This window comes from Salminus brasiliensis, chromosome 12, assembly GCF_030463535.1.
Source record: "Salminus brasiliensis chromosome 12, fSalBra1.hap2, whole genome shotgun sequence".
NCBI classification, from domain to species: Eukaryota; Metazoa; Chordata; class Actinopteri; order Characiformes; family Bryconidae; genus Salminus; species Salminus brasiliensis.
This window is the reverse complement of record NC_132889.1, coordinates 32,331,568-32,403,656: the sequence shown is the minus strand read 5'-3', so window position 1 is coordinate 32,403,656 and position 72,089 is coordinate 32,331,568. Positions and strand designations below refer to the sequence as shown.

At 40.3% G+C, this 72,089-nt stretch overlaps 2 protein-coding genes across 2 annotated transcripts; both read left to right on the top strand.

The window, feature by feature from the left end:
• Positions 1-3,742: 3,742 nt before the first annotated feature.
• On the top strand, positions 3,743-22,967 carry LOC140573594 (polyserase-2-like). The gene is made up of 12 exons (XM_072693032.1): positions 3,743-4,031; positions 4,166-4,266; positions 4,446-4,671; positions 15,769-15,934; positions 16,027-16,301; positions 17,227-17,360; positions 17,450-17,738; positions 20,497-20,668; positions 20,776-21,035; positions 21,169-21,269; positions 21,464-21,712; positions 22,881-22,967. The coding sequence occupies exons 1-12, from the start codon at positions 3,743-3,745 to the stop codon at positions 22,965-22,967; spliced, it is 2,349 nt and encodes a 782-aa protein (XP_072549133.1).
• A 10,375-nt stretch (positions 22,968-33,342) lies between these two features.
• On the top strand, positions 33,343-69,533 carry LOC140573593 (serine protease 33-like). Its single transcript, XM_072693031.1, has 8 exons — positions 33,343-33,459; positions 62,484-62,689; positions 62,782-63,056; positions 64,300-64,436; positions 64,526-64,802; positions 66,749-66,894; positions 68,068-68,140; positions 69,388-69,533. Exons 1-8 carry the CDS (start codon positions 33,343-33,345, stop codon positions 69,531-69,533), a joined length of 1,377 nt encoding a protein of 458 aa, XP_072549132.1.
• Positions 69,534-72,089: the final 2,556 nt, after the last annotated feature.

The window sequence follows — 72,089 nt, the reverse complement described above, 5'->3', positions numbered from 1 at the left end:
TATTTTTAAGTGTTTTTCAGCAATAACGTCAAATTATGGCTTATGATTTTTTTTTTTTTTTTTACATCAAAGGGATCATTAATATTATTCCACAATTACATAAAAATAAGCTTCTAAGGAAGTTTCTGAGGAATTCAAGTCTGGACCGGGAATCAATTTTAGGTTTAGGTGTTGGGTTGAAGAACCCAAGGTATTCTAATAATAACACTGTAAAAATATACAATCAGGCCAACTTAATAATCAAATGATAAAAAAAAAAATTTAAAAGTTAACTTAGTTTAAGCAAATCAGAAAGCATTAGTAAATTAAAACTGTGTAAGATGTTCTGTCTGTGACTCTGCCCCCTCAATCTGTTTACTGTTTACTCCCATGCACTACATAAAAACAGATCTGAGTAAATTTACATTTCTGTCCTTTTTTGGACACAGAAATGTAGACGTTTCACAGCTCTAGAGGAGGTCAGCATTTTAAGTTTGCCTAATAACCCTTAAATATATTTTTTCACAGTGCACACAAGTACTGCCATCGCATATTCTAAGACTGCTACCTAAAATCCTGGGCTATATGCATTTTTAGAAATTTTAGAAACTACATGGTACATTATTTTAGAAACTACATGGTACATTAAACAGTGTATCCTTTTGGTGACTAAGTACACTGGACTTCCCCTATTATCTGAGGCCATCAGTAGACGGAGTCAGAAAGAGAGTACAATTGTCCTTTGCTTTCTGAAAGGTGTGTTGATGGCACTTCCTCCTCCTGTTTGTCAGCAGGTGTCTATTAGCTGTTGTATCAGACATATGGTATCAGAAGTATGCTCACAGAAAACCACAAACGTGTCTTTTGAAAGAATCATTAATACTTTTTCTTAGTTTCATGATTAAAAATATTTACGATTAATTCTTCAGAAATCAAATTATTTATTTTCTTATTACTTTTTCACTTGTTCAACTGTCGACATTCTCAGACATACATGTTCTTAAATATTTTCTTTACTTTTTTACAATAGCCCCACACTTCTCTTAGACAGTAAGAGTTTAGGGGCCGGATTCACAAAAGCTTTCCTATGTATTCCTTGTATCCTATTCCTTCATTATTGTACCTTGATATTCATCTACATATCCAACCTCTTCATCAACAGCAGATACGTCTTCCAATGGCACTACCACTAACATTGGAACTTCAACTGTTGCTGCAACCACAACTGTTACTCCTACACCCACTACAACCCCTACAACCAGCATTGTTCTAACTACTCCACGTAAGATTATCCAAATTCTTATGTACTGTACGAGAGGCCTTCTGTAACCAGAACTTCATTAACAGCTAAAAATGGTAGAGTTTTAAAGTCACAAAGCAAAAGAATACTAATAAGATCCAATGGCACTGATGGAGACCTAAGTGTGTCCTGTAATGGCCTGCCTGCTGGGACCACTCCTGCTCCAGTTACCTCTACAAATGCTGCTTCATGAAACATTTTTCTGCATTTATGAAACATAATCATGCAAATAGTGCATGATATGCAGAATTCACTTTTCAGCATGCAGGCTTTTTGGAGAGCAAATCTATATTTGCTCTCCATTATCCAAAGATTATCCAAATTCTTATGTACTATACTCGGAGAGGCCTTCTGTAACCAGAACTTCATTAACAGCTAAAAATGGTAGAGTTTTAAAGTCACAAAGCAAAATAATACTGATAATATTTATCTTCCTCTCTTCCTCTCTTACCACCCAAAGTCAACCTCACAGCATTTTAAGTTTGCCTAATAACCCTTAAATATATTTTTTCACAGTGCACACAAGTACTGCCATCGCATATTCTAAGACTGCTACCTAAAATCCTGGGCTATATGCATTTTTGGAAATTTTAGAAACTACATGGTACATTATTTTAGAAACTACATGGTACATTAAACAGTGTATCCTTTTGGTGACTAAGTACACTGGACTTCCCCTATTATCTGAGGCCATCAGTAGACGGAGTCAGAAAGAGAGTACAATTGTCCTTTGCTTTCTGAAAGGTGTGTTGATGGCACTTCCTCCTCCTGTTTGTCAGCAGGTGTCTATTAGCTGTTGTATCAGACATATGGTATCAGAAGTATGCTCACAGAAAACCACAAACGTGTCTTTTGAAAGAATCATTAATACTTTTTCTTAGTTTCATGATTAAAAATATTTACGATTAATTCTTCAGAAATCGAATTATTTATTTTCTTATTACTTTTTCACTTGTTCAACTGTCGACATTCTCAGACATACATGTTCTTAAATATTTTCTTTACTTTTTTACAATAGCCCCACACTTCTCTTAGACAGTAAGAGTTTAGGGGCCGGATTCACAAAAGCTTTCCTATGTATTCCTTGTATCCTATTCCTTCATTATTGTACCTTGATATTCATCTACATATCCAACCTCTTCATCAACAGCAGTCATGTCTTCCAATAGCACTACCACTAACATTGGAACTTCAACTGTTGCTGCAACCACAACTGTTACTCCTACACCCACTACAACCCCTACAACCAGCATTGTTCTAACTACTCCACGTAAGATTATCCAAATTCTTATGTACTGTACGAGAGGCCTTCTGTAACCAGAACTTCATCAATAGCTAAAATGGTAGAGTTTTAAAGACACAAAGCAAAAGAATACTAATAAGATCCAATGGCACTGATGGAGACCTAAGTGTGTCCTGTAATGGCCTGTCTGCTGGGACCACTCCTGCTCCAGTTACCTCTACAAATGCTGCTTCATGAAACATTTTTCTGCATTTATGAAACATAATCATGCAAATAGTGCATGATATGCAGAATTCACTTTTCAGCATGCAGGCTTTTTGGAGAGCAAATCTATATTTGCTCTCCATTATCCAAAGATTATCCAAATTCTTATGTACTATACTCGGAGAGGCCTTCTGTAACCAGAACTTCATTAACAGCTAAAAATGGTAGAGTTTTAAAGTCACAAAGCAAAATAATACTGATAATATTTCTCTTCCTCTCTTCCTCTCTTACCACCCAAAGTCAACCTCACATCTGCTACTGTCACTCCAGTTGCTTCAACTGGCCCCACAGCCACAACTGGCCCCACAGCCACAACTGGTTCCACAGTCACAACTGGTTCCACAGTCACAACTGTCCCAGCAGCCATAGATGGCACCACAGCCACAACTGTCCCAGCAGCCACAACGTCTCCTGCAGCCACAGCTGGTCCCACAGTCACATCTGGCCCCTCAACCACAACTGTCCCAGCAGCCACAACTTCTCCTGCAGCCACAACTGGCCCCACAACCACAACTGCTCCTGCAGGCACTTCAACAGCAACTGTTTACATAACCACTACTGTATCTACAACCACTACAACCACCACTGCCTCCACTGCCTCAGGTTAGACTATCTACATTTTTGTGTGCTGTAACTGGAGAGGACTCCTAGAGTTTTAAAGTCACAAAGCAAAAGAATACTAATAAGATTCCTCTTCCTCTCTCCCTCCAGCTGTGGTGTGTGGCAATGCCAAACTCAATACTGTTACAGGAGGGGGGAACTCTTTGGCATCTGCTGGTGCGTGGCCTTGGATGGCCAGCCTGCAACGTAATGGTACTCATGTCTGTGGAGGAACGCTGGTGGCTGAGCAGTTTGTCCTGAGCTCTGCTGACTGCTTCTCTAGGTAAACACTACAGCTTCTCTAGACACAGTCTACAGAGTTAGCAAAACCAGTTAGAGTCAGAGATCAGAACCACATGAACACACTGATGATCTCTACTGTATCCCCCAGCTCCTCCAATGCTTCTGACTGGACTGTAATCCTGGGTCGCCTCAAACAGAGTGGATCCAACCCCAACGAGGTCTCAGTCAGTGTGAAGAACATCTCACTGAGCAGTGGATCAGAGAACAATGTAGCAGTGCTGCAGTTGTCTCGTAAGCCAACACTTTCAGACTACATTCAGCCCATATGTGTGGACCGGGGGGACAACAGCTTCACCGTCAACACTCAAAGCTGGGCATCTGGCTGGGGATCAGGAGGAGGAGGTATACCTTTATTTAAGTGTGTGTGAGTGAGAGAGAGAGAGAGAGAGAGAAAGAGAAGTCTCTTTCTCTTTCCCACACCATCAGTAATGTTGTATTCCCTTTTCTTTCTCCTCTTTGTTGTCTTTCTCCTGTAGCTGAGCAAACTCTTCAGCAGTTCAACACCACTATACAGGACTGTGGGAACAAATCCTCATCTACCAGCAGCATCTGTACAGAAGTCATGCCCTTAGAACAGGTGTCTAGTAATACATTTTCATCTATAATCCATTTCATTTTAATCAATAAGAATCTTTAAACATTATTTGAGTTCTCACATTTAGTAGATGTTTATTAGATAAATGTTTCTCAGTGAAAAATTGTGGGTAAAATCTTTGTCTGAACTACTGACTTATAACCTTTCTCTCCCACTCTCAGACTCATAAAGGAGGTCCTCTGATGTGTAAGTTTGGACAGTCTTGGGTCCAGGCTGCAGTTTTGTCTCTGGGTAGTAATCTCACTAAGGTGACTCGTGCCTCAACAGCTGTCCAGGCCTTCACTAAGACCTCAAACTTCTCACAGTTCCTGCAGTCAGTAGTGGGTTCCTTCCCTCCCAAGGCCAACACCACATCTCCTGCAGCCACTACTGCCAGCTCCAGCGCATGCGAGTCATCTTCTTTCCTCTCGGTCACCTCTCTTCTTCTGCTCTCACTTCCTGCTTTCATTCAAATGTTCAGCTAAGAATGAGTCTGTAAGCTCACTTAAGTAAATCAAGAATCAAGCCAAACTCAACAATTTATGCTGTTGTCAGTTCATACGTATTGTCAATTATATAGTTCAGTATGTTATAGTACTATAGCAGGATCAATATCACTACTCGCTTCTGTTTAATCATCCTGTTCTTTCATGTCTTCTTGTATTATAGAGTAAATCATTCTTTTGTTTAGCAAAACCAATTTCAACCATATGGCATAGTTATCAAAATATATACAATGATTATGAGTTTTAAATCAAATAAATGTAATTTCACATATTAATTATGGATACTGCTTCACAGTGGCATCTACAGGCAATCTGTTCTCTCTGGAGAGGTGTTTAAGATGGGTCAGAAACATGACATATATTAATAGACTTTGGGGGAGATCATTGACTATGAGTTTGTTTTTGTAACTCTGAAATCTCCCTGTTTATATTATTGTTAATATTGTGCAGATGTTCATGTCAGTTCTTTATGCTGTTATAGTTGTTAAAAATGAAATTTCTTCATCCACTACACTACCTTCACCACTACTGCCACTTTTCATTAAACAGAGCTAAGTCTTGTCTGCTTCACTCAAAACCAATGAAAAACTTAACTTAATGGAAGATTTTATTTCAAGTCGTTTTGGAGCGTTTCTATTAGTCCATTCTCCCAGATTTTTAGAAAGTGTACAGAGCAGCTACTGGGTTCAAACTAGGCAGAAAACTAAAAATGGACAAACATGGAGATACAAGTTTATCGTTGTACAGCAGTGATATAAACAAACTCCAAAGCAAATTATTGTGGCGAACAGATGAACAGAACTTGCCAACATGAGAACAGCTTTAACACAGTGCATAGAAAGCAGCATGGGTACAGATGAGACTGTCCTTGCACCGACGTGGTGGAACGAACTTCCGTACAGCAGAGACGCTTGCTGTCTTCAAACAAAGACTGACGACTCGTCTCTTCCAAGAGTACAGAGTGTAGTGCATGCTGAGTATTGTGGTCTCTATACTGACTTTTGTAGTATCTAAGCTTAGAGGTATCTTTTGGATCCTAGACAATACAAAGTAGCTAAGGGGATTATCCAAGTAAACAGATCTGAGTTTTGTAAGTCGCTCTGGATAAGGGCGTCTGCTAAATGCCTTAAATGTAAATGACTGTGCTGACATCTCAAAGCAGTGCCGCCAACAAAAGCTGCTCAGCTTCCTTCAAAGATCTTTCATCACCACTTGCCTCAATTAACATAACTAGTACCCACAGCTCATACAAAGATAACAGAAGCAATAATAGGCCAGATATGCAATCCTCAAGACACTGTCTGTCACTGTCTAGGTTGTCTCTGCCTTGTCTGCAGTAAACCATCAAATCAGCTCACCTATGTTAAATAGGATGCTATGCTATCACAAGTTACGCTAAGCAATGAGGATGGCTACTAACTATATCCAACCATTTTGCAAATCAATGTATGACTTTATTTTTTTTATGAAATTAACTGTGTATAACTAACTGCATTTCACTGTCACATTAAAAAAAAAGGAATGACGCTCCATTATCTACTTCAACAACCCCCGGCCATCAATCTTTCAGCACTGATACACAGCAGAGCACTGTGTGTACCGAACAGTTGGTATTTCCATTATGGGACGATCACAGATTTTATAGGACGGTTGGCAACTATAATAATAAGGGGTGTCATAGGGTTTATATGAAGCCAGGGCTCTGAGTGGTCCAATGGACTAAGGCCCTACAAATATAATCGCTGGTTCAAACCCTGGGTAAGGCCGCCTGCCATCAGCATTGGCTATTTAAAATTGGGGAGGACAATTGGGTACTACTGAAATTGTAGCATTGAAATAGTCAGGGCGATGACAACACTGTTTCAAATAATATTGGCTAAAAAAATCTGTCAGTAGAGTAAGACACATTTAGAATAAGAGATGATCATCCATTCACTCATTTAACTCAAAGGTAAAGTAAAGGTGCACGTATTTGTCACTGTACAGTGTGCACTGCACAGCGAAGTGTGTCCTCTGCATTTAACCCATCTGTGGTAGTGATCACACACACACACACACACACACACACACACACACACTAGGGGCAGCCAACTCCAGCACCCAGGGAAGCAGAGAGGGTAAAGGGCCTTGCTCAAGGGTATCAAACCCACAACGCTGTTATTGATAGCCCGGAGCTCTAACCGCTGAGCCACCACTGCCCCTTCAACCAGTTCAGTGAACACAAGCACAGTTCCTAGTGTATCTAATCAGTTCTTAATTAAAGTAAATGTGCTGAGCTGCTGTTTATTGGAGGGCCTGTGTTCTTCTAACTGGATTTATTTTGCATGTATTGTAATATTATATCTATGAAAAGGTAATTTTACCCCAATGTCCAACACACCTGTTTTAACTGTTCTTTGCAAGTGCATAGAAGAGGACAGTAGAGTAACTCTGCCTAACACTGTAAAGGTTCAGCAGAGGTACAAAAAGTACTGGAAAATTTTAATTAAGTGAAGGTACATTTACTTTGCTTCAATTCTACTCAGTACCCAAGTTACCCAAAGTAAAAAATTACTTAATTTAAAATTTACTTTGAGTAAAGTTTACATAATTTTGTGATTAAAAAAAGTACAGTCATGATTTTTTGAAAATGAACTACTAGTCCACTTAATAATTAGGACCTTTCAGGTGGTATAATGTGCAAACTTTGTTGAGAACACCCCATAAAACATTTAAGTACAACTATTTCTATGTTCCATTTTTTCTTTACTGACAACTGATAGCTGTACTGTGAATTAAAGCCACTAAAGCAAACTTACTAAATGACACGTATGAAACTTGAACCAACCAAACTCTGTCCGAGACATTCACATTTAAAAGACAACTAAGTGATTCCTTCATAACACTGTGCTTTGCCTTCCTTTTATAAAAAAATATCATTCACAAATTAACTGCATAATGTTTACAACCTTTCGAGAGGTGAAATGTGCCACCCCATTAAACATTTTAAGCACAACTGGAAAAGTGTAAAATTCTGGACTGGATGATCCAATTTAAAAACCATAACAATAAATAATAATAAATAACAAACAATAAAAAATAAATCAATTAATTAAACCAAAATCAAAAAGTATCCAAGACAGTGAAAATGTTGAGCATTTCCTTATTAATAAACGGCCAAGACAGTTGAGGCCGAAAGGCCTGTGTTTTTGTTTATAGTCAGAAGATCCATACCTTCTAACTCCCCTGTACCCTCTGACCTTCTGGACTTCATAAAGGAGAAGAAATCCTACTCCTAATTGATTGTCTGTATTGTGTTGGAATGTCTGTCTGCACTTGTACTATGTTGCACTTGTGTTTGTATGCACTGTGTCTATGGTGCACCATGGTCCTGGAGGAATGTTGTTTCATACTCTGTATGTAGTTGAAATGACAATAAAAACCCACTTAATTGGACTTGACCTGACTAAAGTTAGCTGAGAATGTTGCATGCTGTTTAGCCACTAGGCTACAATATGAAGTGAAGTGCCTCCCTCTGCATATTGAAAACTATCACAGCATCCTTCTATAATTTTAACACCATATTTAATGAACATTCTCAAATAGCTGTTATACTGAAGGGCTATCACTGTCCAGCCAAAGCTATAGTCTATGCTACAGCTAACAATCCAGGAGCTTGTCTATTATACATTTCTTTAGATAAATTGCATCTAAAATCATACACCCATATTATTTCTGACTGTAGTTCTGACAAAAAAAAAAAAAAAAACAATTTATAAACGAGAGGTGATTCATTCATTTGGGCGTCTTCACTTAAAACGTTATCAGCAGCCAGTGACTGCCAGGTGCCCAGGTGCTGGACATTTGCTATGAGGTGATGGTGATGATATGCTGTGTTTCATTTTCTTTGATCTTGTCTGTCCAAAGGACATTGTTCCAGACGTTTTGTGGTTTATTCATTTGCAACTTTGCAAACTACTTACCCTCTTTATTCCTTTAGAGGCAGTAAAGGTGTTCCAGCTTCATTTCTGTTAAATGAATAATGGCATTGTGCTATTGCTCTTCTGAGGTTGTATTTATCTAATTTTAAAGACCAGATTTTTTTTTTATTATGTCATGATATGCAAAACCATAAAATGAATGTTTTTACTTTCTCTTCATGACTGTGTGTACTTTTATGTGATTATAAATGAGGTATAAAGGTCATGTAAAAATGTAGGAGGTGAGGAGACATATACTTCTATTTCTACTTCTGACACCAACAATGTTGAACAGAGGAGTCAGAGGAGAGTCTTTGTGTTCATATATTCTTAAATAATATTCTAAGCAAACAAGTCAGAAATGCAAGAACACCAGTGCTTTAATGGAAGAAAGAATGGATTGCATGACAATGACAATTTATGAATAATGTATTTATAAATAAAATAAATAAGATTGTATTGTAACTTCATATATATGGTGAATAAAAGGACAAACAATGTAAGACATGAAACAGCATTACTAATAATTCTTTATAAAGGATTTTATTAATGGAAAACATGCTTCCACTTTAGTTTTTGAGGGCTTCTAAATCTTTCAGAGAACTGATATGTATCATTTGTTAAATAAATAGGCTAGAGATGGGCAGATCAGTTTTTGGGGCTGATGGTGATCACTGATCCTCATTTTGTATGATTGGTTGATTGCCTATACTGATCTACATTAACATTTCTAGGCAAGCTTGCTAATGCATCATTCTGTAATGTTCTGTAATGTTCATTCTATTAAGAAGAAATGTACTTTACTTTTTGTACTCAACCACCTTTAATTGTATTGACTACAGGGGCCTCAGCAAGAACTATCTCAATGGCCATTACCAATTGTCCCTTAATGACCTTAACCTTTGAGGTACTGTAGCAGTCCTCCATCTTCATGGAGGCCATTCAGAATGATGAATGTTTTCCACTGTTTTCCAGCGCTACACCAACATACCACATTTGGCAGGTTCTCCAGCTGGTCCTCTTTATTAAATTAAAGAAATCTCAGTTCCATGTGCAGACAATCTCCTTTTGGGGCTTTGTCATCTCCCACAACACCCTGAGCATGGATCTCGCCAAAATGAAGGCAATGGAGGACTGGCCCCACCTTTGGGTGCTTCTTGGACTTTGGCAACTTATTCTGATGGTTCATGAAGAACTTTGGCTCTGTGGCTGCCCTTTTGACATTCAACACACATAGGCACTTATTGACCACAGCCCCAATTCTCCAGTTGCCCAACCTGAAGCTTCCATTTCTTCATTGAGATATATATAAATGAAGTACTCGATTCCCAATGCCTTTTTTTTCTTTCTATCCCTTCTCGTAACCTGTTACACAAGTTCTGTAATCAAAAGGTTTCTGTAATTGTTGCATAACAGCACCATAATGGAATCAGGCCCACACCAACTTGCCAAACAGCTTCAACCATGAGTATGCCTTTAGGCACGAACTGCATTCATTTCAGGTCCTGCCACAACATTGCCAGTAGTTAACATTTCAGTTTTTTTTAAATAATTTGATCCTTGTCCCATGCACCTCGCCTTCGGCTTCTGGATATACTGACCTGATATTCATTTGAAGAATTTTATGATACAGGGCAGAATTCATAGTTCCTCAATGTAAGGAAGGGGATAATTGTGGAATACTGGATCCTGAGTTGCACTTCTATCATATGTGTTTTGGTAACTTTGAGGGTATTACTATTCAGCATATTACTTTAAGACAACAGCCAAATACAGCTTTATCATACTAAGTCTGTGGCCTGAGTGACTATAAGGTCACAGCATATGTTGTCATTTGATAGTACTTAGATCTTTCCTTTTGACCATTTTTGAGCAAAGTACTTTGCAAGATACACTTCAAACCAAGCTTTGTTTTACATTTTGAAATAATGTACCATCTGATCTTTCCTGAAGCTCTAAACCTGTCTCCTTCACAGTCTCAAGTGTCTTACTCCCTGTTGCACAAGGGCAATCATGTGCTTCACGTAATCAGCCTTTATTTCCTCATATCGGAGATGTTTTAGGAAAGTGCTGCCTTGTGTTTCTGTAAACACAAAGTGTTCAATTCATGTTATTATTTTTTCAGCTTTGATTTATTTTATTCTACTTTAATATGCCTGTAATTCAAGATGCATTCGATGTAGTTAAAATACAATTTAAATAAAGGTGGTAATTGAACTGCAGACACTTGTACTTTTATAATATTATCATTTATAACAATTGCTGAGAATTACCTTCCTTATGTCATCCAGTGCAATGTCAATTACTGCCCTACTGTAAGTGTTTAAAATATATAGACAAAAGTATTGGGACACCTACATATTACACATACAGAAGCTTTGATGAAATCCCATTCTAAATCCATAGACATTAATATGGGGTTGGTTTGAAGCTCTGTAGTTCTTGAGTCAGCAGAGTGTTGGACTCAGAGCACTCAGAGACCCCGCTCTGTAACTTGGTGAACGTGGTCTAATACTACTCACAGTTGATGGGAAAAAAATTCACCAACTGACATGTTGCAACGACGGCAGGTGGTAAGGATGGACAGCACCATGTCCTCCTCAATGACCCTCAACACTGGAACCCCCATATATGTGTATGCAGTTATTAATAGAATATAGTATGCTCAAGGCCACACTGCTTGGTTTCTTTCTTATGAGTATGTGAGGCATTAGTGTACAGGTTGATAAAACAGGTTGTTCAATAGACATTTTAAAATAAGTGATCAGGATGTTCTGTTTTACGACATAATACACAAATAAAAAAATTGAAAAGGTTAAAAGACACAAGTGGGATTAGTGCTGAAGGATATTTAGTTACATAAGCTTCAGATACAAAAGGTGCACATGACACAGACAGATAGACAGATAGATAGATAGATAGATAGAGATAGATAGATAGATAGACAGACAGACAGATAGACGGATAGATAGACAGACAGACAGACATAGATAGATAGATAGATAGATAGATAGATAGATAGACAGACAGACAGATAGACGGATAGATAGACAGACAGACAGATAGACAGACAGACAGACAGACAGACATAGATAGATAGATAGATAGATAGATAGATAGATAGATAGATAGATAGAGAGAGAGAGAGAGAGCTAGATAGATAGATAGACAGATAGACAGATAGATAGACAGATAGATAGATAGACAGATAGATAGATAGATAGATAGATAGATAGATAGATAGATAGATAAACAGATAGATAGCAAGCGTGACAGGTGTGGGTGTGCCGTGGGTGAGGCTGAAAGCTAGAAGGTTTTATATTGGTTGAAATATTGTAAGATACTTTCATTCTGCGTAATGATGGAGCTGTGGAAGATTTTGAGTGTACTGATCTTTATCAGCTTTCAAGCCAAAGGTAAGATTTTTTTTTATGGGTTTCATATCAACTGAAAACAGAGCTCATTCAGCAAGTACAGAAGATCAGAAAATAAATGTAATCTTATGAAAAATTTAAATGGAATCTTTTTTCCCCAGTCATTATTTTCATCACGTTTTCAATAAGGTGTATGTTGTGACCTTCTTCAGTCCATAGCAGGTTTCAGTTACTGCTTTGTAGTGACTAAGATATGGTGTAGTTTTGCAGTTCTCTCTAAAAACCATTACAGAATGCTTGTTGTGTTACAAATGTTATGTTATATGCAGTTGGTTTCAAACTATTTCCTTATAGCCTAGAAACATCATATTCTGTTCATTGTATATCTACCAGCTGCCTTCGGCAGAGTGGGATGTATGAAAGATGTCCAGTTTTTTGGTCCAATATAAAGCCATTTTTAAAAGCTGCTTTGAAGAACCATCTACACAAGGTTTCATGAATCTACCTGAACTGTCCCAATAAATGTCATTACCTGAGTGAGCACTAATGTTTTCTCCATTTCTTTCAGGGGGGCACTCACAGCCAGGTAAGATATTTCTCATTTGCATTAAATACAGAGGAAACATGGACGACTAATGTAGTAAACAGACGTATCATCACCGCCACACAAAAGAACTGTCTAGCTCCATTTCTGCCCCAGGCTTATAGGAGTGGTTTTTGTGTTACAAAAGAATAAGTGATTAGAGGCATTTTGTTGGTGTCCTGGATTTTCTTTTTTCTTTTCAATTTGACATAATCTGAATCTGACAGTTGTCCTTTACACTGATTTACACTATAATGGACCAAAGAAATGATTCAAATTGACTTGAAATATATTTTCTTACATTGATTCCATTCTCCTGTAAAGTTGCCCTTTTGATATGAGGTTTTTGTGTGACGTGACTATCATGCTCAGTTCTGCCATCATTAAAATAAGAATTGTAAAAAAACAGAGTTTCCCTCCCTCCGTTTTTTTTAAATATCCGTCCACACAGACACAAAAACTTTTTCATGAGCATTAGGGGTGAGCAATATGGCCCTAAAATAATATCACAATCAGGGTATTTCTGTACTAACAATATTTTTGCCAATATAACAAAACACTGAATAAGATTTTATTAATTTCAAAAACATACTACTGCAAAAAAGGCCAGTTTTATTTAGTATAACTGTGTTTCAAATTCAGTAGAACCAAAAACTGTAAACTGTCATGACTGGCTAGGTCTGACAAGGAGGGATGAACACTCGCATGGATAGTACGATGCTAGAGTAAATAATTAACAAAAAACAGGGAGTAAACGTAAATGAAAAAGGCAAAAAAGTACAGGGCTAAACGAATAACCAAAACACGAACATGACAAAGGAATGTGGACAATATAATAAACACACCTGAGGCTGGTGGGACTTCAGGAGCTAGGCGCGGCATGTTTATGTCAGTGCGGACCTGACATGAACATGTCCCTATTTTATAATTTACCAACTACAATACAAAATTACAAATAAAATATAAAAAATTAACAAAGGTAATGTATTGTAACAAATGCATATAAATAAATAAAAATCTACCAGCTTGGCATATAATCTCCTCAAGGTACAAACAAAACAAAGTTTATATCTATAGCACGATTTTATAGGTAAACAGAAACGAACCAGTCAGTAGACCCAGATCAAATATATGCTACAGTTCCATCATTCCACATTGACTTTGATTCACCTAAAAGCAGTGATAAAGTTTGACACTGATTTATTACACATTTATTACATTTATGACTCTATTTATTACACATTGCACAATTTGCACACTACACCCAATTATTTATTATTCTCTGGTCTGTACTGTGTTGTGTTGTCTGTCCGCACTTGTTTGTTTGTGTTGCACTTGTGTCTTGTATGCACTGTTGCACCAGGGTCCTGGAGGAACATTGTTTCGTTTCACTGTGTACTCTGTATGTAGTTGAAATGACAATAAAACCCACTTGACTTGACTTGACTTGACAATGACTCTATAGCTAAACGAATCAGTTGAATCACAGGAATGTAGATCGTCACAAGACACAAGCTGCACAGCTTCCATCAGCTGCTAATGTTGTGCACTGTTTGGCTAAGACGGAGCTCTGTAGTTCTGCTTCACCATACATATGTCCGTGGTCGAGATCTAGAACTCAGACAGTGAAGCTGCTAGCTACCTTATCACAGCATTGCTCATACATGTCCAGGAGTGCGGCCTTTCAAAAATACTGCCTATATCTGCGGTCTAGCTTCTTAATGAGCTGTGCGAAGCCTTCCTCCTCAACTGCTTGAATTGGCATCATATCTTTAGCCAAACAAAAGGCGTTGACGTTTGCTCTACCTGTGATACGGAGTTCAGCTTTCCAGAGATACACTGATGCTATGCTGAGTGCTTCTGCTCGAGGTGGTAAAACAGACTAGTTGTGTTTCCCCCTTTTGTTTTATACAGGCTTCTTGTATATTTTGCACATTACTGTGGTCTGTTGAACATCTGAGATTTTATAACCAAACCATCTGCACACTACTGAAGTCACTCCTGTTTTTAGAAACCACTATAGAGCTATAGAGCTGCTTTCCACCATACTCCTTTCTGTTCAAAATGACTCATGTAAATGCACATGGCGTCATACCATCAACAAGTCAGAATATCGCTATTATCACCATATGAATTATTTTTATTGATTAGAAAATTATATCAGTATTATCATGAACAATATGATATGGTACACCCCTAATGAGCATGCCAGCCCTACTGAGGCGACAGTACCTCATAAAGATATCTAAAGAAGGAAGAGAACACCCAATCCCAATTTACACACTACTCCCTATGTAGTGTACTATACAAGTCACAAATTTAGGAATTCTAAAAAGGGTGTTCTATATATTTCTAATAGAACAGAATTAACATTTATTGATATGGTGAAATCTGAAATCTAGATCTAGACACTGCTTTATGGCTTATGTTGTTCACTCTAAAGGGAGTAAGCATGTATTTGAGATTCAGATCTTATAAACTAACAAATCTTCACTGTACAATGCACAAATTTCTCTTTTTTGACTAAATCTGAAATCTGCCAGTTGTCCTTTGTGAGGAATGGATGAATAGAAATGTTCCCAGATGAATTTATATTTTTACACTGAGCTCTACTGCATGTTAAGAAAGTTGTGAAAGTTGTGAGTTGTGAAGTTTTTGTGTGACAGTGATGACATGTAACACAGATACCGCACATGTTTGGATATAAACTCAGAGATTTAATGAATAAAACCAACATTCCTAAAAACAAAACATGTAATTAGGGTGTAATTAGGCCGAGTTTCTTTCATGAACACTTTACTAAAGAGCTGAGTTCATTAGACTACATCACAAATGCACACGCTTTTCACTACAACTGACTTCAACTTGCACAAATATTAATAAAGGTTTCTTCCAACACGGGTCAGTGGTCAGAACACTTTCTGGGAAGAAATGATGACCAATGAAGTGCTACTTTTCTTTCTTGTTAATAAAAACAACAAGTCAAATCTGCAACAAAGACAGACTGTATAAGGAATGTAACAAGACAGGACCAAAAACACAGAGTCAGCCATCTAACCTAAACGTTGCTCTTCTCTCTTTAGTACAGTGTGGTGTGGCTACTCTAAACACCAGGATATTGGGAGGACAGGGTGCCACTCCTGGTTTTTGGCCTTGGCAAGTTAGCATACATCGAAATGGTAGCCATTTCTGCGGTGGATCCCTCATCAACTCTGACTGGGTTCTAACATCAGGCACCTGCGTTAATTCGTGAATATCATTCTGGAAAGCTCTTAATGTTATTATGACATGTCATATAATGTTTAGGAGATGCTGATGAGAGTGATTCTCCTTTTTTTCAGTTTCTCTCCAACGTCCTCAAGATGGACTGTGTTACTGGGCAGGCAGACGCAGGACTCTAATAACCCAAATGAAGTCTCTAGATCTGTCCTAAAAGTCTTTAAGCATTCCAGCTTCAATTCAAGCACTTTTGACAACGACATCGGCCTGCTGCAGTTGAACTCTAGCGTGACCTTCACTCAGTACATTAGTCCAGTGTGTCTTGCTGCAGGTGGAAGCACTGTCTTCAACAGCACTTCAGCCTGGCTCACGGGCTGGGGTATAAATTCCACTAAAGGTGAGAAATGAGGAAGGATTTGTGAGGTAGATGAGGCACCAAATCAAACTGGGTCTGTCAATATGTGCTCAGTATATTAGTAATGTCATGCAAAAACCTTGTATCTCCAAAATGGAGACTTTATAGGACAAGGTATGAAGCTTTTTATCTTTCAAGGGACGTCAGTGTGAAAATGTGTTTTTCTAACTGATTTTGGAGCATTTCTATTGCTCCATTTATCATGAAATGGTAATTCACAATGTTCAGATTAATTTTTTACTCCAAAAAGTAAAAACTAGCAGACAGAAGGTTTCTACGTGACAGCAACAATATACATGTTGTTTGTTATCTGGAGCAAAAATGTGGATTCAAAATGAATGTTCTTACTATGATACATCTGATACACAATCTGAAGAGAAACGAGCATTAAGGCAGCATTAGTCAGGATTCCAGAGAGATGTTAAACACAACACTGAAACATGTTTTTACCTTCAGGTCCTTCTTCCCTTCTGAGACATGATCACAAAGCTCGCCTCCACAATCTCTTTTTCAGAGAGAAATCATTGTATCATGTTACACACTACTGAAATACACCCTTCTTGGTAGAGCAATGCGTAGGGAAAGTATTCAACGGTCTTTGGGTTCTGATTACAATTCAGTTCCGCCATTTCACACAATTTAATTACAATAAAATGCAGTTTCCTTTTTTCTTCTTTTTTCTCCATTTAAAAAAGAGCAGAAATTTTACACAGTTTCAGTTTATCTATTAGTCTGCAGAAGATGCTGGAGATATCATTTTAAATAAGAGATTTACAATCCTAGTAAGTATAAACTTAGAGTGCGAGAGAAGCTGCACATCAGCATAGACAACTATTTATGTAGGAGAATATCTTGCTTTTATTATTGATATTAATAATACATCATATTAACACCTTTTCTTTGACAGCACCTCCTAACACTCTACAGGAAGTAGAAGTTCCAGTGATTGGAAACAGGAAATGTAACTGCTTATATGGAGTTGGAATGATCAGAGACAACATGATGTGTGCTGGAGGAATAGGGGGGAAAGGCTTGTGTGATGTAAGTTTCTCCCAATCACTTCACTGCGCATTGTTTTTACATTTATTTAAGAGACTTCATTTTAAACACATCCATCTGGCCTCGAACAGGGCGACTTTGGAAGTCCACTGGTCATCAAACAGAATGGCCGTTGGATCCAGGCCGGCATTGGGAGCTTTAACAAAGGATGTGGCCTGGAAAATTACCCTGATGTATATACCAGAGTGTCTCAGTACCAGACCTGGATCACAGAGACAATCTTCACCAACATGCCAGGCCTTCTCTTGTTCAAATCCAATGGCACTGATGGAGACCTAAGTGAGTCCTGTGATGGCCTGCCTGCTGTGACCACTCCTGCTCCTACCACCACCACAACTTCTGCTCCATGTAAGATTGTCTGTATTTGTGATATGTAATCAGGTACAGAGAGAGACGTGTATGAGAGTCTTTCTCTCCATATTCATCAACAGTCGCTACATCCACCAGAGACTCTACAACCACTACCGTTACCACAACCACTGCACCCACTACCACCACCACTGCTCCCTCTGCATCACCTAAGATTACCTAAATATTTCTGAATGGGAGAAGCCATCTGTAACCTCAACTTTATAAGTGGGTAGAGGGTAGAGACTGAGGTATAACACAGAGGATAATTCATTATATTTACGTCCTCTGGCTGCCTGCTGTGACCACTCCTTTTTGGTCACCTCTGAAATTGATATGTAATCATGTACAGAGCTGTGTTAAAGATTTCTAATGTCCAGAATTCAGTTTTCAGCATTCAGGCTAATGCAGAGACTGCTTTAGAGAATTTGAAGAAAATCCCACATTAATTGTCTGTCTTGATTTCTCCATATTCTTTTAATGCTGCACACCCCCTTCATCATTGTACTTTGTTCTTTAGCCACATATCCAGCCTCTTCATCAACTGCAGTCACGTCTTCCAGCACTGGCCCTAGCAATAACAGTGGAACCTCAACAGTCACTACAACCACCAAAGGCTCCACAACCACTACTGTTCCTACAACTACTACACCCGCTACAACCACCACTGCTCCCATTGCTTCATGTAAGATTATCTACTTTTTATGTACAGTTCCTGGAGGAGTCTTCTGTAACCTGAGTGTCTAAACAATAGAGGTTTATGTGAGACTGTCTGTTTGTGCTGTCGACCTCAAGGCCTGGGGGGAACCTGGGTCATGCAAAAGATGGCATCATCACCATGGTTATCTGTATGATGTCTCTCTCTCTCTCTCTCTCGGAAGAAACCTACACACAGGTTAAAGAGTCGTCAGCCTGTGGAAAAAGCTTTATTCTGAACCCACTAACCTAGCATGTAGGTCCCTTGCCACTGATGCCTAAGAGTGCCCTCTACTGGGGGAAATGAAAATAACCTTAGTTAGTCCAAACAATTAATAGTATAATGATAATTATACTAAGATTTAAAACAGCCTAAATGTAATAAAAAAATCTTATTAGTCCCCATTTCTTTTTACTAATAAAAATAATTGAACCCTTTTTATTTCCCGGTCCCCTACATAGTCCTTAATCACTTACAGAGCTGTGCACAAGAGGCAGAAATGTATTATGAGCATGCAGGCTAATGCAAAGACTGTTTTAGAGAGTGCAAAACGCCTCTCTATATTTCTGTTGCGCCCCCACCAGGTATGTAACTGAACAACAGGTGCTTAGATGTGTTTATCACTAACCCCTGAGACTAGTGGCATGGGAAGTGCCGGGTGGGTCGTACAAAACTAACACAATTGGCTCATTTGCTGAGGTGATATCTTCTCTGAAGTTCTGAAGTCGCTAGGCTCTCACAGTTGCTGAAATCTCCCTATCCCCGGTACTTTAATTATTCCACTCCTAATCACAGTACCCAGGTAGACTCACGGCTCCTAAAATGAGATAGGAAAACAAATGCAGTAAACACAGGCATAACTGCATCTAACACTGTAGCCTTGAGTCACACTAAACCCCTTTAGTCAAGACTTTTCCCAACATCTTCCTCTTCAGCTCCAACTTAGCTCTCCCTCTCGACATGTCCTAGGTCCTCCCCCTTTTTCACAGGAGGCCCCAAGCTGCACTTGGATCCATAGAAAATATATTTATATTATATATACTTATATCATGTGCAACATACCACAAAATAAATGCTCACGTGTATTTTAACATAACTTAAAAAAACATTTTACCAGCTTTTTAATTTCACTCCTAGTAACACATAACATGAACTTAATACTGCTTCTTTTTTCCTCTTAAATTATTATTTCTATTTCTATAACAGGAACAAACTTTTACATGAAGCTTTATTTTTGTAAAACTCTTTCCCCAACCTTTGATAAAAAAAAAGAACGTTAGCAGGGTTATAATCCTTTTTATGATACAGACTTCCTCCACTCAGTTGTTCTGCATGTCTTTCTCATCTCCTTCCATTCATCCATCATTGCACTTTGATCTTCACCTACATATCCAGCTTCTTCATCTACTGCAATCATGTCTTCTATCAACGGCGTTACCAATGCCAGTGGAATTTCAACAGCTTCTACAACCTCAACAGACTACATAACCACTACTGTTTCTACAACCACTACACAGTCTACAACCTCTACAACCACTACTGCACCCACTGCTTCACGTAAGACTGTCTATATATTTGTGTACAGTACCTGGAGAAGCCTTCTGTAAGCAGCTCCTTCGTGTAGGACTGCCTGGCTTTATGAGTCGTGTATGACTGGCTTTCCTTTTTAGCATTCAGGCTAATGCAGAGACTGTATTAGAGAGTGCAGAAAGTTTCAGCAAATCCTACATTATTTTTTTGTAATTTTCTCTACTATTTTTTCTGCATGTCTATCCATCCAGCATCTTCGTCAACTGCAGCTGTCTCTTTTAACAACAGCACTCTCAGTGGCAGCGGAAACTCAAGAGTCACTACAAGCACATCAAACTCCATGACCACCACTGTAGCAACAACCACTACACCCACTACAACCAGCATTGTTCTCACTGCTTCATGTAAGATTATCCACCATATTTTATGTACTGTACCTGGAGAGGCCTCCTGTAATCAGAACTTCATTAACAGCTTAATGGTAGAGGCTGAGGGACAAAGCAAAAGAATACTAATAAAATTCCTCTTCCTCTCTCCCTCCAGCTGTGGTGTGTGGCAATGCCAAGCTCAATACTATTACAGGAGGGGGAAACTCTTTGGCATCTGCTGGTGTGTGGCCTTGGATGGCCAGCCTGCAACGTAATGGTACTCATGTCTGTGGAGGAACGCTGGTGGCTGAGCAGTTCGTCCTGAGCTCTGCTGACTGCTTCTCTAGGTAAACACTACAGCTTCTCTAGACACAGTCTACAGAGTTAGCAAAACCAGTTGAGTCAGAGATCAGAACCACATGAACACACTGATGATCTGTACTGTATCCCCCAGCTCCTCCAATGCTTCTGACTGGACTGTAATCCTGGGTCGCCTCAAACAGGGTGGATCCAACGCCAACGAGGTCTCAGTCAGTGTGAAGAACATCTCACTGAGCAGTGGATCAGAGAACAATGTAGCAGTGCTGCAGTTGTCTCGCAAGCCAACACTTTCAGACTACATTCAGCCCATATGTGTGGACCAGGGGAACCACAGCTTCACCATCAACTCTCAATGCTGGGCATCTGGTTGGGGATCAGGAGGAGGAGGTATATGTTCATAAGTGTGTGTGTGAGAGAGAAAGTAGAGCATCTGTCTCTTTTTAAATTACACTAATGGATGTGAACAGTTTACATTAGTACTGTTTGTCTTCATTATTGTCTCTTCTTTGTTGTCTTTCTCCTGTAGCTGAGCAAACTCTTCAGCAGTTCAACACCACTATACTGGACTGTGGGAGCGCATCGTCATCTACCAGCAGCATCTGTACAGGAGTCATGCCCTTAGAACAGGTGTCTAGTAACACATTTTTAAAACCTTCTAAAACCCATTTCATTTTAAGCAATAAAATCTTCAAATATTATTTGAGTTCTCTCACATTTAGTAGATGTTTAATAGATAAATGTTTCTCAGTGAAAATCTGCTTTTATTGTGGGTAAAATCTTTGTCTGAACTACTGACTCATAACCTTTCTCTCCCACTTCAGACTCATAAAGGAGGTCCTCTGATGTGTAAGTTTGGACAGAATTGGGTCCAGGCTGCAGTTTTGTCTCTGGTTAGTAATCTCACTAAGGGGACTCGTGCCTCAACAGCTGTCCAGGTCTTCACTAAGACCTCAATCTTCTCACAGTTCCTGCAGTCAGTAGTGATGTACTTTCCTCCTGAAATCTACACCCCATCTCCTGCAGCCACTACTGCCAGCTCCAGCGCATCCGAGTCATCTTCTTTCCTCTCAGTCACCTCTCTTCTTCTGCTCTCACTTACTGCTTTTATTGTAATGTTCAGCTAACTTAAGCTGACTTAAGTAAATCAAGTATTAAGTCAAAAAACCAAAGACGAAGACAAAAAATGTTAAAACATCTCTATCTGTATTTCTGTCTCATTTAATGAGAAACATCTAAGTAGAAGGAATGAAAACTGTAAAAAAGATACATTATCAACACGCTTCAGCAACCTACAGTTTCTGCTCTCTAATGCACCTCAGTAATACACGTTGTAAGTTTTCAAGCCTTTCATGGGCAGATGTAAAGGTGAAGGTCACTCTGGGGCAGTCTGAAATCAAGTTTTCGGAACATCTATTCTCTCATGTTAATCTGACCTTTCAGTAACTTTACACTTTATGCTCTAAATATTCATACATGCAATATATTATATTACTTTAAGGATGAAGATCTCTCTGGGCCTCTGTTCAAGTTACATCATTTTAGGTGATAGTGGTATTTCATGTTTGCTTTTCTTAGATTAACTCATCAAATCATCCTTCGATTTGTGTCGATTTGACTTTACATTGTTACAATATATGTAAGGATTATGACCTTTAAATCAAATAAATAATCATAAATATTTGTGTGTGCAACTTCACATATTAATTTCATTTATTAATAATAAAAAATGTCTCATCAGAGATGTCTACAGGTGAACTATTGTCTCTTCAGTGACTTTTAAGTTGGATCAGAAAACTCTATGCACCTCATATAAATCCTCCAACTTCAGCCTCCAGCCAAAATGTATGGTTAATCAAACATGGATCCTGAGTAGCCTGTACTGCTTTAATGGAGCACCTGCCAAGCAAAACAAATGAAAGTCAGTCAAATCAATAATTATTCATAATAGACATAATTCACAGTTTCCCTCAATACACTTTCACAAGTGTAAATGAACTGCATAGTGGAGAGACTGTTTTCATCAACAAGCCACAAAACCAAGCACTCGTTATATAGGCCGCCAGTTAGCATCACCTTCACACTTCAATTCATCAGAGGAAAGACTACAATGTCTACAAGCATGCCCACCATGACAGTATGCTCTACCTTAGGATGCTTGACACTTTTATGCTAGTGTTGTCCTCCTTGACTTTATTAGGAACATTGCTGTAATGTGCCATAACCCTCTCAGTCCACTAGATACTGGAGCCCGCCCCGGACCCGGCGGACATCCAGAAGGTGCCTGACAGTGTAGGCCGGCACCCCGCCAACTGTACGTGGGCCTAGCGGATCAGCGGGCACCACGGAACACAAGACGGGCTTGAAGTGGGACACGTGGAAGGTGGGGTTAACGCGCATTGAAAGGGGGAAGGACAAGGCGGTAGGCAATGGGATTGACCCGGCGAAGGATCTTGAATATTCCGATGTAACGAGGTGCCAACTTGCGGGGAGCACCACGCAAGGGCAGATCCTTAGCTGAAAGCCAAACCCGTTGCCCAGGACGATAGTTCAGAGCTGGCCTTCGTCTCCTGTCTGCATAGCGCTTCTGAGCAGCTACTGCAGACAGGAGGGACCTGCAGGCTTTCTGCCAGGTTCCCTGACAGCGCCTGACCATCTATTCAGCCGACCGGACCCCAGTTCCTGTCTCCTATCCTGGGAGCATGGGCGGAGCGTACCTGTACTGGCACTCAAAGGGTGACATTTCCAGGAATGAGTGCCAGAGGGTGTTATGTGCATACTTTGCCGAAATCAGTTGGTCAGACCAGGTAGAAGGTGAGGAGGAGGCAAGACAGCAGGGGGTATGCTACAGGTTTCGATTGACCCTCTCTGTCTGGCCATTAGACTGGGGGTGGAAGCCATATGTGAGGTGGGACCAAGGACGCGTGGGAACAGTCAGAGGGAGCAGCAGACCAGTGGGCCTGGTTCTGGGATCTTTACATTGAGAGCGCACCGAACAGGAAGCTACATGAGCACACACGTCTCCTTCCACGCCGGGCCACCAGAATCGGCGTCGCAGAAGCTCGAGCGTGCGTGTAGTCCCTGGGTGTGCTGCCTGGGAGGACGCATGACCCCACTGAAGCACCCGTTCCCTTACAGGCCTGGGTACGTAAAGTCGACCTGGGGGGCCACCACCCGGATCAGGTTCAGTGAGGTGAGCCCGTTTGATTGCATCCTCTAGTCCCCATCGGATGGGCGCCACAATCCGGGTTTTGGGGACTATAGTTGTGGGTGTGTTTGATAGAGGAGGGGGCTCCCACTGGCGAGAGAGAGCATTGGTGTTCTTCGAGCCCGGTCGGAACGATAATATAAACCGAGTGAAGAACAATCCCCACCTAGCCTGGCGCGGATTAAGATGTTTGGCTTGCTGGATGAAGGCCAGATTCTTGTGGACCGTCCAGACCAGAAAGGGATGTTTAGCTCCCTCAAGCCAGTGTCTCCACTCCTCTTGCGCAAGCTTGACCGCCAATAATTTGCAGCCACCCACATCATAATTCTGCACAGAGGTTCAGCTTTTGGCCAGGGCGCCGCTGGGAGAGGACTGCACACACGCCTACCTTTAGAGGCATCCACCTCTACGATAAACGGAAGTTCCGGGTCAGGCAACTGGAGAACCGGGTGTCGTACGCTTCCTGGGCCTTCTGGTGGCAGGGGGAGGCCTTGCCCTAGAGCTACCCCTTACAGTTGCAGCTATCTGGTCTTTAATTTGTGCCTACACTGAATACACACATGCTGATATTTTACTGCATAGCAGGGCTAATACTGTATATTAGTGTAAATATCTGTATATATCTACGTTACCTTATATAACACATTACATCTGCACACACTGGTATCACTACAGACACACACCAACACACATTGATATTATTACAGACATACCATTACACACACTGATATAAATAGACAACAGGCATTGACACAGGGAGTCATGTAGTGCTCACATCTCCCGGAAAGCACCCACTGCCCCACTCCAACCCATGCAACTGGCTCACACACTCCTCTCGGGCAGGAATATGAAGGTCCGCACACTGCAGATCGGCCAGCATATCGAGCAGAGCACCTTGTATTTGATCAAAGCTCCTGATCTGCAGTTAATATTGGGATTCCTCTTGATCAAGCATCATAGCCCATGCCATCAAGCTTCTCCCCAGCATTTGTGGAGGACTACACCAGAGAGGATTTGCCACTTCAGTTTATCTGGCCCTCCTCATCCCCAGAGGGGCTGGCTTCTTCTTTGTCCGGAGGAAGGAGGGAAGACTATGCCCATGCATCGACTACAGTGTGTTTAAAAGTCTGACTGCCGGTGGGGCAAAGCTATTGCAATACCATGCAGTGACAGCATGGATGTTCCTGTACCTTCTGCCAGACTGCAGCAGTGCAGTGAAAAAAATGTAAGGGAAGAGTGATGGCCTCACAGGTGCAGTGTGTGGTGTAAATGTCTGTGTCAACTGTCCTCACTATACGCTGTAGGGTCTTGTGGTCTGAGGCATTGCAATTCCCAAACCAGGCGATGATGCAGCTGCTCAGGATCCTCTCCACAGTCCCCCTGTAGAACATAGTGAGGATTGGAGGAAGAAGATGAGCTTTCCTCAGTCTCTGCAGGAAGTAGAGGCGCTGCTGGGCTTTCTTGGCTGTGGAGCTGGTGTTGAAGGACCTGGTGAGGTTCTCTGTGATGTGGACGCGCAGGATCTTGGTGCTCTGGACGATTTGACTTGATGAATGCTCAATCCATCTACTGGGGCTGTCACACATCCACCTACTGCCTGTGATTGTATTAGTCTAGTATTTAAGGCAGGGTTTTAGACTAAGCACCTCGCAAGGTATTGTATCCCATTCTGGTGATCTACTGAGCATTTACTGATCTTCATGTATATTCCTGTATTGACCTCTTTTCATATTTTTTGACGTTGCCTGTTGTCTTTGGATCTTTGCCTGTGTTTTGGTTTCCTGTTTACGACCCTTGACCAGTATTGTGAATTACGTGTTTGCCCTGACCCTTTTTGGATTTATTGTCCCATGCCCAATCCATGTTCTTTCTGGACTTTCTGGACTCCCACAGTCAATTGAGCATGGACTTGGGTACGATTCAGACTGTGGCAGAGTGGCCTCATCCCATGTTCCTGCGCTTGGTCCAGCGCTTCCTGGGCTTTGCCAAATCTTTCCAGACTGGAAAACACCAGGCCATTTTCAGTTTATTGATCACTATTAATTGGGTAATAAACACTTTGAGAAACAATTATGGGCAGCAATGACATATACACAAAAAGACAAGTGACCAGGTGCTTTCCTAATAGTAACCCCTTATTCTTCTAGACTAGGGGTGTCCAATTCTGTCCACAAAGTTTCAGAGTTGCTGCAGGTATTTATTGTAGCCAAGCAGAAGCACATGTGATCAGCTGTTTGAAGACTCACCAATTGATTAAGCAGGTAGGATCCGATGTGCTGATTGTTGTTTAGAATAAAAAACGGTAGCCACACTGGCCCTTTGCAGAGAAGATTGGACACCTCTGATCTATAGGGTCAAATGTTCCTGGTTACAGATCTTACTTCAGTCTTGTCCATCAGTGAGCATTATAACTGACAGTTTTATCAGATATTTGTAATAAGTTATAACAATCCTTGCCACCCCTGCTGCCAGCCCAGTCGGCAGCAACAAATTACAGTTTTTCTCGATTGTTTACACACAAATACTGGTACTTGAAACACAATGACCACAACATGTAACTCATGCACCAACCCCCTGAACCAATTCTGCTAAACTACAAGCACAATTCCTCCACTCAAATTGCAGTTCTAAAACACACTTTTTTCAAAACACATTTTTGTCAAATTGTCATGAAGAAAATCTCGTTTTCACAAGGAACACACTGTTATTCAAAACTCTAAACTTAATTGCCCTGCTATGCACACTGACTCCTCACATGTGCAAACACTTAACACACATGTTTAAATAGAAATCAGAGCTTTAGCATAAAAGGGCAACAGGTGAGCTCTTCTGTTTTGGAGCAATGGATGCCAACGTTGGAAATAGAGGCAGAGTCAGAGCCAGAGGAGTGAGAGTAAGAGGAGGACGATGGGGAGGACGAGGAAGGCCAAGGACCATAATTTCTGATGAGATCCGAGTCACTTTGGTTGACCATGTGGTCAACCATGGTCTAACAATGAGGAAGGCTGTGCAAAGAGTACAGACAAATTTGAGCAGGTACACTGCTCACCCGGACTTTCTGCAATGAGAATAGGTAAGAAATCTACTCTCACTAGAAAACTGCAGTACTGCATATCAATACAGTACTCAATGAGTACAGTAGTACAGTATTGCCTGTGGACTTTTCTGTAGGACATTTTGTTTCAAGTATTTGGGAAATGTATTCCTACTTTGTATTCCTACACAGTATTTATAGTACTCTTTGTATTGCAGAACTGAAATATTACCAACACAAGGTGGATGGGGACGTCTTCTGTCTCCTGAACAGGAAACAGAGATAATGAACATGATTCTAGAAAATAATGCCATTACCTTACAGCAAATACAAAGAAAAATAATAGAAAACAATGAGATATTTCAAAATATTGATAGGGTAAGCTTATCAATGCTGGACCGTGTCTTGCACAGAAATAATTTGAGGGTGAAGCAGGTCTACAGGGTGCCATTTGATTGCAATTCTGAAAGAGTCAAAGAATTGCGATATAACTGTGTGCAAGTACGTCCTATACATTTCCATGATTGATGCATACTGTCAACATTGTATAAATTATACATATTTCTTTCTATTATATTGTAATCATAATGATTGTGCTTCACAATAGTGACCGCTCCATGTCTACTTCTGATATTGTCATGTGTGTTTCAGAGAGTCCTTGAGCTGGAGGTGGCTGCAGTGGAGCACCACTTCATCTTCATTGATGCTGTGGCCAGACCGAAACAGTAGAGAGGATGCAGCATAGTTATTTATTTATTTATTTTTTTACTGTAACTGTGTACAGTAAATTCTTCTGTTGTTTTGTATGTAGACTGTATGTGCACTGTATGTGCAACTTTGTGTTGGTTGGGATGTACACTGTGTACATTGTTTTTGTGGGAAAAATAAAATATATTTGTTACCGTGTATTTGTGTGTTCTGAGTATAAAAACAATATTCTAAAATATTTTACAACACACACATGTTTTTCAGTGTAACACTGAACAAAAAAGGCCTAAGTCATTATGATGAATGGAGATGAAGTGTTTTCCATTCATCATAGTGTTTTACATTGAGCACAACTGTGTTCAACTGGTTCTTATAAATGTCTATTCATATAATGGTTTGTGTGTGTCATCTGAAAACAAAATACCATTTTGAGAAGAGATAACATTGTTTTGAATGTAAAGTTTCATTTTGCGGGAGAATTGATTGTGTGTGTGTTTTTCGATTTGTGTGTAGAGTTCTGAGAGTATGAGGCATGCTTTCAGAAAATGTGTGTAAACAATCAAGAAAAACTGTAATATGTAATCGAGGTAAACATATAAGAAGCGGTCCAAGGCCTCCCGTAACATGTCGTTGATAAGACGCTGGAAAACCGCTGGGGCATTCATAAGGCCGAAAGGCATGACACAATACTCATAATGCCCTGTAGGGGTGATGAAAGCGGTTTTCCACTCATCCCCCTGTCGTATGCGGACCAGGTTGTAGGCACTGCGTAGGTCCAGTTTGGTAAAGACTGATGCCTGCTGCAGTGCCCCAAAAGCAGTCGACAGGAGAGGGAGGGGATAGCGGTCTTTCACAGTGATCGCATTTAGGCCACGATAATCTATGCATGGGCGGAGTCCGCCATCTTTCTTCCCCACAAAGAAGAAACCAGCCCCAACTGGGGATGGGGATGGACGTATGAAACCGGACTCCAATGCCTCCTTAATGTAGGAGTCCATGGCACCACGTTCTGGAGGAGAAATTGCAAACAGGCACCCCCTTGGGGGAGTAGTCCCCGGTAGGAGATCTATGGCACAGTTGTAAGGCCTGTGAGAGGGCAGGATTTGCGATTCCTCCTGAAGGAACACAGCACAGAGATCCCAGTACACCTCAGGAACCCTGTACAGATGAAGAATGACTGACTCTGGCTTAGGGTCTCTCTGAGGGGGTTCTTCCTTGTGACCCAGACAGGCCTCCTGACAATGTGGCCCCCAAGCATAGACTGAGCGGGTTGTCCAATCTATTCATGGGTTGTAGAGTTCCAACCAGGGGTAGCCCAGCACCAACTGCAGATGAGGTGCCTGAGTCAGGTACAATTCCACCTGCTCAGTGTGCGCCCCAATCCGCAATCTAGCAGCCAGTTAACTGTCCACAAAATTGCCCGCAGCCCCAGAATCCACAAAGGCTGTCAGCAATTTATGTTGGGAGGTCCAGGTTAGAGTAACCGGGAAGTGTAGTCCCGAGATGTGGGATACCCCATGGTCTAAGGTTGAGTCCCCCATTCGGGTTAGACCCTCTCGTTTCCTGACTTACGAAGGACTGTCTTAGACCTGTCCCCCGGGACAGGTCGGGGTGGTAGATGGTCAGGTAACCGGGCACCTCCCAGTTGCATGGGCTCAGGAGCCTCCCGTGGTGGGGGTTCCCAAGTGGGATTGACTGTCTGCTGGTGCCCAAAACCTGTAGCATGAGGGATTCCCCCCTGTAACGCTCAGGTGTAACCAAGTGGGCCTCATGTCAAACCGTGGCTACCTCAGGAGGAGGGAGTGGGACCGGCTGTGCGGCAGTCTCAGGGCGGGCCTGTGTGGCCTCAGCTTGAACTGTAACCAGCTGGTTTTATTCTGCTAGTTCTTTGCTCCAACCCCACCAGCTTTCATACTTTGCTGGCCGGGCCCCCTGCTGGTGGCTGATGGTACATGCAGCCTGCTCACACACCCAATCCCAATTTACACACTACTCCTTATGTAGTGTACTATACAAGTCACAAATTTAGGAATTCTAAAAAGGGTGTTCAATATATTTCTAATAGAACAGAATTAACATTTATTGATATGGTGAAATCTGAAATCTAGATATAGACACTGCTTTATGGCTTATGTTGTTCACTCTAAATGGAGTAAGCATGTATTTGAGATTTATATCTTATAAACTAACAAATCTTCACTGTACAATGCACAAATTTTTCTTTTTTGATCAAATCTGAAATCTGCCATAAAAGTAACATTCCTAAAAAAACAAAACATGTAATAAGGGTGTAATTAGGCAGAGTTTCTTTCATGAACACTTTAACAAAGAGCTGAGTTCATTAGACTACATCACAAATGCACACGCTTTTCACTACTGACTTCAACTTGCACAAATATTAATAAAGGTTTCTTCCAACACGGGTCAGTGGTCAGAACACTTTCTGGGGTGAAATGATGACCAATGAAGTGCTACTTTTCTTTCTTGTTATTAAAAACAACAAGTCAAATCTGCAACAAAGACTGTATAAGGAATGTAACAAGACAGGACCAAAAACACAGAGTCAGCCATCTAACCTAAACGTTGCTCTTCTCTCTTGCCTAGAGTGTGGTGTGGCTACTCTAAACACCAGGATATTGGGAGGACAGGATGCCACTCCTGGTTTTTGGCCTTGGCCAATTAGCATACATGGTGGTGGTAGCCATTTCTGCGGTGGATCCCTCATCAACTCTGGGTTCTAACATCAGGCGACTGCGTTTATTCGTGAATATCATTCTGGAAAGCTCATAATGTTATTATGACATGTAATATAATGTTCAGGAGATGCTGTTGAGAGTGATTCTCCTTTTTTTATTTCAGTTTTTCTCTAAAGTCTTTAAGTTGGGCCGTGTTTCTGGGCAGGCAGACGCAGGACTCTAATAACCCACATGAAGTCTCTAGATCTGTCTTAAAAGTCATTATACATCCCAACTTCAATTTATTCACTCAGGACAATGACATCGGCCTGCTGCAGTTGAACTCTAGCGTGACCTTTACTCAGTACATTAGTCCAGTGTGTCTTGCTCTTTCTTCAACAGCACTTCAGCCTGGCTCACGAGCTGGGGTGTAGTTTCCACTGGAGGTTCCCCTGGGTGTCCGAACAGCAGTCACTTACTGTCTTCAAACGCAGACTAAAGACCCACCTCTTCCGAGAATACTTGGACGAATAGCGAATAGAGTACGGTGGTCACCTTATTGTTTTGTGTTTAGTAATGTCTAAGCTTAAAGGGTATCTTTGAACTATTAGTATATTCTAACTAGCTGAGGTTTTCTTGGGTAAATAGCAAAGCACTTTTGTAAGTCGCTCTGGATAAGAGCATCTGCTAAATGCTGTAAATGTAAATGTAAATGATTCTGGAGCATTTCTATTGCTCCATTTATCACGAAAATGTGATTCACAATGTAAAAACGGTCAGATTCATTTTTTTTCTCCAAAAAGTAAAATCTAGCAGACAGAAGGTTTCTATGTGACAGCAACAATATACATGTTGTTTGTTATCTGGAGCAAAAATGTGGATTCAAAATAAATGTTCTTACTATGATACATCTGATACACAATCTGAAGAGAAACAAGAAAGGTCCTCCTTACCTTCCCAGACATGATCACAAAGCTCGCCTCCACAATCTCTTTTTCAGAGAGACATCATTGTATCATGTTACACACTACTGAAATACACCCTTCTTGGTAGAGCAATGCTTAGGGAAAGGACTCAACGGTCTTTGGGCTCTGATTACAATTCAGTTCTGCCATTTCCAACAATTCAATTACAATAAAATTCAGTTTCCTTTTTTCTTTTATTTTCTCCATTTAAAAAAAAAAAAGAAATGTGAAATTCAAGTGATTTCCAGTGAAAGAACACATTGATTTTACACAGTTTCAGGATCATATACACAGCCAATGGCCCTCACCTCCATCACAGTAGCCCTCTCTCTCTAGTTTATCTATTAGTCTGCAGAAGATGCTGGAGAGATCATTTTAAATAAGAGATTTACAATCCTAGTAAGTATAAACTTAGAGAGCGAGAGTAGCTGCACATCAGCATAGACAACTATTTATGTAGGAGAATATGTTGCTTTTATTATTGATATTAATAATACATCATATTAACACATTTTCTTTAACATAATTTCCCAACACTCTACAGGAAATAGAAGTTCCAGTGATTGGAAACAGGAAATGTAACTGTTTATATGGAGTTGGAATGATCAGAGACAACATGATGTGTGCTGGATTCCTAACAGGGGGGAAATGTTACAGTGTGGGGTTTGGACTCAAGTGCAGTTAGAATTCATTTTATTATGACGAAATGATAATCTTATGGTGTGTGCTTAGTGACTGTTGGGCTTGAACATTCAACGCTGGTAATGGGAGCCCAGTGTATTTTCACTGTGCCACCACAGCTGGCAGTATAAACACTGATCATAAGCAACACAAAAAGGCGGGAAAACAAACAAAGGAAAACCAGGAGTGATGTTAACTCAAACTAAAGACAACTCAAATGCTTTTCTCTTCTCGCTGTTAACAACAAACTTTTCTTTTCTTTTCTGTTCACAACTTGAACTTCTCTTTTCACTTTTCTCTTTTCTGTTCACAGCTTAAACTTCTCTTTTCACTTTTCTCTTTTCACTTTTCTGCTGCCTGCTCACAGAAAAGGCTTGTGTGATGTAAGTTTCTCCCAATCACTTCACTGCGTATTGTTTTACATTTATTTAAGAGACTTTATTTTAAACTCATCCATCTGGCCTCACACAGGGCGACTTTGGAAGTCCACTGGTCATCAAACAGAATGGCCGTTGGATCCAGGCCGGCATTGGGAGCTTTAATGAAGAATGTGGCCTGGAAAATTATCCTGAATTATCCAGAGTGTCTCACTACCAGACCTGGATCACAGAGACAATCTCCAACAACACGCCAGGTGTCGGCACTTTTCTCTCTAATTCTCTCAATTAGCTAATAAGCATTTAGAATTGTGCATAAAAGAATCCAGCTCCGTAGTCAATAGAAAGGCAAAGTACAACCTTTATTTCTGCATAAAGTGTACAAAATAAGGTGAAGACTAAGGCACTACATGTAATGCGTTAGCCTGAGACAGCCAGCACTTCCAAAAAGCAGTCTAAAAAGCATAGCTTTGTTTGGGCCTTATATACCGTCCTTATCATGCTGTGGTCACCCCTACGCATATTTTTTTATCATAAAGTATTGCATTTGGGACCACTTATGTCCCAGTAAAAAGCCCCTTACCTGTTAACCTAGGTACTTTTGCAACCGCTTATGTCCAGCGTTTTTGCAATTGTATTTTTTAAAAGAGTGCTGACACCTGCAAGGCCAATTGTGCTGACCATCGCAATACTGCGGAGTGTGGACTTTTTCCAAACAGTTTACCTCTGATTCACCCCTATTAGGCCCCGCCTAGTCTCCCAAGGGTATTACACTAGTTTTGAGTGTGCAGCAATGCTGACTGTCTCATGCCAAGGTCATTGTGGCAAAATACACACATAGAACATGTTTAGGGGTGCATAATGTATTCTTACATACAAATAATCCATCACAGGCTTTATCATGTTCAACTCCAATGGCACTGATGGGGACCTAAGTGTGTCCTGTGATGGCCTGCCTGCTGTGACCACTCCTGCTCCTGCCACCACCACAACTTTTGCTCCATGTAAGATTGTCTGTATTTATGATATGTAATCAGGTACAGAGAGAGACGTGTATGAGAGTCTTTCTCTCCATATTCATCAACAGTCGCTACATCCTCAAGAGACTCTACAACCACTACCGTTACCACAACCACTGCACCCACTACCACCACCACTGTAACCTCAACTCTGTAAGTGGGTAGAGGGTAGAGATGGAGGTAAACTACAGAGGACAATTCATTATATTTACAACCTCTGGCTGCCTGCTGTGACCACTCCTTTTCGGTCACCTCTGAAATTGTAATGTAATCATGTACAGAGCTGTGTTAAAGATTTCTAATTTCCAGAATTCAGTTTTCAGCATTCAGGCTAATGCAGAGACTGCATTAGAGAGTTTGAAGAAAATCCCACATTAATTGTCTGTCTTGCTTTCTCCATATTCTTTTAATGCTGCACACCCCCTTCATCATTGTACTTTGTTCTTTAGCCACATCTCCAGCCTCTTCATCAACTGCAGTCACGTCTTCCAGCACTGGCCCTAGCAATAACAGTGGAACCTCAACAGTCACTACAACCACCAAAGGCTCCACAACCACTACTGTTCCTACAACCACTACTCCCACTCCCTCTCTCTCGCTCTCTCTGACAAGGAAGAAACCAACACACAGTTTAAAGAGTCGTTGGCCTGTGGCAAAAGGTTTATTTTTTAGCCCACTAACCGAGGCTGTAGGTCACATGCCACTGATGCCTAAGAGTGCCCTCTACTGGGGGAAACGAAAATGACCTATTAAAGGTAAAGGTAAAGGTGCACGTATTTGTTACTGTACAGTGTGCACTGTACAGCGAAATGGGTCCTCCGCATTTAACCCATCTGTGGGAGTGAACACACACTCACACACACATTAGTGAGCTAGGGGCAGTGAGTACACACACACACCCAGAGCGGTGGGCAGCCAACTTCAGTGCCCGGGGAGCAGAGAGAGTAAAGGGCCTTGCTCCAGAAATCAAACCCACAACTCTGTTATCGATAACCTGGCGCTCTAACCACTGCCACATTATTAGCTTTAGTTAGTCCAAAAAAATTATAGTATAATGATAATTATACTAAGATTTAAAACTAAATGTAAAAAAATACATATGGATTCCTTAATCACCTACAGAGCTGTGCACAAGAGGCAAAAATGAATTATGAGCATGCAGGCTAATGTAAAGACTGTTCTGCATGTCTTTCTCATCTCCTTCCATTCATCCATCATTGCACTTTGATCTTCACCTACATATCCAGCTTCTTCATCGACTGCAATCATGTCTTCTATCAACGGCGTTACCAATGCCAGTGGAATTTCAACAGCTGCTACAACCTCAACAGACTACATAACCACTACTGTTTCTACAACCACTACACAGCCTACAACCTCTTCAACCACTACTGCATCCACTGCTTCAAGTAAGACTGTCTACATTTTTGTGTACAGTACCTGGAGAAGCCTTCTGTAAGCAGCTCCTTCATGTAGGAGTGTCTGACTGGGGAACAGGAGGAGGGGGTATATGTTCATATAAGTGTGTGTGGGTAAGAGAGAGAGAGAGAGAGAAAGAGAGAGAGAGAGACAGAGAGAGAGAAGTCTCTTTCTCTTTCCCACACTATCAGTAATGTTGTATTCCCTTTTCTCTCTCTTCTTTGTTGTCTTTCTCTCTCTGTATTTTATTTTCATTTTTTATTTTCATTTTTACATATATTTTTATATATTTATGTATATTTTATTTATTTAAGTACTGCTGTCTGGGTAAAACTGGGTCCTTGGGTACCACAACTTCGTTCCACCCCATGTACCACATGTGATGCGAATGACAATAAAGTCTCCTTGAATCCTTGAATCCTTGAATCCTCCTGTAGCTGAGCAAACTCTTCAGCAGTTCAACACCACTATACTGGACTGTGGGAGCGCATCCTCATCTAACAGCAGCATCTGTACAGGAGTCATGCCCTTAGAACAGGTGTCTAGTAACACATTTTCATCTATAATCTATTTCATTTTAATCAATAAGAAGCTTTAAACATTATTTGAGTTCTCTCACATTTAGTAGATGTTTAATAGATAAATGTTTCTCAGTGAAAATCTGCTTTTATTGTGGGTAAAATCTTTATCTGAACTACTGACTCATAACCTTTCTCTCCCACTCTCAGACTAATAAAGGAGGTCCTCTGATGTGTAAGTTTGGACAGTCTTGGGTCCAGGCTGCAGTTTTGTCTCTGGTTAGTAATCTCACTAAGGTGACTCGTGCCTCAACAGCTGTCCAGGTCTTCACTAAGACCTCAAACATCTCACAGTTCCTGTCAGTCAGTAGTGGGTTCCTTCCCACCCAAGGCCAACACCACATCTCCTGCAGCCACTACTGCCAGCTCCAGCGCATCCGAGTCATCTTCTTTCCTCTCGGTCACCTCTCTTCTTCTGCTCTCACTTCCTGCTTTCTTTTAAATGTTTAGCTAAGAATGAGTCTGTAAGCTCACTTAAGTAAATCAAGAATCAAGCCAAACTCAACAATTTATGCAGTTCATACGTATTGTCAATTATATAGTTCAGTATGTTATAGTACTATAGCAGGATCAATATCACTACTCGCTTCTGTTTAATCATCCTGTTCTTTCATGTCTTCTTGTATTATAGAGTCAATCATTCTTTTGCATTCTCAAGTTTCACTGGAAGTTAATGGAAGATTTTATTTCAAGTCGTATTGAAGCATTTCTATTGGTCCATTCACCCAGATTTTCAGAAAGTGTACAGAGCAGCTACTGGGTTCAAACTAGGCAGAAAACTAAAAATGGACAAACGTGGAGATACAAGTTTCTCTATACTGACTTCTGTAGTATCTAAGCTTAGAGGTATCTTTTGGATCCTAGCCAATACAAAGTAGCTAAGGGGATTATCTGAGTAAACAGATATGAGTTTTGTAAGTCGCTCTGGATAAGGGCGTCTGCTAAATGCCTTAAATATAAATGACTGTGCTGACATCTCAAAGCAGTGCCGCCAACAAAAGCTGCTCAGCTTCCTTCAAAGATCTTTCATCACCACTTGCCTCAATTAACATAACTAGTACCCACAGCTCATACAAAAATAACAGAAGCAATAATAGGCCAGATATGCAATCCTCAAGACTTCACTGTCTAGGTTGTCTCTGCCTTGTCTGCAGTAAACCATCAAATCAGCTCACCTATGTTAAATAGGATGCTATGCTATCACAAGTTACGCTAAGCAATGAGGATGGCTACTAACTATATCCACCCATTTTGCAAATCAATGTATGACTTTCTTTTTTTAATGAAATTAAGCGTGTATAACTAACTGCATTTCACTGTCACATTTAAAAAAAAAAAGGAATGACGCTCCATTATCTACTTCAACAACCCCCGGGCATCAATCTTTCAGCACTGATACACAGCAGAGCACTGTGTGTACCGAACAGTTTGTATTTCCATTATGGGACGATCACAGATTTTATAGGACGGTTGGCAACTATAATAATAAGGGGTGTCATAGGGTTTATATGAAGCCAGGGCTCTGAGTGGTCCAATGGACTAAGGCCCTGCAAATATAATCGCTGGTTCAAACCCTGGGTAAGGCTGCCTGCCATCAGCATTGGCTATTTAAAATTGGGGAGGACAATTGGGTACTACTGAAATTGTAGCATTGAAATAGTCAGGGCGATGACAACACTGTTTTAAATAATATTGGCTAAAATAATCTGTCAGTAGAGTAAGACACATTTAGAATAAGAGATGATCATCCATTCACTCATTTAACTCAAAGGTAAAGTAAAGGTGCACGTATTTGTCACTGTACAGTGTGCACTGCACAGCGAAGTGTGTCCTCTGCATTTAACACATCTGTGGTAGTGATCACACACACACACACACACACACACACACACACACACAGGCAAAACCAATTTCAACCATATGGCATAGTTATCAAAATATATACAATGATTATGAGTTTTAAATCAAATAAATGTAATTTCACATATTAATTATGGATACTGCTTCACAGTGGCATCTACAGGCAATCTGTTCTCTCTGGAGAGGTGTTTAAGATGGGTCAGAAACATGACATATATTCATAGACTTTGGGGGAGATCATTGACTATGAGTTTGTTTTTGTAACTCTGAAATCTCCCTGTTTATATTATTGTTAATATTGTGCAGATGTTCATGTCAGTTCTTTATGCTGTTATAGTTGTTAAAAATGAAATTTCTTCACCCACTACACTACCTTCACCACTACTGCCACTTTTCATTAAACAGAGCTAAGTCTTGTCTGCTTTACTCAAAACCAATGAAAAACTTAAATCTGCAAAACATCAACTTTACCAGAGAAAACAAAACTTCTCAAGTTTCACTGGAAGTTAATGGAAGATTTTATTTCAAGTCGTTTTGGAGCGTTTCTATTGGTCCATTCACACAGATTTTTAGAAAGTGTACAGAGCAGCTACTGGGTTCAAACTAGGCAGAAAACTAAAAATGGACAGATGTGGAGATACAAGTTTATCGTTGTACAGCAGTGATATAAACAAACTCCAAAGCAAATTATTGTGGCGAACAGATGAACAGAACTTGCCAACATGAGAACAGCTTTAACACAGTGCATAAAAAGCAGCATGGGTACAGATGAGACTGTCCTTGCACCGACGTGGTGGAATGAACTTCCTCTGGATAAGGGCGTCTGCTAAATGCCTTAAATATAAATGACTGTGCTGACATTTCATAGCAGTGTTGCCAACAAAAGCTGCTCAGCTTCCATCAAAGATCTTTCATCACCACTTGCCTCAATTAACATAACTAGTACCCACAGCTCATACAAAGATAACAGAAGCAATAATAGGCCAGATATGCAATCCTCAAGACACTGTCTGTCACTGTCTAGGTTGTCTCTGCCTTGTCTGCAGTAAACCATCAAATCAGCTCACCTATGTTAAATAGGATGCTATGCTATCACAAGTTACGCTAAGCAATGAGGATGGCTACTAACTATATCCACCCATTTTGCAAATTAATGTATGACTTTATTTTTAAATGAAATTAAGTGTGTATAACTAACCACATTTCACTGTCACATGTAAAAAAAAAAAAAAGGAATGACGCTCCATTATCTACTTTAACAACCCCCGGGCATCAATCTTTCAGCACTAATACACAGCAGAGCACTGTGTGTACCGAACAGTTTGTATTTTCATTATGGGACGATCACAGATTTTATAGGATGGTTGGCAACTATAATAATAAGGGGTGTCATAGGGTTTATATGAAGCCAGGGCTCTGAGTGGTCCAATGGACTAAGGCCCTGCAAATATAATCGCTGGTTCAAACCCTGGGTAAGGCTGCCTGCCATCAGCATTGGCTATTTAAAATTGGGGAGGACAACTGGGTACTACTGAAATTGTAGCATTGAAATAGTCAGGGCGATGACAACACTGTTTGTCATTGTCATATGGCATAGTTATCAAAATATATACAATGATTATGAGTTTTAAATCAAATAAATGTAATTTCACATATTAATTATGGATACTGCTTCACAGTGGCATCTACAGGCAATCTGTTCTCTCTGGAGAGGTGTTTAAGATGGGTCAGAAACATGACATATATTCATAGACTTTGGGGGAGATCATTGACTATGAGTTTGTTTTTGTAACTCTGAAATCTCCCTGTTTATATTATTATTAATATTGTGCAGATGTTCATGTCAGTTCTTTATGCTGTTATAGTTGTTAAAAATGAAATTTCTTCATCCACTACACTACCTTCACCACTTTTCATTAAACAGAGCTAAGTCTTGTCTGCTTTACTCAAAACCAATGAAAAACTTAAATCTGCAAAACATCAACTTTACCAGAGAAAACAAAACTTCTCAAGTTTCACTGGAAGTTAATGGAAGATTTTATTTCAAGTTGTTTTGGAGCGTTTCTATTGGTCCATTCACACAGATTTTCAGAAAGTGTACAGAGCAGCTACTGGGTTCAAACTAGGCAGAAGACTAAAAATGGACAAACATGGAGATACAAGTTTATCGTTGTACAGCAGTGATATAAACAAACTCCAAAGCAAATTATTGTGGCGAACAGATGAACAGAACTTGCCAACATGAGAACAGCTTTAACACAGTGCATAAAAAGCAGCATGGGTACAGATGAGACTGTCCTTGCACCGACGTGATGGAACGAAATTCCTCTGGATAAGGGCGTCTGCTAAATGCCTTAAATGTAAATGAATGTGCTGACATCTCATAGCAGTGCCGCCAACAAAAGCTGCTCAGCTTCCATCAAAGATCTTTCATCACCACTTGCTTCAATTAACATAACTAGTACCCACAGCTCATACAAAGATAACAGAAGCAATAATAGGCCAGATATGCAATCCTCAAGACATCACTGTCTAGGTCCTCTGATGTGTAAGTTTGGACAGTCTTGGGTCCAGGCTGCAGTTTTGTCTCTGGTTAGTAATCTCACTAAGGTGACTCGTGCCTCAACAGCTGTCCAGGCCTTCACTAAGACCTCAAACATCTCACAGTTCCTGTCAGTCAGTAGTGGGTTCCTTCCCTCCCAAGGCCAACACCACATCTCCTGCAGCCACTACTGCCAGCTCCAGCGCATCTGAGTCATCTTCTTTCCTCTCGGTCACCTCTCTTCTTCTGCTCTCACTTCCTTCTTTCTTTTAAATGTTTAGCTAAGAATGAGTCTGTAAGCTCACTTAAGTAAATCAAGAATCAAGCCAAGCTCAACAATTTATGCTGTTGTCAGTTCATACGTATTGTCAATTATATAGTTCAGTATGTTATAGTACTATAGCAGGATCAATATCACTACTCGCTTCTGTTTAATCATCCTGTTCTTTCATGTCTTCTTGTATTATAGAGTCAATCATTCTTTTGCATTCTCAAGTTTCACTGGAAGTTAATGGAAGATTTTATTTCAAGTCGTATTGAAGCGTTTCTATTGGTCCATTCACCCAGATTTTCAGAAAGTGTACAGAGCAGCTACTGGGTTCAAACTAGGCAGAAAACTAAAAATGGACAAACGTGGAGATACAAGTTTCTCTATACTGACTTTTGTAGTATCTACGCTTAGAGGTATCTTTTGGATCCTAGCCAATACAAAGTAGCTAAGGGGATTATCTGAGTAAACAGATCTGAGTTTTGTAAGTCGCTCTGGATAAGGGCATCTGCTAAATGCCTTAAATGTAAATGACTGTGCTGACATTTCATAGCAGTGTTGCCAACAAAAGCTGCTCAGCTTCCATCAAAGATTTTTCATCACCACTTGCCTCAATTAACATAACTAGTACCCACAGCTCATACAAAGATAACAGAAGCAATAATAGGCCAGATATGCAATCCTCAAGACACTGTCTGTCACTGTCTAGGTTGTCTCTGCCTTGTCTGCAGTAAACCATCAAATCAGCTCACCTATGTTAAATAGGATGCTATGCTATCACAAGTTACGCTAAGCAATGAGGATGGCTACTAACTATATCCACCCATTTTGCAAATTAATGTATGACTTTATTTTTAAATGAAATTAAGTGTGTATAACTAACCACATTTCACTGTCACATGTAAAAAAAAAAAAAAGGAATGACGCTCCATTATCTACTTTAACAACCCCCGGGCATCAATCTTTCAGCACTAATACACAGCAGAGCACTGTGTGTACCGAACAGTTTGTATTTTCATTATGGGACGATCACAGATTTTATAGGATGGTTGGCAACTATAATAATAAGGGGTGTCATAGGGTTTATATGAAGCCAGGGCTCTGAGTGGTCCAATGGACTAAGGCCCTGCAAATATAATCGCTGGTTCAAACCCTGGGTAAGGCTGCCTGCCATCAGCATTGGCTATTTAAAATTGGGGAGGACAACTGGGTACTACTGAAATTGTAGCATTGAAATAGTCAGGGCGATGACAACACTGTTTGTCATTGTCATATGGCATAGTTATCAAAATATATACAATGATTATGAGTTTTAAATCAAATAAATGTAATTTCACATATTAATTATGGATACTGCTTCACAGTGGCATCTACAGGCAATCTGTTCTCTCTGGAGAGGTGTTTAAGATGGGTCAGAAACATGACATATATTCATAGACTTTGGGGGAGATCATTGACTATGAGTTTGTTTTTGTAACTCTGAAATCTCCCTGTTTATATTATTATTAATATTGTGCAGATGTTCATGTCAGTTCTTTATGCTGTTATAGTTGTTAAAAATGAAATTTCTTCATCCACTACACTACCTTCACCACTTTTCATTAAACAGAGCTAAGTCTTGTCTGCTTTACTCAAAACCAATGAAAAACTTAAATCTGCAAAACATCAACTTTACCAGAGAAAACAAAACTTCTCAAGTTTCACTGGAAGTTAATGGAAGATTTTATTTCAAGTTGTTTTGGAGCGTTTCTATTGGTCCATTCACACAGATTTTCAGAAAGTGTACAGAGCAGCTACTGGGTTCAAACTAGGCAGAAGACTAAAAATGGACAAACATGGAGATACAAGTTTATCGTTGTACAGCAGTGATATAAACAAACTCCAAAGCAAATTATTGTGGCGAACAGATGAACAGAACTTGCCAACATGAGAACAGCTTTAACACAGTGCATAAAAAGCAGCATGGGTACAGATGAGACTGTCCTTGCACCGACGTGATGGAACGAAATTCCTCTGGATAAGGGCGTCTGCTAAATGCCTTAAATGTAAATGAATGTGCTGACATCTCATAGCAGTGCCGCCAACAAAAGCTGCTCAGCTTCCATCAAAGATCTTTCATCACCACTTGCTTCAATTAACATAACTAGTACCCACAGCTCATACAAAGATAACAGAAGCAATAATAGGCCAGATATGCAATCCTCAAGACATCACTGTCTAGGTCCTCTGATGTGTAAGTTTGGACAGTCTTGGGTCCAGGCTGCAGTTTTGTCTCTGGTTAGTAATCTCACTAAGGTGACTCGTGCCTCAACAGCTGTCCAGGCCTTCACTAAGACCTCAAACATCTCACAGTTCCTGTCAGTCAGTAGTGGGTTCCTTCCCTCCCAAGGCCAACACCACATCTCCTGCAGCCACTACTGCCAGCTCCAGCGCATCTGAGTCATCTTCTTTCCTCTCGGTCACCTCTCTTCTTCTGCTCTCACTTCCTTCTTTCTTTTAAATGTTTAGCTAAGAATGAGTCTGTAAGCTCACTTAAGTAAATCAAGAATCAAGCCAAGCTCAACAATTTATGCTGTTGTCAGTTCATACGTATTGTCAATTATATAGTTCAGTATGTTATAGTACTATAGCAGGATCAATATCACTACTCGCTTCTGTTTAATCATCCTGTTCTTTCATGTCTTCTTGTATTATAGAGTCAATCATTCTTTTGCATTCTCAAGTTTCACTGGAAGTTAATGGAAGATTTTATTTCAAGTCGTATTGAAGCGTTTCTATTGGTCCATTCACCCAGATTTTCAGAAAGTGTACAGAGCAGCTACTGGGTTCAAACTAGGCAGAAAACTAAAAATGGACAAACGTGGAGATACAAGTTTCTCTATACTGACTTTTGTAGTATCTACGCTTAGAGGTATCTTTTGGATCCTAGCCAATACAAAGTAGCTAAGGGGATTATCTGAGTAAACAGATCTGAGTTTTGTAAGTCGCTCTGGATAAGGGCATCTGCTAAATGCCTTAAATGTAAATGACTGTGCTGACATTTCATAGCAGTGTTGCCAACAAAAGCTGCTCAGCTTCCATCAAAGATTTTTCATCACCACTTGCCTCAATTAACATAACTAGTACCCACAGCTCATACAAAGATAACAGAAGCAATAATAGGCCAGATATGCAATCCTCAAGACTTCACTGTCTAGGTTGTCTCTGCCTTGTCTGCAGTAAACCATCAAATCAGCTCACCTATGTTCAATAGGATGCTATGCTATCACAAGTTACGCTAAGCAATGAGGATGGCTACTAACTATATCCACCCATTTTGCAAATCAATGTATGACTTTATTTTTTAAATGAAATTAAGCGTGTATAACTAACTGCATTTCACTGTCACATTAAAAAAAAAGGAATGACGCTCCATTATCTACTTCAACAACCCCCGGGCATCAATCTTTCAGCACTGATACACAGCAGAGCACTGTGTGTACCGAACAGTTTGTATTTCCATTATGGGACGATCACAGATTTTATAGGACGGTTGGCAACTATAATAATAAGGGGTGTCATAGGGTTTATATGAAGCCAGGGCTCTGAGTGGTCCAATGGACTAAGGCCCTGCAAATATAATCACTGGTTCAAACCCTGGGTAAGGCCGCCTGCCATCAGCATTGGCTATTTAAAATTGGGGAGGACAATTGGGTACTACTGAAATTGTAGCATTGAAATAGTCAGGGTGATGACAACACTGTTTCAAATAATATTGGCTAAAATAATCTGTCAGTAGAGTAAGACACATTTAGAATAAGAGATGATCATCCATTCACTCATTTAACTCAAAGGTAAAGTAAAGGTGCACGTATTTGTCACTGTACAGTGTGCACTGCACAGCGAAGTGTGTCCTCTGCATTTAACACATCTGTGGTAGTGATCACACACACACACACACACACACACACACACACACACAGGCAAAACCAATTTCAACCATATGGCATAGTTATCAAAATATATACAATGATTATGAGTTTTAAATCAAATAAATGTAATTTCACATATTAATTATGGATACTGCTTCACAGTGGCATCTACAGGCAATCTGTTCTCTCTGGAGAGGTGTTTAAGATGGGTCAGAAACATGACATATATTCATAGACTTTGGGGGAGATCATTGACTATGAGTTTGTTTTTGTAACTCTGAAATCTCCCTGTTTATATTATTGTTAATATTGTGCAGATGTTCATGTCAGTTCTTTATGCTGTTATAGTTGTTAAAAATGAAATTTCTTCACCCACTACACTACCTTCACCACTACTGCCACTTTTCATTAAACAGAGCTAAGTCTTGTCTGCTTTACTCAAAACCAATGAAAAACTTAAATCTGCAAAACATCAACTTTACCAGAGAAAACAAAACTTCTCAAGTTTCACTGGAAGTTAATGGAAGATTTTATTTCAAGTCGTTTTGGAGCGTTTCTATTGGTCCATTCACACAGATTTTCAGAAAGTGTACAGAGCAGCTACTGGGTTCAAACTAGGCAGAAAACTAAAAATGGACAGATGTGGAGATACAAGTTTATCGTTGTACAGCAGTGATATAAACAAACTCCAAAGCAAATTATTGTGGCGAACAGATGAACAGAACTTGCCAACATGAGAACAGCTTTAACACAGTGCATAAAAAGCAGCATGGGTACAGATGAGACTGTCCTTGCACCAACGTGATAGAACGAAATTCCTCTGGATAAGGGCGTCTGCTAAATGCCTTAAATGTAAATGAATGTGCTGACATCTCATAGCAGTGTTGCCAACAAAAGCTGCTCAGCTTCCATCAAAGATCTTTTATCACCACTTGCTTCAATTAACATAACTAGTACCCACAGCTCATACAAAGATAACAGAAGCAATAATAGGCCAGATATGCAATCCTCAAGACTTCACTGTCTAGGTTGTCTCTGCCTTGTCTGCAGTAAACCATCAAATCAGCTCACCTATGTTCAATAGGATGCTATGCTATCACAAATTACGCTAAGCAATGAGGATGGCTACTAACTATATCCACCCATTTTGCAAATTAATGTATGACTTTATTTTTTTAATGAAATTAAGCGTGTATAACTAACTGCATTTCACTGTCACATTAAAAAAAAAGGAATGACGCTCCATTATCTACTTCAACAACCCCCGGGCATCAATCTTTCAGCACTGATACACAGCAGAGCACTGTGTGTACCGAACAGTTTGTATTTCCATTATGGGACGATCACAGATTTTATAGGATGGTTGGCAACTATAATAATAAGGGGTGTCATAGGGTTTATATGAAGCCAGGGCTCTGAGTGGTCCAATGGACTAAGGCCCTACAAATATAATCGCTGGTTCAAACCCTGGGTAAGGCTGCCTGCCATCAGCATTGGCTATTTAAAATTGGGAAGGACAACTGGGTACTACTGAAATTGTAGCATTGAAATAGTCAGGGCGATGACAACACTGTTTCAAATAATATTGGCTAAAAAAATCTGTCAGTAGAGTAAGACAGTAGAGTAAGCTGAGAATGTTGCATGCTGTTTAGCCACTAGGCTACAATATGAAGTGAAGTGCCTCCCTCTGCAAATTGAAAACTATTACAGCATCCTTCTATAATTTTAACACCACATTTAATGAACATTCTCAAATAGCTGTTATACTGAAGGGCTATCACTGTCCAGCCAAAGCTCTAGTCTATGCTACAGCTAACAATCCAGGAGCTTGTCTATTATACATTTCTTTAGACAAATTGCATCTAAAATCATACAGCCATATTATTTCTGACAAAAAAACTATTTATAAATGAGAGGTGATTCATTCATTTAGGCGTCTTCACTTAAAACGTTATCAGCAGCCAATGTCTGCCAGGTGCCCAGGTGCTGGACATTTGCTATGAGGTGATGGTGATGATATGCTGTGTTTCATTTTCTTTGATCTTGTCTGTCCAAAGGACATTGTTCCAGACGTTTTGTGGTTTATTGATTTGCAACTTTGCAAACTACTTACCCTCTTTATTCCTTTAGAGGCAGTAAAGGTGTTCCAGCTTCATTTCTGTTAAATGAATAATGGCATTGTGCTATTGCTCTTCTGAGGTTGTATTTATCTAATTTTAAAGACCAGATTTTTTTTATTATGTCTTGATATGCAAAACCATAAAATGAATGTTTGTACTTTCTCCTCATGACTGTGTGTACTTTTATGTGATTATAAATGAGTTATAAAGGTCATGTAAAAATGTAGGAGGTGAGGAGACATACTTATATTTCTACTTCTGACACCAACAATGTTGAACAGAGGAGTCAGAGGAGAGTCTTTGTGTTCATATATTCTTAAATAATATTCTAAGCAAACAAGTCAGAAATAAAAGAACACCAGTGCTTTAATGGAAGAAAGAATGGATTGCATGACAATGACAATTTATGAATAATGTATTTATAAATAAAATAAATAAATAAGATTGTATTGTAACTTCATATATATGGTGAATAAAAGAACAAACAATGTAAGACATGAAACAGCATTACTAATAATTCTTTATAAAGGTTTTTATAAATGGAAAACGTGCTTCCACTTTAGTTTTTGAGGGCTTCTAAATCTTTCAGAGAACTGATATGTATCATTTGTTAAATAAATAGGCTAGAGATGGGCAGATCAGTTTTTGGGGCTGATGGTGATCACTGATCCTCTTTTTGTATGATTGGTTGATTGCCTATACTGATCTACATTAACATTTCTAGGCAAGCTTGCTAATCATCATTCTGTAATGTTCTGTAATGTTCATTCTCTTAAGAAGAAATGTACTTTACTTTTTGTACTCAACCACCTTTAATTGTATTGACTACAGGGGCCTCAGCAAGAACTATCTCAATGGCCATTACCAATTGTCCCTTAATGACCTTAACCTTTGAGGTACTGTAGCAGTCCTCCATCTTCATGGAGGCCATTCAGAATGATAAATGTTTTCCACTGTTTTCCAGCGCTACATCAATGTACCACATTTGGCAGGTTCTCCAGCTGGTCCTCTTTATTAAATTGAAGAAATCTCAGTTCCATGTGCAGACAATCTCCTTTTGGGGCTTTGTCATCTCCCACAACACCCTGAGCATGGATCTCGCCAAAATGAAGGCAATGGAGGACTGGCCCCACCTTTGGGTGCTTCTTGGACTTTGGCAACTTATTCTGATGGTTCATGAAGAACTTTGGCTCTGTGGCTGCCCTTTTGACATTCAACACACATAGGCACTTATTGACCACAGCCCCAATTCTCCAGTTGCCCAACCTGAAGCTTCCATTTCTTTACTGAGACGGACGCCTCCAAGATAGGCCAGAAGCTGCTCCCCAGGACCTACTTCTCCTGCCGTTACTGGTGGTTAAGCTCACATCAAAAAAAAAGTGGAGAGAGCTGAACACCCCTTCACCCCTTATAGAGGGAGCTGAACATCCCTTCACCTCTCTCAATATCCTACAGGCATAACGATTGGGATCATCTTTTGAATGGAACCACGACTCTATTCCCCGAAACATGTATCATTGCATTCTGAATCCAGGTGGGGGCTCCCAAGAATGGATTTATGTATCTGGGCTATTCAGGGAAAGGGTACTTCACAGGCAGTGCACCCAGGGGTTACATGGCAGTTCTGTTGCCCCCACATTTGTATCGAATCCACAACCCTGTCATTAATGGCACCACTGTCCCATGTAGCCTCAGGTACAACGTAAAGTAGCCAGAAGCATTTCTTCGCATCCATTGTCAGTTTTTTTTTTTTTTTTTTTAATCTGCAACTTGTTATTTACATTGTGTCAAACGTTCATGATGAATGGACCAACAGAAATGCTCCAAAACAGAAACACAACAATGTGAAAGTTATTTTATGCATATATATATATATATAAATGAAGTACTTGATTCCCAATGCCTTTTTTTTCTTTATATCCCTTCTCATAACCTGTTACACAAGATCGGTAATCAAAAGGTTTCTGTAATTGTTGCATAACAGCACCATAATGGAATTTGGGCCCACACCATAATACAGGATCCTGAGTTGCACTTCTATCATATGTGTTTTGGTAACTTTGAGGGTATTACTATTTAGCATATTACTTTAAGACAACATTCAAATACAGCTTTATCATACTAAGTCTGTGGCCTGAGTGACTATAAGGTCACAGCATATGTTGTCATTTGACAGTACTTAGATTTTTCCTTTTGACCATTTTTGAGCAAAGTACTTTGCAAGATACACTTCAAACCAATCTGATCTTTCCTGAAGCTCTAAACCTGTCTCCTTCACAGTCTCAAGTGTCTTACTCCCTGTTGCACAAGGGCAATCATGTGCTTCACGTAATCAGCCTTTATTTCCTCATATCGGAGATGTTTTAGGAAAGTGCTGCCTTGTGTTTCTGTAAACACCACACACACAAAATAAAATGTAATAACATGTTCTAAAAGTGTTTAATTCATGTTATTATTTTTTTCAGCTTTGATTTATTTTTTTCTACTTTAATATGCCTGTAATTCAAGATGCATTCGATGTAGTTAAAATGCAATTTAAATAAAGGTGGTAATTGATCTAAAGATCATGTTTCTATTTAACATGCTAAATGAAAACATGCAGCGTTGGGGTAACTATGTAGAAATTTGCCAAGCAGAAATGTAAATGCAGAACTTGCTCTGAATTCTACAGTGTAGCTCCACAGGCACTGTGCTGTATTCCATTACCTCCTACTGTAATCACACTACAGACTTTTATAATATTATCATTTATAATAATCGCTGAGAATTATCTTCTTCATGTCATCCAGTGCAATGTCAATTACTGCCCTACTGTGTTTAAAATATATAGACAAAAGTATTGGGACACCTACATATTACACCTACAGAAGCTTTGATGAAATCCCATGCTAAATCCATAGACATTAATATGGGGTTGGTTTGAAGCTCTGTAGTTCTTGAGTCAGCAGAGTGTTGGACTCAGAGCACTCAGAGACCCCGCTCTGTAACTTGATGAACGTGGTCTAATACTACACACAGTTGATGGGGGAAAAAAAAAGTCACCTACTGACATGTTACAACGACGGCAGGTGGTAAGGATGGACAGCACCATGTCCTCCTCAATGACCCTCAACACTAGAACTCCCATATATGTGGATGCAGTTATTAATAGAATATAGTATGCTCAAGGCCACACTGCTTGGTTTCATACTTATGAATATGTGAGGCATTAGTGTACAGGTTGATAAAACAGGTTGTTCAATAGACATTTTAAAATGGTTTTACAACATAATACACAAATAAAAAATATATATAGAGAGATAGATAGATAGATAGATAGATAGATAGATAGATAGAGAGGGAGAGATAGAGAGATAGATAGAGAGAGAGAGAGAGAGAGAGAGAGAGATGAGTAGAGACAGATAGATAGATCGATAGATAGACAGATAGACAGATCGATAGATCGATAGATAGATAGACAGATCGATAGATCGATAGATCGATAGATCGATAGACAGATCGACAGATCGATAGATCGATAGATCGATAGATAGATAGACAGATAGACAGATAGACAGATAAATAGATAGACAGACAGACAGATAGGTAGATAGATAGATAGATAGATAGATAGATAGATAGACAGACAGACAGATAGGTAGATAGATAGATAGATAGATAGATAGATAGATAGATAGATAGATAGCAAGCGTGACAGGTGTGGGTGTGCTGTGGGTGAGGCTGAAAGCTAGAAGGTTCTATGTTGGTTGAAATATTGTAATACACTTTCATTCTGCGTAATGATGGAGCTGTGGAAGATTTTGAGTGTACTGATCTTTATCAGCTTTCAAGCCAAAGGTAAGATTTTTTTTTCATGGGTTTCATATCAACTGAAAACAGAGCTCATTCAGCAAGTCCAGAAGATCAGAAAATAAATGTAATCTTATGAAAAATTTAAATGGAATATTTTTTCCCCAGTCATTATTTTCATCACGTTTTCAATAAGGTGTATGTTGTGACCTTCTTCAGGCCATAGCAGGTTTCAGTTACTGCTTTGTAGTGACTAAGATATGGTGTAGTTTTGTAGTTGTCCAGTTTTTTGGTCCAATATATTTTTAAAAGCTGCTTTGAAGAACCATCTACACAAGGTTTCATGAATCTACCTGAAATTGTAAAAAGAATTGTAAAAAAAAACACAGTTTCCCTCCCTCCGTTTTTTTTTAAATATCCGTCCACACAGACAAACAATATTTTTGCCAATATAACAAAACACTGAATAATATTTTATTAATTTCAAAAACATACTACTACTGCCAGTTTTATTTAGTATAACTGTGTTTCAAATTCAGTAGAACCAAAAACTGTAAACTGTCATGACTGGCTAGGTCTGACAAGGAGGGATGAACACTTGCATGGATAGTACGATGCAAGAGTAATTAATTAACAAAAAACAGGGAGTAAACGTAGATGAAAAAGGCAACAAAGTACAGGGCTAAACGAATAACCAAAACACGAACGTGACAAAGGAATGTGGACAATATAATAAACACACCTAAGGCTGGTGGGACTTTAGGAGCTAGGCTTGGATAGGGGGACGTGAAGGGGAGGCAGAACGAAAACTAAAACCAGAAGGCAGAGCCTGGGGAAATGAGGGATAAACAAAACCACACTCCTCAGGAACTACAGAATTTACATGACATAGGATGAAGGAGCTGAGAGATCAGCTGTAGAATCCTAAAGGGGAAAACCCGAACAGACCTGAATGTGGCACGCTCCTGAACAATACGATGAACTGGATGTAGCAGAACGAGGAAGCCATTCTGCTGTCTTCGGGGTCTCTCGAACCTGAAACTTGACCGTAAAATAGAGTCAGACGCCACCGCGCCAGGATGGCTCAGAGTAAACAATTCTCGGCAACGGGTATCTCGCGCTAGCTCCCTAAATACCACAGCCTTAGATGAACCGAATCAACAGAACAAAGAACACAAATCAAACACACGTGAAAACAACTAAACCATGACGTAAGACATAAGCATGTAAGTCAACTTAAAAATCCGTGAACAAAACATGAACTTGAACTTCAACCTAAAAGTCCAGAGGAGAGCCTGTGGGCCGCTGCCCGGGACCGCTCCCGGACCTGACATAAACATGTCCCTATTTTGTAATTTACCAACTACAATACAAAATTACAAATAAAATACAAAAATGTAACAAAGGTAATGTATTGTAACAAACATAAATAAATAAATAAAAGTCTCCTCAAGGTACAAACAAAACAAAGTTTATATCTATAGCACGATTTTATAGGTAAACAGAAAACGAACCAGTCAGTAGACCCAGATCAAATATATGCTACAGTTCCATCATTCCACATTGACTTTGATTCACCTAGAAGCAGTGAATCAGTTTGACACTGACAATGACTCTATAGCTAAACGAATCAGTTGAATCACAGGAATGTAGATCGTCACAAGACACAAGCTGCACAGCTTCCATCAGCTGCTAATGTTGTGCACTGTTTGGCTAAGACGGAGCTCTGTAGTTCTGCTTCACCATATATATGTCCGTGGTCGAGGCCTAGAACTCAGACAGTGAAGCTGCTAGCTACCTTATCACAGCATTGCTTATACATGTCCAGGAGTGCGGCCCTTCAAAAATACTGCCTATATCTGCAGTCTAGCTTCATAATGAGCTGTGCGAAGCCTTCCTCCTCAACTGCTTGAATTGGCATCATATCTTTAGCCAAACAAAAGGCGATGACGTTTGCTCTACCTGAGCTCTACGGAGTTCAGCTTTCCAGAGATACACTGATGCTATGCTGAGTGCTTCTGCTCGAGGTGGTGAAACAGACTAGTTGTGTTTCCCTCTTTTGTTTTATACAGGCTTCTTGTATATTTTGCACATTACTGTGGTCTGTTGAACATCTGAGATTTTATAACCAAACCATCTGCACACTACTGAAGTCACTCCTGTTTTTAGAAACCACTATAGAGCTATAGAGCTGCTTTCCACCATACTCCTTTCTGTTCAAAATGACTCACGTAAATGCACATGGCGTCATACCATCAACACGTCAGAATATCGCTATTATCACCATATTAATTATTTTTATTGTTTAGAAAATTATATCAGTATTATCATGAACAATATGATATGGTACACCCCTAATGAGCATGCCAGCCCTACTGAGGCGACAGTACCTCATAAAGATATCTAAAGAAGGAAGAGAACACCCAATCCCAATTTACACACTACTCCCTATGTAGTGTACTATACAAGTCACAAATTTAGGAATTCTAAAAAGGGTGTTCTATATATTTCTAATAGAACAGAATTAACATTTATTGATATGGTGAAATCTGAAATCTATATCTAGACACTGCTTTATGGCTTATGTTGTTCACTCTAAAGGGAGTAAGCATGTATTTGAGATTCAGATCTTATAAACTAACAAATCTTCACTGTACAATGCACAAATTTCTCTTTTTTGACTAAATCTGAATCTGCCAGTTGTCCTTTGTGAGGAATGAATGAATAGAAATGTTCCCAGATGAATATATAATTTACACTGAGCTCCACTGCATGTTAAGAAAGTTTTTTTTCCTTCTCTCCAGTGACTATTTTTGGAGTTAGGAGGTTTCTGTGTGGCAGTAATGACATGTAACACAGGCTGCACATGGTTGGATATAAACTCAAAGATTTAATGAATAAAAGCAACATTCCTAAAAACAAAAAATGTAATTAGGGTGTAATTAGGAAAGAGTTTCTTTCATGAACACTTTACTAAAGAGCTGAGTTCATTAGACTACATCACAAATGCACACGCTTTTCACTACAACTGACTTCAACTTGCACAAATATTAATAAAGGTTTCTTCCAACACAGGTCAGTGGTCAGAACACTTTCTGGGGTGAAATGATGACCAATGAAGTGCTACTTTTCTTTCTTGTTATTAAAAACAACAAGTCAAATCTGCAACAAAGACAGACTGTATAAGGAATGTAACAAGACAGGACCAAAAACACAGAGTCAGCCATCTAACCTAAACGTTGCTCTTCTCTCTTTACCAGAGTGTGGTGTGGCTACTCTAAACACCATGATATTGGGACAGGATGCCACTCCTGGTTTTTGGCCTTGGCAAGTTAGCATACATGGTGATGGCAGCCATTTCTGCGGTGGATCCCTCATCAACTCTGACTGGGTTCTAACATCAGGCCTCTGCGCTGATTAGTAAATATCATCCTGCTATATCATATCATAATACTATGATGACATGTCATATAATGTTCAGACGATGGTGATGGGAATGATTCTCCTTTTTTTTATTGCCCCTCAAGTTACGAGTCTGACCGTGTTTGTGGTCAGGCAGACGCAGAACTCTAATAACCCACATGAAGTCTCTAGATCTGTCTTGAAAGTCATTAAGCATCCCAACTTAGACGTTATCAACACTTTGGACAACAACATTGGCCTGCTGCAGTTGAACTCTAGCGTGACCTTCACTCAGTACATTAGTCCAGTGTGTCTTGCTGCAGCCGGAAGCACTTTCATCAACAGCACTTCAGCCTGGCTCACAGGCTGGGGTATAAATTCCATTGGAGGTGAGAAATGAGGAAGGATTTATGAGGTAGACGAGGCACCAAATCAAACTGGGGCTATCAATATGTGATTAGTATATCAATGATGTCATGCCTTGTAAAAACCTTGTATCTCCAAAATGGAAACTTTCTAGGACAAGGAAAGAAGCTTTTAAAGGACATCAGTGTGAAAATGTATTTTTCTAACTGATTTTGGAGCATTTCTATTGCTCCATTTATCATGAAATGGTAATTCACAATGTAAAAACGGTCAGATTAATTTTTTACTCCAAAAAGTAAAAACTAGCAGACAGAAGGTTTCTACGTGACAGCAACAATATACATGTTGTTTATTATCTGGAGCAAAAATGTGGATTCAAAATGAATGTTCTTACTATGATACATCTGATACACAATCTGAGAGAAACGAGCATTAAGGCAGCATTAGTCAGGATTCCAGAGAGATGTTAAACACAACACTGAAACATGTTTTATTAATAATGTAATATTAATAATGCATCATGTTAACACTTCTGACAGAATTTCCCAACACTCTACAGGAAGTAGAATTTCCAGTGATTGGAAACAGGAAATGTAACTGCTTATATGGAGTTGGAATGATCAGAGACAACATGATGTGTGCTGGATTCCTAACAGGGGGAAAAGGCTTGTGTACAGTAAGTTTCTTCCAATCACTTAATTGAGTATTGTTTTTATATTTATTTAAGAGACTTAATTTTAAACACATCCATCTGGACTCGAACAGGGAAACATTGGAAAACTACTGGTCATCAAACAGAATGGCCGTTGGATCCAGGCCGGCATTGGGAGCTTTAACAAAGGATGAGGCCAGAAAAATTATCCTGATGTATATACCAGAGTGTCTCAGTACCAGACCTGGATCACAGAGACAATCTCCAACAACACGCCAGGCTTTATCATGTTCAACTCTAATGGCACTAATGGAGACCTAAGTGTATCCTGTGATGGCTCTTGCTCCTGCCACCACCACAACTTCTGCTCCATGTATGATTGTTTGTATTTGTGATATGTAATCAGGTACAGAGAGAGACGTGTATGAGAGTCTTTCTCTCCATATTCATCAACAGTCGCTACATCCACAAGAGACTCTACAACCACTACCGTTACCACAACCACTGCACCCACTACCACCACCACTGCTCCCACTGCATCACCTAAGACTGTCTACATATTTGTGTACTGTACCTGGAGAAGCCTTCTGTAAGCAGAACTTCATTAGTAGCTAAATGATGGTTGAGACATGATGCTAAAGAAGACTTTATTAAACTCCCTCCACTCACTTGTTCCACATGTCTTCCTCCTCTCCTCTATACTTTCATCACTGCACTACCTCGGCCAAATATCCAGCCTCTTCATCAACTGCAGTCCTGTCTTCTAACAGTGGCTCTACCAACAATACTGGAACCTTAACAGTCACTACAACCACCAAAGGCTCCACAACCACTACTGTTGCTACACCTACTACACCAGCTACAACCACCACTGCACCCACTGCTTCATATAAGATTATCTACTGTTTATGTACAGTTCCTGGAGGAGCCTTCTGTAGCCTGAGCAGCTAAACAGTAGAGGTTTATGTGAGACTGTCTGTATGGATCTCCTTAATCACTTACAGAGCTGTGCACGAGAGGCAGAAATGTATTATGAGCATGCAGGCTAATGCAAAGACTGTTTTAGAGAGTGCAAAACGCCTCTCTATATTTCTGTTGTGCCCCCATCAGGTACGTAACTGAACAACAAGTGCTTAGATGTGTTTATCACTAACCCCTGAGACTAGTGGCATGGGAAGTGCCGGGTGGGTTGTACAAAAACTAACACAATTGGCTCATTTGCTGAGGTGATATCTTCTCTGAAGTTCTGAAGTCGCTAGCCTCTCACAGTTGCTGAAATCTCCCGAGCCCCGGTACTTTAATTATTCCACTCCTTATCACAGTACCCAGGTAGACTTACGGCTCCTCAAATGAGATAGGAAAACAAATGCAGTAAACGCAGGCATAACTGCATCTAACACTGTAGCCTTGAGTCACACTAAACCCCTTTAGTCGAGACTTTTCCCAACATCTTCCTCTTCAGCTCCAACTTAGCTCTCCCTCTCGACATGTCCTAGGTCCTCCCCCTTTTTCACAGGAGGCCCCAAGCTGCACTTGGATCCATAGAAAATATATTTATATTATATATACTTATATCATGTGCAACATACCAGAAAATAAATGCTCACGTGTATTTTAACATAACTTAAAAAAAACATTTTACCAGCTTTTTAATTTCACTCCTAGTAACACAAAACATGAACTTAATATTGCTTCTTTTTTCCTCTTAAATTATTATTTATATTTCTATAACAGGAACAAACTTTTACATGAAGCTTTATTTTTGTAAAACTTTTTCCCCAACATTTGATAAAAAAAAAGAACGTTAGCAGGGTTATAATTATTTTTATGATGCAGACTTCCTCCACTCAGTTGTTCTGCATGTCTTTCTCATCTCCTTCCATTCATCCATCATTGCACTTTGATCTTCACCTACATATCCAGCTTCTTCATCTACTGCAATCATGTCTTCTAACAACGGCGTTACCAATGCCAGTGGAATTTCAACAGCTGCTACAACCTCAACAGACTACATAACCACTACTGTTTCTACAACCACTACACAGCCTACAACCTCTACAACCACTACTGCACCCACTGCTTCACGTAAGACTGTCTATATATTTGTGTACAGTACCTGGAGAAGCCTTCTGTAAGCAGCTCCTTCGTGTAGGACTGCCTGGCTTTATGAGTCGTGTATGACTGGCTTTCTTTTTTAGCATTCAGGCTAATGCAGAGACTGTATTAGAGAGTGCAGAGAGTTTCAGCAAATCCTACATTATTTTTTGTAATTTTCTCTACTATTTGTTCTGCATGTCTATCCATCCAGCATCTTCGTCAACTGCAGCTGTGTCTTTTAACAACAGCACGTTCCTGCAGTCAGTAGTGATGTACTTTCCTCCTGAAATCTACACCCCATCTCCTGCAGCCACTACTGCCAGCTCCAGCGCATCCGAGTCATCTTCTTTCCTCTCGGTCACCTCTCTTCTTCTGCTCTCACTTCCTGCTTTTATTGTAATGTTCAGCTAAGCTAAGCTGACTTAAGTAAATCAAGTATTAAGCCAAGAAACTAAAGACGAAGACAAAAAATGTTAAAACATCTCTATCTGTATTTCTGTCTCATTTAATGAGAAGCATCTAAGTAGAAGGAATGAAAACTGTAAAAAAGATACATGAACAACATGCTTCAGCCACCTACAGTTTCTGCTCTCTAATGCACCTCAGTAATACACAATTTGTGCCTGTACTGAATACACACATGCTGATATTTTACTGCATAGCAGGGCTAATACTGTATATTAGTGTAAATATCTGTATATATCTACGTTACCTTATATAACACATTACATCTGCACACACTCATATAACTATACACTCACCTACACACACTGGTATCACTACAGACACACACCAACACACATTGATATTATTACAGACATACCATTACACACACTGATATAAATAGACAACAGGCATTGACACAGGGAGTCATGTAGTGCTCACATCTCCCGGAAAGCACCCACTGCCCCACTCCAACCCATGCAACTGGCTCACACACTCCTCTCGGGCAGGAATATGAAGGTCCGCACACTGCAGATTGGCCAGCATATCGAGCAGAGCACCTTGTATTTGATCAAAGCTCCTGATCTGCAGTTAATATTGGGATTCCTCTTGATCAAGCATCATAGCCCATGCCATCAAGCTTCTCCCCAGCATTTGTGGAGAACCACACCAGAGAGGATTTGCCACTTCAGTTTATCTGGCCCTCCTCATCCCCAGAGGGGCTGGCTTCTTCTTTGTGCGGAGGAAGGAGGGAAGACTATGCCCATGCATCGACTACTGTGTGTTTAAAAGTCTGACTGAGGGGAGAGAGACCCCTATGACCCCTATGACCCTTCTCAGCTGTCCTCACTATACGCTGTAGGGTCTTGCGGTCTGAGGCATTGCAATTCCCAAACCAGGCGATGATGCAGCTGCTCAGGATGCTCTCCACAGTCCCCCTGTAGAACATAGTGAGGATTGGAGGGTGATGAGCTTTCCTCAGTCTCTGCAGGAAGTAGAGGCGCTGCTGGGCTTTCTTGGCTGTGGAGCTGGTGTTGAAAGACCTGGTGAGGTTCTCTGTGATGTGGACGCGCAGGATCTTGGTGCTCTGGACGATTTGACTTGATGAATGCTCAATCCATCTACTGGGGCTGTCACACATCCACCTACTGCCTGTGATTGTATTAGTCTAGTATTTAAGGCAGGGTTTTAGACTAAGCACCTCGCAAGGTATTGTATCCCATTCTGGTGATCTACTGAGCGTTTACTGATCTTCATGTATATTCCTGTATTGACCTCTTTTCATATTTTTTGACGTTGCCTGTTGTCTTTGGATCTTTGCCTGTGTTTTGGTTTCCTGTTTACGACCCTTGACCAGTATTGTGAATTACGTGTTTGCTCTGACCCTTTTTGGATTTATTGTCCCATGCTCAATCCATGTTCTTTCTGGACTTTGTGGTTTCCCACAGTCAATTGAGCATGGACTTGGCTACGATTCAGACTGTGGCAGAGTGGCCTCATCCCATGTTCCTGCGCTTGGTCCAGCGCTTCCTGTGCTTTGCCAAATCTTTCCAGACTGGAAAACACCAGGCCATTTTCAGTTTATTGATCACTATTAATTGGGTAATAAACACTTTGAGAAACAATTATGGGCAGCAATGACATATACACAAAAAGACAAGTGACCAGGTGCTTTCCTAATAGTAACCCCTTATTCTTCTAGACTAGGGGTGTCCAATTCTGTCCACAAAGTTTCGGAGTTGCTGCAGGTATTTATTGTAGCCAAGCAGAAGCACATGTGATCAGCTGTTTGAAGACTCACCAATTGATTAAGCAGGTAGGATCCGGTGTGCTGATTGTTGTTTAGAATAAAAAATGGTAGCCACACTGGCCCTTTGCAGATAAGATTGGACACCTCTGATCTATATGGTCAAATGTTTCTGGTTACAGATCTTACTTCAGTCTTGTCCATCAGTGAGCATTATACCTGACAGCTTTATCAGATAATTGTTATAAGTTATAATAATCCTTGCCACCCCTGCTGCCAGCCCAGTCGGCAGCAACAAATTAAAAGACAATTTGACATTTACGAGCACAAGTCTCCAATGTCTGAGTGCAGTGAACACAAGAGATGGATTTGTTAGGAAAACTAAATGGCACAAATTGAGGGATCCTGGAGTGGCGAGGAAAGGAGACACAAGGTAAAAACTTGTAATGTTAGCTATAGGTCTGACGTTAGTCGTGTGTAAAGTAGGCTATAAAAACTAATACTGATTCAACATCTGTCAAGTAAAACTGTAAAGTAAGAGATTTTTTTCAGAATCAGAATCAGAATTCCAGGTGCCACTTTTTTTTTCGAAAACTGGTTACACAGGAGCTGCAACCAAGTGCTTTCTGTGAAAGTTATATAGTGTATGGGAGCACAGCGAAGGAACTTGAACACAATGTACCTTGCACAAGTGCTTTCTGTAGAAGTGACTCCTTGAGCTCAAACTGCATGTTTCAGGTCTATCCGATGAAGTTAAAATTTCTTCGTTTGTCGCCATTGTGAGGTGGACTGATGGTCTGCTTTGCATCACAGTCGGTTTATCATACAGAGGACTACATTTTGCCACAAAGATAACAATTACACGTGTTTAAAAACTAGTAAATAAGAGCTGGGGAACCAGTCGCTGAACCATAAACGGCTAGGCAGACCTCGAGGTCCTTACAACATAGGTCCTTAAGGTCCCTAAGGGAGCCTGCGGGCCACAGCTGGAGTCCGCCCTGGACCTGACACTTTTATTAAAATCTATTTGAATAATGTTAAACTAAAATATAACCTAGGGATATTTCTGTAAGGCACACGTTTCTTTGTTTTAAAAGATAAATGGACAGTGGTACAGCTTCTAGGCTACATTTCTATCATAGATGTTATATATTTTGTTTTTGTCTATTATTTTTCATTTTGAACTTGAATTGGGTAACATTTTATGCCCATGACACTGTTTACATCATATTGTCTAGAAAACAGAACTAGAGTCACGACTTCACTTAGATTTTTATATATTTTTTTATTTTTATAGATTTGTATAATTTTTTATAATAAAACAGTAATATAAATTTGTTAAACAAGCCTTTAACATACAACATAGTCACTTTACAACAAATACTGTAGTACAGTTCTTAAACTGTAAACCCTGTTCAGGATTTTGAAAATTGTCAAAAAAAAATGTATTTTTATATGTACCATTTGCATTGTAGATACATTTAGACATGCAATGAAAAATATGATTTTCATGGGATTACAGTGGTGTGAAAAAAAATGCATTTAGTTGTAGCCTGATAATATACAATAAAAATGTGCAATTAGTGAGTAATTCATCACTAGTAAATCAACACTCTCTTTATTTACTACCAGCTGATCTTTCCTGAGCCTCTAACTCTGTATTACAATCTCATAAGTGCACGTACATGGAGATTCAAGTAATCAGTCTTGATTCTTTCTTCCTAATACCAGAGATTTTTAAGAAAGTGCCTTGTCACCATAAAGAGAACCACTCACACAAACCTAACGCTAATTAAAAGCATGCAGAGTTGGGGTAACTGTTAACCTTTTCCAGTAAGTAGAAAGTAGTCTAATCAATCTGACTTTCATAAGAGATTCAGTCATTAAGACACCAGGAGGAATTTAAACACTTAACAGTGCGGGAATGTAAATGGTGAACACACTCAATTCCACAGTATTGCTCCAGCTGCACTGTCCTGTATTCCCTTACCTGCTACTGTAATCATACTTTCACTGCTGACACTCTTTTTTATTAATAATCTCTGAGAATTAACTTCCATGTGTGTGTTTCCTAATACAGTTGTTCAACAAATACATTTTAATGAATTGTTAATCAAGATGTTCTGAATTTCGATGAAAAAATCAAAAGCTTTTTGCCTTTATTTATGTAATGGGCAGATGACAGAATGAGTGACAGGTCTGGGTGTGTCATTGTGAGAATAAAAGCTAGAAGGTATTTCTGTGCGTTGAAAAATAAGCCATTTTCTTTCTGAGTAACGATGGGACAGTGGAGGACTTTGAGTGTTGTGATCATACTCAGCTTTCTGACCAAAGGTAAGCAGATCAAATTTTTTCAAGACATCAATGAGCTTTTTATTAATGTATTTTTATTTATTCATTTATTATTTTTTAACATACATTATATGGCAATACACACACAAGGTGTGTGTGCGCATGTAAACATCTGTGTCAGTATTTTTGCTTATAACCTAGAAAACCTTTATTCCATAAACTTCCCATTAGAAAAAATGCAGCTCTCTGTACCAGTTGCCTATTTTGCCATTTTTGACAGATGTCGGGTTTGTGGTTTTAAAGCTCTGCATTATGTTGATGTTTCACCTTAACTAAATACCGTGCTGATGGCAGCCTTTTTTAATCAAAACCAAATTCACACTGAAAAAGGGTTCTATATCGTACTGAATAAAAGTTCTAAGACTTAGTTACAATAGTGGAAGCTTTTTTGATCCAATATAAAACATTTTAAAGGTGTCTGGATCAACATCTACATTAAGTTTCAGAAATCTGTCTGAACATAGAACTATTTTAATTTCATTGTCCCAGTAAATGAGCACTAATGTTTTCTGCATTTCTTTCAGGGGGGCACTCACAGTTTGGTAAGTTATTTCTTATTTGCATGGAATACATGAAATTGTAGTTTTTTTTGGATTTTCACATATACATAATCTGAATCTGACACTTGTCCTTTACATTGATTATAATGGCCCAACAGAAATGATCTAAATTGATTTCCAAAACAAATTAGTTTAATCACAGTGGGTTAATTGATTGTTTCTCCTCTTTGAGACACCACATCTGGAGAAATTCCCTTAAACCACCATATATATGTACGTGGTCGAGGCCTAGAACTCAGACAGTGAAGCTGCTAGCTAGGCGTTCATGAAGACTTTCAAGTTTTACCGCCACGGTCAAGGCATGGTTCTAGGACTCTTATTTTGACACAGACTTTTATGTTGACACTAATGTTCATGTCTTTCTTCACGTATGTGTTATTGTCATGTGTGTGTTCACGATTTAATTAATACGTTCCACATGTGGCTGGTATATTTAAGAAGGGCTAGCGCTAGCTGCCAGTCCCCAAGAATTGGTGAATACTGAATCTGTCAGACTCATCGACGGACTTCGTTAATAGAAGTGGATCTGTTGGACTCATTGGACCTGTTGAGCATATTGAATCTGTTGGGCTCATCGACGGACTCGTCGACCTGTAGGTTTTGGTTAGTGTTATTGTTCTGGCTCAATCCTGGCAGGCTAGCCTAGCCCTTGTATCTCACCAGCCTTAGGTGTGCACATTAGTTTTGCCCCGGTTCGGTTGTCACGGTTATATTTTGCACATGGTTGGATATAAACTCAAAGATTTAATGAATAAAAGCAACATTCCTAAAAACAAAACATGTAAATAGGGTGTAATTAGGCAGAGTTTCTTTCATGAACACTTTACTAAAGAGCTGAGTTCATTAGACTACATCACAAATGCACACGCTTTTCACTACAACTGACTTCAACTTGCACAAATATTAATAAAGGTTTCTTCCAACACGGGTCAGTGGTCAGAACACTTTCTGGGGTGAAATGATGACCAATGAAGTGCTACTTTTCTTTCTTGTTATTAAAAACAACAAGTCAAATCTGCAACAAAGACAGACTGTATAAGGAATGTAACAAGACAGGACCAAAAACACAGAGTCAGCCATCTAACCTAAACGTTGCTCTTCTTTCTTTACCAGAGTGTGGTGTGGCTACTCAAAACACCAGGATATATGGAGGACAGGATGCCACTCCTGATTTTTGGCCTTGGCAAGTTAGCATACATCGAAATGGTCGCAATTTCTGCGGTGGATCCCTCATCAACTCTGACTGGGTTCTAACATCAGGCGAATGCGTTTATCCGTGAATATCATTCTGGAAAGCTCATAATGTTATTATGACATGTAATATAATGTTTAGGAGATGCTGATGAGAGTGATTCTCCTTTTTTTCAGTTTCTCTCCAACATCAAGATGGACCGTGTTTCTGGGCAGGCAGACGCAGGACTCTAATAACCCAAATGAAGTCTCTAGATCTGTCTTAAAAGTCTTTAAGCATCCCGACTTAGATGTTATCAAGACTATGGACAACAACATCGGCCTGCTGCAGTTGAACTCTAGCGTGACCTTCACTCAGTACATTAGTCCAGTGTGTCTTGCTGCAGCCGGAAGCACTTTCTTCAACAGCACTTCAGCCTGGTTCACGAGCTGGGGTGTAGTTTCCACTGGAGGTGAGAAATGAGGAAGGATTTGTGAGGTAGATGAGGCACCATATTAAAAAAGTACGGACGCTTGTCTTCCGTGGATCTTACATTTACAGCATCTAGCTGACGCTCTTATCCAGAGCGACTTACAACGTTACTCATATTACAGAAGTAGGCCAATGTAGTGTTAGGAGTCTTGCCAAAGGACTCTTATTGGTGTAGCGTAGTATAGTCACCCAGACCGGGAATCGAACCACAGTCTCCCACATGGTGTGGTAACTCAGGGGCAGGTGGTGCTGTTATCTGTTGTGCCACACCAACCACTGGGGCTGTCAATATGTGATCAGTATATCAGTGATGTCATTCAAAAACCTTGTATCTCCAAAATGTAGACTTTATTGGACAAGGAATTAAGTTTTTTATCTTTCAATGGAAGTCTGTGTAAAATGTGTTTTTCTAACTGATTTTGGAGCATTTCTATTGCTCCATTTATCATGAAATGGTAATTCACAATGTTCAGATTCATTTTTTACTCCAAAAAGTAAAAACTAGCAGACAGAAGGTTTCTACGTGACAGCAACAATATACATGTTTGTTCTCTTTAGCAAAAATGTGGATTCAAAATGAATGTTCTTACTATGATACATCTGATACACAATCTGAAGAGAAACGAGCATTAAGGCAGCATTAGTCAGGATTCCAGAGAGATGTTAAACACAACACTTAAAAAAATGTTTTTACCCTCAGGTCCTTCTTCCCTTCTGAGATATGATCACGAAGCTCACCTCCACAATCTCTTTTTCAGAGAGACATCATTGTATCATGTTACACTAAACCCTTCTTGGTAGAGCAATGCGTAGGGAAAGGACTCAACGGTCGTTGGAATCTGATTACAATTCAGTTCCGCCATTTCCAACAATTCAATTACAATAAAGATAAATTCAGTTTCCTTTTTTCTTTTATTTTCTCCATTAAAAAAAAGAGCAGAAATGTGAAATTCAAGTGATTTCCAGTGAAAGAAAACAGGATCATATACCCAGCCAATGGCCCTCTCCTCCATCACAGTAGCCCTCTCTCTCTAGTTTATCTATTAGTCTGCAGAAGATGCTGGAGAGATAATTTTAAATAAGAGATTTACAATCCTAGAAAGTATAAACCTAGAGAGCGAGAGTAGCTGCACATCAGCATAGACAACTATTTATGTAGGAGAATATCTTGCTTTTATTATTGATATTAATAATACATCATATTAACACATTTTCTTTGACAGCATCTCCTAACACTCTACAGGAAATAGAAGTTCCAGTGATTGGAAACAGGAAATGTAACTGCTTATATGGAGTTGGAATGATCAGAGACAACATGATGTGTGCTGGATTCTTGACAGGTGGAAAAGGCTTGTGTATAGTAAGTTTCTCCCAATCACTTCATTGAGTATTGTTTTTATATTTATTTAAGAGACTTTATTTTAAACTCATCCATCTGGCCTCGCACAGGGTGACATTGGAAGTCCACTGGTCATCAAACAGAATGGCCGTTGGATCCAGGCCGGCATTGGGAGCTTTAACAGAGGATGTGGCGTGGAAAATTACCCTGATGTATATACTAGAGTGTCTCAATACCAGACCTGGATCACAGAGACAATCTCCAACAACACGCCAGGCTTTATCATGTTCAACTCTAATGGCATTGATGGAGACCTAAGTGTATCCTGTGATGGCCTGCCTGCTCTGACCACTCTTGCTCCTGCCACCACCACAACTTCTGCTCCATGTAAGATTGTCTGTATTTATGATATGTAATCAGGTACAGAGAGAGACGTGTATGAGAGTCTTTCTCTCCATATTCATCAACAGTCGCTACATCCACAAGAGACTCTACAACCACTACTGTTACCACAGCCAATGCACCCACTACAACCACCACTGCACCCACTGCTTCACGTAAGACTGTCTACATATTTGTGTAATGTACCTGGAGAAGCCTTCTGTAAGCAGAACTTCATTAGTAGCTAAACGATGTTTGAGACATGATGCTAAAGAAGACTTTATTAAACTCCCTCCACTCACTTGTTCCACATGTCTTCCTCCTCTCCTCTATACTTTCATCACTGCACTACCTCGGCCAAATATCCAGCCTCTTCATCAACTGCAGTCCTGTCTTCTAACAGTGGCTCTACCAACAACACTGGAACCTCAACAGTCACTACAACCACCAAAGGCTCCACAACCACTACTGTTGCTACACCTACTACACCCGCTACCACCACCACAGCACCCACTGCTTCATGTAAGATTATCTACTGTTTATGTACAGTTCCTGGAGGAGCCTTCTGTAGCCTGAGCAGCTAAAAAGAAGAGGTTTATGTGAGACTGTCTGTATGCATCTCCTTAATCACTTACAGAGCTGTGCACGAGAGGCAGAAATGTATTATGAGCATGCAGGCTAATGCAAAGACTGTTTTAGAGAGTGCAAAACGCCTCTCTATATTTCTGTTTTGCCCCCATCAGGTACGTAACTGAACAACAAGTGCTTAGATGTGTTTATCACTAACCCCTGAGACTAGTGGCATGGGAAGTGCCGGGTGGGTTGTACAAAAACTAACACAATTGGCTCATTTGCTGAGGTGATATCTTCTCTGAAGTTCTGAAGTCGCTAGCCTCTCACAGTTGCTGAAATCTCCAGAGCCCCGGTACTTTAATTATTCCACTCCTTATCACAGTACCCAGGTAGACTTACGGCTCCTCAAATGAGATAGGAAAACAAATGCAGTAAACGCAGGCATAACTGCATCTAACACTGTAGCCTTGAGTCACACTAAACCCCTTTAGTCGAGACTTTTCCCAACATCTTCCTCTTCAGCTCCAACTTAGCTCTCCCTCTCGACATGTCCTAGCTCCACCCCCTTTTTCACAGGAGGCCCCAAGCTGCACTTGGATCCATAGAAAATTTCTTTTTTCTTTTTTCTTAAAGTCTTATATTATGTCCAACATACCACAAAATAAATGCTCACCTGTATTTTAACATAACTTAAAAAAAACATTTTACCAGCTTTTTAATTTCACTCCTAGTAACACAAAACATGAACTTAATACTGCTTCTTTTTTTCCTCTAAAATTATTATTTCTATTTCTATAACAGGAACAAACTTTTACATAAAGCTTTATTTTAAGCTTTATAACTCTTTCCCCAACATTTGATAAAAAAAAAGAACTTTAGCAGGGTTATAATCCTTTTTATGATGCAGACTTCCTCCACTCAGTTGTTCTGCATGTCTTTCTCATCTCCTTCCATTCATCCATCATTGCACTTTGATCTTCACCTACATATCCAGCGTCTTCATCTACTGCAATCATGTCTTCTAACAACGGCGTTACCAATGCCAGTGGAATTTCAACAGCTGCTACAACCTCAACAGACTACATAACCACTACTGTTTCTACAACCACTACACAGCCTACAACCTCTACAACCACTACTGCACCCACTGCTTCACGTAAGACTGTCTATATATTTGTGTACAGTACCTGGAGAAGCCTTCTGTAAGCAGCTTCTTCATGTAGGACTGTCTGGCTTTATGAGTCGTGTATGACTGGCTTTCCTTTTTAGCATTCAGGCTAATGCAGAGACTGTATTAGAGAGTGCAGAGAGTTTCAGCAAATCCTACATTATTTTTTGTAATTTTCTCTACTATTTGTTCTGCATGTCTATCCATCCAGCATCTTCATCAACTGCAGCTGTGTCTTTTAACAACAGCACGTTCCTGCAGTCAGTAGTGATGTACTTTCCTCCTGAAATCTACACCCCATCTCCTGCAGCCACTACTGCCAGCTCCAGCGCATCCGAGTCATCTTCTTTCCTCTCGGTCACCTCTCTTCTTCTGCTCTCACTTCCTGCTTTTATTGTAATGTTCAGCTAAGCTAAGCTGACTTTAGTAAATCAAGTATTAAGCCAAAAAACTAAAGACGAAGACAAAAAATGTTAAAACATCTCTATCTGTATTTCTGTCTCATTGAATGAGAAGCATCTAAGTAGAAGAAATGAAAACTGTAAAAAAGATACATGAACAACATGCTTCAGCCACCTACAGTTTCTGCTCTCTAATGCACCTCAGTAATACACGTTGTAAGTTTTCAAGCCTTTCATGGGCAGATGTAAAGGTGAAGGTCACTCTGGGGCAGTCTGAAATCAAGTTTTCGGAACATCTATTCTCTCATGTTAATCTGACCTTTCAGTAACTTACAGTACACTTTATGCTCTAAATATTCATACATGCAATATATTATATTACTTTAAGGATGAAGATCTCTCTGGGCCTCTGTTCAAGTTACATCATTTTAGGTGATAGTGGTATTTCATGTTTGCTTTTCTTAGATTAACTCATCAAATCATCCTTTGATTTGTGTCGATTTGACTTTACATTGTTACAATATATGTAAGGATTATGACCTTTAAATCAAATAAATGATCATAAATATTTGTGTGTGCAACTTCACATATTAATTTCATTTATTAATAATAAAAAAATGTCTCATCAGAGATGTCTACAGGTGAACTATTGTCTCTTCAGTGACATTTAAGTTGGATCAGAAAACTCTATGCACCTCATATAAATCCTCCAACTTTAGCCTCCAGCCAAAATGTATGGTTAATCAAACATGGATCCTGAGTAGCCTGTACTGCTTTAATTGAGCACCTGCCAAGCAAAACAAATGAAAGTCAGTCAAGTCAATAGTTATTCATAATAGACATAATTCACAGTTTCCCTCAAGACACTTTCACAAGTGTAAATGAACTGCATAGTGGAGAGACTGTTTTCATCAACAAGCCACAAAACCAAGCACTCGTTATATAGGCCGCCAGTTAGCATCACTTTCACACTTCAATTCATCAGAGGAAAGACTACAATGTCTACAAGCATGCCCACCATGACAGTATGCTCTACCTTAGGATGCTTGACACTTTTATGCTAGTGTTGTCCTCCTTGACTTTATTAGGAACATTGCTGTAATGTGCCATAACCCTCTCAGTCCACTAGATACTGGAGCCCGCCCCAGACCCGGCGGACATCCAGAAGGTGCCTGACAGTGTAGGCCGGCACCCCGCCAACTGTACGTGGGCCTAGCGGATCAGCGGGCACCACGGAACACAAGACGGGCTTGAGGCGGGACACGTGGAAGGTGGGGTTAACGCGCATTGAAAGGGGGAAGGACAAGGCGGTAGGCAATGGGATTGACCCGGCGAAGGATCTTGAATATTCCGATGTAACGAGGTGCCAACTTGCGGGGAGCACCACGCAAGGGCAGATCCTTAGCTGAAAGCCAAACCCATTGCCCAGGACGATAGTTCAGAGCTGGCCTTCGTCTCCTGTCCGCATAGCGCTTCTGAGCAGCTACTGCAGACAGGAGGGACCTGCAGGCTTTCTGCCAGGTTCCCTGACAGCGCCTAACCATCTATTCAGCCGACCGGACCCCAATTCCTGTCTCCTATCCTGGGAGCATGGGCGGAGCGTACCTGTACTGGCACTCAAAGGGTGACATTTCCAGGAATGAGTGCCAGAGGGTGTTATGTGCATACTCCGCCGAAATCAGTTGGTCAGACCAGGTAGAAGGTGAGGAGGAGGCAAGACAGCAGGGGGTATGCTACAGGTTTTGATTGATCCTCCCTGTCTGGCCATTAGACTGGGGTGGAAGCCAGATGTGAGGTGGGATCAAGGACGTGTGGAAACAGTCAGAGGGAGCAGCAGACCACTGGGCCTGGTTCTGGGATCTTTACATTGACAGCGCACCGAACAGGAAGCTACATGAGCACACACGTCTCCTTCCACGCCGGGCCACCAGAATTGGCGTCGCAAAAGCTCGAGCGTGCGTGTAGTCCCTGGGTGTGCTGCCTGGGAGGACGCATGACCCCACTGAAGCACCCGTTCCCTTACAGGCCTGGGTACGTAAAGTCGACCTGGGGGGCCACCACCCGGATCAGGTTCAGTGAGGTGAGCCCATTTGATTGCATCCTCTAGTCCCCATCGGATGGGCACCACAATCTGGGTTTTGGGGACTATAGTTGTGGGTGTGTTTGATAGAGGAGGGGGCTCCCACTGGCGAGAGAGAGCATTGGTGTTCTTCGAGCCCGGTCGGAACGATAATACGAACCTAGTGAAGAACAATCCCCACCTAGCCTGGCGCGGATTAAGATGTTTGGCTTGCTGGATGAAGGCCAGATTCTTGTGGACCGTCCAGACCAGAAAGGGATGTTTAGCTCCCTCAAGCCAGTGTCTCCACTCCTCTTGCGCAAGCTTGACCGCCAATAATTTGCAGCCACCCACATCATAATTCTGCACAGAGGTTCAGCTTTTGGCCAGGGCGCCGCTGGGAGAGGACTGCACACACGCCTACCTTTAGAGGCATCCACCTCTACGATAAACGGAAGTTCCGGGTCAGGCAACTGGAGAACCGGGTGTCGTACGCTTCCTGGGCCTTCTGGTGGCAGGGGGAGGCCTTGCCCTAGAGCTACCCCTTACAGTTGCAGCTATCTGGTCTTTAATTTGTGCCTACACTGAATACACACATGCTGATATTTTACTGCATAGCAGGGCTAATACTGTATATTAGTGTAAATATCTGTATATATCTACGTTACCTTATATAACACATTACATCTGCACACACTGGTATCACTACAGACACACACCAACACACATTGATATTATTACAGACATACCATTACACACACTGATATAAATAGACAACAGGCATTGACACAGGGAGTCATGTAGTGCTCACATCTCCCGGAAAGCACCCACTGCCCCACTCCAACCCATGCAACTGGCTCACACACTCCTCTCGGGCAGGAATATGAAGGTCCGCACACTGCAGATTGGCCAGCATATCGAGCAGAGCACCTTGTATTTGATCAAAGCTCCTGATCTGCAGTTTATATTGGGATTCCTCTTGATCAAGCATCATAGCCCATGCCATCAAGCTTCTCCCCAGCATTTGTGGAGGACTACACCAGAGAGGATTTGCCACTTCAGTTTATCTGGCCCTCCTCATCCCCAGAGGGGCTGGCTTCTTCTTTGTCCGGAGGAAGGAGGGAAGACTATGCCCATGCATCGACTACAGTGTGTTTAAAAGTCTGACTGCCGGTGGGGCAAAGCTATTGCAATACCATGCAGTGACAGCATGGATGTTCCTGTACCTTCTGCCAGACGGCAGCAGTGCAGTGAAAAAAATGTAAGGGAAGAGTGATGGCCTCACAGGTGCAGTGTGTGGTGTAAATGTCTGTGACAGAGGGGAGAGAAACCCCTATGGCTCTTGTCAACTGTCCTCACTATACGCTGTAGGGTCTTGTGGTCTGAGGCATTGCAATTCCCAAACCAGGCGATGATGCAGCTGCTCAGGATGCTCTCCACAGTCCCCCTGTAGAACATAGTGAGGATTGGAGGAAGAAGATGAGCTTTCCTCAGTCTCTGCAGGAAGTAGAGGCGCTGCTGGGCTTTCTTGGCTGTGGAGCTGGTGTTGAAGGACCTGGTGAGGTTCTCTGTGATGTGGACGCGCAGGATCTTGGTGCTCTGGATGATTTGACTTGATGAATGCTCAAGCCATCTTCTGGGGCTGTCACACATCCACCTACTGCCTGTGATTTTATTAATCTAGTATTTAAGGCAGGGCTTTAGACTAAGCACCTCGCAAGGTATTGTATCCCATTCTGGTGATCTACTGAGCATTTACTGATCTTCATGTATATTCCTGTATTGACCTCTTTTCATATTTTTTGACGTTGCCTGTTGTCTTTGGATTTTTGCCTGTGTTTTGGTTTCCTGTTTACGACCCTTGACCAGTATTGTGAATTACGTGTTTGCCCTGACCCTTTTTGGATTTATTGTCCTATGCCCAATCCATGTTCTTTCTGGACTTTCTGGACTCCCACAGTCAATTGAGCATGGACTTGGGTACGATTCAGACTGTGGCAGAGTGGCCTCATCCCATGTTCCTGCGCTTGGTCCAGCGCTTGCTGGGCTTTGCCAAATCTTTCCAGACTGGAAAACACCAGGCCATTTTCAGTTTATTGATTGCTATTAATTGGGTAATAAACACTTTGAGAAACAATTATGGGCAGCAATGACATATACACAAAAAGACAAGTGACCAGGTGCTTTCCTAATAGTAACCCCTTATTCTTCTAGACTAGGGGTGTCCAATTCTGTCCACAAAGCTTCGGAGTTGCTGCAGGTATTTATTGTAGCCAAGCAGAAGCACATGTGATCAGCTGTTTGAAGACTCACCAATTGATTAAGCAGGTAGGATCCGGTGTGCTGATTGTTGTTTAGAATAAAAAACGGTAGCCACACTGGCCCTTTGCAGAGAAGATTGGACACCTCTGATCTATAGGGTCAAATGTTCCTGGTTACAGATCTTACTTCAGTCTTGTCCATCAGTGAGCATTATACCTGACAGCTTTATCAGATATTTGTAATAAGTTATAACAATCCTTGCCACCCCTGCTGCCAGCCCAGTCGGCAGCAACAAATTACAGTTTTTCTCGATTGTTCACACACAAATACTGGTACTTGAAACACAATGACCACAACATGTAACTCATGCACCAACCCCCTGAACCATTTCTGCTAAACTACAAGCACAATTCCTCCACTCAAATTGCAGTTCTAAAACACACTTTTTTCAAAACACTACACACAATTGTCATGAAGAAAATCTTGTTTTCACAAGGAACACACTGTTATTCAAAAGTTAATTGCCCTGCTATGCACACTGACTCCTCACATGTGCAAACACTTAACACACATGTTTAAATAGAAATCAGAGCTTTAGCATAAAAGGGCAACAGGTGAGCTCTTCTGTTTTGGAGCAATGGATGCCAACGTTGGAAATAGAGGCAGAGTCAGAGCCAGAGGAGTGAGAGTAAGAGGAGGACGATGGGGAGGACGAGGAAGGCCAAGGACCATCATTTCTGATGAGATCCGAGTCACTTTGGTTGACCATGTGGTCAACCATGGTCTAACAATGAGGGAGGCTGGGCAAAGAGTACAGACAAATTTGAGCA

Excerpts from the sequence above, each read along its gene's own strand:
- LOC140573593 (XM_072693031.1), top strand. The coding sequence starts at position 33,343 with ATGAGAGTCTTTCTCTCCATATTCATCAACAGTCGCTACATCCTCAAG. Across the intron at positions 62,690-62,781 it reads TCAGGCGAATGCGTTTATCC|TTTCTCTCCAACATCAAGAT; the intron begins GTGAATATCATT and ends CCTTTTTTTCAG. Across the intron at positions 68,141-69,387 it reads AGGCCGGCACCCCGCCAACT|GGCGCCGCTGGGAGAGGACT; the intron begins GTACGTGGGCCT and ends GCTTTTGGCCAG.
- LOC140573594 (XM_072693032.1), top strand. The coding sequence starts at position 3,743 with ATGAACACACTGATGATCTCTACTGTATCCCCCAGCTCCTCCAATGCT. Across the intron at positions 15,935-16,026 it reads TCAGGCACCTGCGTTAATTC|TTTCTCTCCAACGTCCTCAA; the intron begins GTGAATATCATT and ends CCTTTTTTTCAG. Across the intron at positions 17,739-20,496 it reads TGCTCCATGTAAGATTGTCT|CTGTGGTGTGTGGCAATGCC; the intron begins GTATTTGTGATA and ends CTCTCCCTCCAG.